Source organism: Micrasema longulum, unplaced genomic scaffold (genome assembly GCF_059751315.1).
Source record: "Micrasema longulum isolate JH-2025_06_02 unplaced genomic scaffold, ASM5975131v1 h1tg000111l, whole genome shotgun sequence".
Classification (NCBI taxonomy): Eukaryota; Metazoa; Arthropoda; class Insecta; order Trichoptera; family Brachycentridae; genus Micrasema; species Micrasema longulum.
Window position 1 is genome coordinate 608,046 of NW_028277317.1, and position 72,089 is coordinate 680,134.

Sequence of the window (72,089 nt, forward strand, 5' to 3'; positions counted from 1 at the left end):
TGTTAATCCGTCTGCAATTAAATAATCACTTACTGGATTCAACCCCCTTGGGAGTTATTTCATTTATTTTTATTTAGTATGTTTATTGTTGTCCACAGAATGCTATTCTTATTTATTTATTTTCATCTTATTCCAGTAAAATGGCTACATAGTGCAGAGCCAATTCTGCCATATAAACATGAACATAATTATAAACATAACCATAAATATAAATAAAAATATAACAATAAACATAAATATAAAATAAAATTTTATATTTGCAGCACTTATGGTGGTCTTAGCATATCCCGCCATCGCACGAACAACGGTGAATAGATCCATCCTGCAGTGGCTTAGAGAATTTCGTTATTAGATCTTTTCAGGCGTTCCCATAGGTTCCAGGCTTTTTGGCGAAGTAGGGTAGCGAAGGTGTTTATTCGTCCAGCTGTAAACATTTCAGAGGCACTGCAGTACCTAGGCAGTCCGAATATGTGTCTGGATGAGTTGTTATACGTGACCCTTAATTTATTCCACGCTCCTACAGTTCCGCTGTATACCTGGACGTCAAATACGAAGTAAATATGATTTTCTTCACTTCGTTACTGCATTGAAAGAAGCGTCTCGCTAGCATAGAGGCCCTGACATTGATGGCTCTTCTCTGTCTCTCTATGTCCTGATCATCTTTACAATCATCAGTCAGTATGTGCCCTAGATACTTGACTTTTGCAGTTACCGTTAAACTGTTGTTGTCTAGGAATACAGGTGGTGATGGGTGCACGAACTCAGAAAGTGACGTTTTGTGTTTAAATATGCAGATAAACGGCAGATTTTTTTGCACTGTATATCATATTGTGGTCAATTGCATATTTTTCGCAAATATTGAGCAACAATCTCACACTATTAAAAGATGGAATCAATAATACCATGAAAACAATAATACCAGCTATGTTGGTGAAATATAATTTTTAAATAGGACAACAAATGTGAGGAGAATATGTATAACACGTGAATTTATTTGTATTGGTATTTCCATTGTCGTAAATAAAGAGTGTGGCTCATGGAGTGATGCGTGTAAAATGTGGTGTTTTTGTTAATATGTATAGGAGATTTAGTATTTTCTGTCTTTGTTTTTTTTTAAATTCTTTTATTATTTTTAAAAGAGGCTAAATATTATTTAACCAAATGAAAAATCTTCTTTGTGACGATAATATAAACCTTAAGCTCAGAAAACGAATGGTCCAATGTTATATATGGTCTGTCTTACTGTACGGTGTAGAGGCGTGGACTCTTCAAGTTAATATTATAAATCGCCTTCAAGTATTTGAAATGTGGATCCACCGTAGAATGTTAAGAATATCCTGGACCGATATGATAACCAACAATGAAGTATTACGTGGAGCCAATACTAATAGAGAACTATTCACCGCTGTTAAGCTCCGTAAGATTTCATATTTTGACCATGTGTTGAGAGGCGATAAATATGCCATACTTCAGCTTGTCACGAAGGGGATGATCAAGAAGCGTAGAGGGGTCGGAAGAAAACAGCTTTTCTGGCTTCGAAACATCCGAGCATGGACCAGGATTAGAACTGTGGAGGAGCTGTTTCGCACTGTTCAGGATAGGGAAGCTTTCCACCGAGTAATCATCAACATCGGGGGGACCCGACATGATCCGTGAAGAAGAAGAAGAAATTTTATAACCCAAAGTATGCACAAAGAGCTCGCCACCCGCCTAGAAATTCCTGGAGCAACTTTAAACATGATGCGTGTTGTCTGGAACTCTTGTCTATACTCGATTAAAACAAAATGCCGATTCTTCAATTCTTGTGTAATGCCAGTACTTCTATATGAGTGCGAATCTAGGCACCTTATCAAAGCTCAGAACACCAAACTTCTGAGTTTTCTGAGTAAGTGCTTGAGGAGAATATTGGGTATCAGGTGGTTCGATTTTATACCTAACATTGGAGTCCGAGAACAGACGCAGCAGCCTCCTATTATAACGAGCGTCTTGAAGATGCGGCGGTGGACCTGGCTTGGACACACATTTATTTATAAAACCCTTACAGATAACATTCATTTAAAAAAATATTTTTTTCATTTTCTATTGTTAATGATATTTATTTATTTTATTTTTATTTATTTAATTTTTATTTATTTATTTAATTTTACAATACGCCCAAGGGGCATTTACAAAAAATATACAGTCAAGTACAAACATAGTGCGTAAAAATTTAAAAGATAAACAATGCTTTTTTGTATACATTTAGAAACAATAAGAAGCATACTGCCATGCAAAATAAAAAGTGAAACTTTACATAGTAAAAAAGAAAAAAAATCATTTTATATGGATATAATAAAAGTAATTGAATTAAAAAGCAAATTGTAAATAACTTGTAAAGAATTCAAACAAAAAAATAAATAAATTTTCATATATTATTGTTATCAAAAACATTTTTCACTTTGTGGTATGACATTTTACATTTATTTGTTTATAAATTTGTATAAATTTTAAAATTAAGTGGTTTATACAAATTTATAAACAAATAAATGTAAAATGTCATACCACAAAGTGAAAAATGTTTTTGATAACAATAATATATTATTGGCGAGTACGGCCAACAAAGCAAAAACATTTTCATATACTTATAAGTATAAAAAAAATGGTATCAACAAATTATTGTTAAAAACAAATAATGAAAATTAGTTAACAGTAAGTATATATGTGAAAATAATATAATATACGGTACACAAAAATATTTGATAAATTAATATCAGAAAGAGATAAGATAATAATAATACACATCAATTCAAGATATTGTTATTAATCTTTTTTTGAAAAGGTAGTCTCGACTGTCCATGTCTCGTTACAGAATTTTGTATATAATATTGTTATTATATCCTCACATTGTGTCCACGTTAACTACAATTGACCATAGTTATGCTGAAAGCAGTCAGTCTACAATTTTGTAAAAATGAGATATACAAAAAACTGTAATAATTACCTTCAAATAGTAAAATCACAAAAACGATACTTCTCAATTCGCCAAAAACTCCCTCAGCACTATAAAAATCTTACGCTTATATATGCTGATGGAAACATTAATGCCTCTAGAAATCTAGTTCTCTTATAATATATATAAACGACATCACAAATATAATAAAACACTGCAAACTACAATTATTTGCCGATGATACATTAATCTATATAGCGGGAGAAAATTATACGGAGACTTTACAAAAATTAAACGAGGACTTAAACAGAATATCTGAGTGGCTCAAAATTAATAAACTTCAGCTTAATGTTGGAAAAACAAAATACATGGAGTTAGGAAGGAAAAAGCCAAACCCAAGGATGAATGTACTTATTGATAATGAAACCATAGAAAAGGTTAATGAAATTAAATATTTGGGGATAATACTTGATTCAAAATTGACATTAAATGCAAATTTTGAACACGTTAATAAAAAAATATCAAAAAAAATATTTTTCCTTAGTAGATTGAGAAATAAATTAAATAAAGATACTGCAGAACTAATTTACAAAACAATCATTCTTCCACATATAGATTACTGCCCAACAATATTATTTTTAGCAAACGAAGGAAATTTAAATAAACTAGAAATTTTACAAAATAAAGCGATGAGAATAGTTCTTAAGAAAAATAAATATAGCAATGTAAAAAAAATGAGAGATGAACTAAAATGGTTATCTGTAAGAAGGAGACTTAAATTTAATATGTTGATATTTATACAGAAATTTTTTCACGATAAATTACCAAAATATTTTAAGGATAAAGTTGTCTTAAACAAAAATTGTCATGAATATGCTACTAGACAAAAGGATAAAATAAGACTATCATTATTGAAAAGAGCTGAGTCGCAAAATTGTTTGATGTATAAGGGTTTAAAAATGTATGATGAGATGCCTGAATGTATGAAGAATGAAAAGTGTCTGAAAGAATTAAAAAATAAAGGTATAAGTTACTGTAAGGAAATGTAAATATATATAGATGATGTAAATGTACATAATAGTTTATATTAGTTTTAATATAAGCTAACTTAAGAAATAAATTTTTTAAAAATAAAAAAATAAACAAAAGTGGATAAATACTAATTTTATAAAATCATATTTTTAAAAATGCCTGTAATAAAAAAAATGCTTTAGTACAGAATGTCACCTCGTTCATTCAAAGTTTGAATGAGATTTCATTCAATTTTAGATCTGGCTGATTTCTGCAAAATTCATTTTTTAGGTTATGTGGTTGGCCAGACTTTGAAAATCGTTTAAACTGGTCAAATATAGATTAATTTTTGTTTTGCAATAAAATAAAAACAACTGCATGCATTATTTATTATCTGTCAAAGTAAAAAACATTCGAACTGTCGTAAAGATTTGATTATTCACTCTTTTTACAAAAGTGCTATTTTCTCAGCATAACTACGTAACTTTAAAAAAAAAATAGTTCGTAGCATTGAGAATTATTCAAAAGCAAGGGGATGCCGTACAAATAATTTGTACGTCATCCCCTCCAAAGCAGTCAGTTCACAAATTAGAAAAAAATAATATATTTATGTGATCGGGTGCAGAAAGGTCAATTCTATGTTCTGCTAAAAACAGCCAGACCGCTTTCATACAAAAAACCGTATTAATCACTTTCTAAAAATGGTGTCGATCACAAAAACGGCTTTCTCAATTTGCAGAAAAAACCCACAGCGCTAGAATAATCTTTCAGTACTTTGAAAATCATTAATACTGGTCAAAAACGTAATAAGTTTCTTGTTTGTAATGTTTTCATTGTTTGTCATTTGTTAACTCTTGAAAGACTGTGGTAAATAATCCCTTTGCCCGCGGTGATGTAACATCGTGTTACCGCTAGTAAAAGACTGTATGTTCTAAAGTTCAGACATTTGAAAAAAAAAACACGGAAACACACCCTTTATTTATTTATACTTTTACATTGTTTGTATTCTTTTTTTTTAAACAGAATAATGTTCCTTCACCGGGGTGTCCCGTGCCGAGGGAAACATTTTACAAAATGTGAAACATGCCTAAGATTAGCTATTTAACAAAGTTCCTATAGAACAAACCTTTTGAACTTTTTCAAAGATGGTGAATGGTAATTATATTTATTTATTCATGCATTTCATAATATACACAGTTTTTTGTTCCCCTTTCCCAGCAGTATGAAACAGTACTTATGATTTTCTTGTTGTATTACTGTAGAATGTTTTATTATTTAAACTTGCTACTGAATATGCTGTATAATTTTTAAGTTAATTTTTTTAATATAAATCTTGTATAATTTTTAGGTTTTAATTTTTTTTTATAAATCTTGGGTATATGGAAATTAATGTTTTAAAAAAAAAAAAAAAATTAAGCCAAATATGTTAGATTAACAAATTACAACAGGGATGGAAAATACCTTAAATAAGGGAATATGGAAGTCAAGGCATTTACAGGGCTTATGACCTGTCATTGGCTGGTTTAAGTGACCACTTTACACACTGTGTAACATTCACCATTTTGCCTATGTTTGAACATCCATATTTCTTAAATTCTTCCATCTGTTGATTTTAGTGCAGTCAAAGAGCTGAAACCTTTATTGTTGTGAAAAGATTCATCTGACTGAATTATTTCACAGACTAGGCAACTCTTTCAGCTCTTTGACTTCACTAAAATCATGAAGAATCTCTTTGGCATTCGTGTAGCAGTTTATGTTATTTTTCTCGAAAATACCAGAACAAAACAACTCCTAAATCTGCGATGGACTTAACTACATCAATTTTGGAGTTTTCTAATAGGTACTCGAAAGAAATTGGTTGTTTTGTTCTATGAAATGACATTATTTTGCATTTTTAAATATTTAGTTCTAATTTATTGACAATTTATAATCAATTGAAACCATGGAACGCCGAACGGCAAAACCTCATATTTAGATTATTAAAAAATATATAACGAAAGCTAATTTTCAACATTCTTGAAGTCGCGGTATCCGAGTATTTCCCAAATAATAACATGTATGCCCAAGTGTTGAAGTATTATAATTCGTCATTTGATGGATGTGCTTTAAGACGATTTATCATTATTTCACTCAACTCCACAAATAACATCTGAAAAAAATACTCAAACCGTAAAAACATACATTCAAGAAAGATTGATCTCAGAAAATATAAGGAAAATTCCTGTAATAATAATAATTATGGATAACTTATAAATCGCCATTTTCGTAATATAATATCTCAAGGGCGCTTTACAAAGTGATCATATAAAGATAAAAAATTAATTTTAACTTTTTAATTTAAGAAAATTAATGTACTTTTCCACCACATGCTAAGAATTTATTCAAACGATTTAGAGAACGAGTGGGTTTTAAGTTTCTTCCGAAATATCACTTCACTCTCACAGTTTCGGATTTCTGCTGGGAGAGCATTCCATGCAGTAGGGCCTGCGACCGCAAATGCACGTTCGCTGAATTTAGTGCGCTGTTCGCGTAGAGGTATAATAACTTTTCCTTTCGACGTAGATGTAGCTGATCTAAGCGTAAGGCGTCTGTCAGCTAGTTCATCTGGAATGCAGAGTTCAGAGGAACAGAGTTGTGCAGTGACTTATACATAAGCCAACAGAGTTTGTATTCCACCCTCTGTGAAAAACGTAGCCAGTGCAATTCCCGAAGTAGTGGAGACTGAATTTGAAATGACTGAATTTAGAGATTCCAAAAATAAGTCTCGCTGCGGCATTTAGTACAGCCTGTAGGCGAGTCATTTTATTCATTGGTAGACCTGCGTAGATACCATTACAATAATCGACTCTAGACACTACAAACGCATTTATTAATTGACGGGCGGCATCAACTGGCAAATTTTTGCGTATGAATTTAATCTGTCTCAGCTAGTAAAAGAATGAACTTATCGTTCTACTAATTTGAGCGTCAAGAGAAAGGTCAGAATTAAGGATGACTCCCCGTAGTTTAACGGTGGGTAAAGTGGTACTCCTTACATCGGGTAGTGCCGTATCCTGGATCAAATTCTGTCGTCTGGCTGAAGCAATCCATAGCTGTTACGTTTTAGATGGATTAAGTGTTAGTCTATTTTCAGCCATCCAGTTTCCTATTTTCTCAATGCATCCATTAATCAAATCAACAAGCACATTTCTCTCGCTCGGTTTACAATAAAAATAAATCTGCGTATCATCTGCATAGCAGTGAGACCACAATCCACATTCTTTGATAATATTCTCTATATCTTTGGTGTACAGGAGATAGAGGAGTGGTCCGAGTACTGATCCTTGGGGTACTCCAGTAGACACCTTAAAGTTGGGTGAGCTATTACCCTGGAACATAACTGCATATTCTCTTTCATTAAGATATGAACTGAACCACATATCCTTTGAACAAATAGTATTTAAGAATAATGGAGATATATTCATTTTAAAATATTTTATTAATGGGGGCGATTATAATCGGAAGAAACGGCAGTTTCTTTATCATTCTTATTCTGAGGGATTGGGGTCAGTGCTGTGCAAGCTCCTGACGTCACTGCGACCTGTGAAGATCTATTGTGATGGGTCCCCGTGAATAGTTCTCGTGTGATTGAGCTGCTAGAGAATATTTATTTTCAGCTTTACCGTCATAGTAAAGGTATGATTTCCGTACCTTCCGATTGTAATAAATCCTGAGTGACTCTACAGGGTTAAAATAAGTGCTTTTTGAAAAAAAAACGTAATCATAAAATAATTACGTGTTTTGTGCTAATTTATATCAATTTCATTACGATCAACAAATTACAACAGGGATGGAGAATACCTTAAATAAGGGAATATGGAAGTCTAGTCATTTACAGGGCTTATGACCTGTCATTGGCTGTAATAAGCCCTGTAAATGCCTAGACTTCCATATTCCCTTATTTAAGGTATTTTCCATCCCTGTTGTAATTTGTTAATCTTAATGACTCCCGAGGGGGTGAAATCCAGTATTTTGTCTGCGAACATTTGGACAAACTCAAATATTGTAATTTCATTACGAATTTTTTATTTAGTTATTTATTTATTCATATTTTTTTCTCTCAAACTATAATTAATAATAAAAATAACGTGACCTCACTGGGGGGAACCCGTGCCAAGAACACTTAACAATATACTTTTTTTATTAATATTTTTACATTTGAGAATAAACAAAAAAGACTAACTTAATAAACAGAGATAATTAACAAAATATTCAGACAGTTTTAAACACTACGTATTTATCAACAATATTTTGAGTTTGTCCAAATTTTTGTAAACAAGGACTGGATTCAACTCCCTGGGGAGCTGTTTATATTAACATATTACAACAGAGATGAAGAACATTTAAGAGAAGGTAATATAGAAGTTTAGGCATCTACAGGGCTTATGACCTGTCAATGGCTGGTTTAAGTGGCCACTTTACACACTGTGTAACATTCACCATTCTACCCATATTTGAACATCTATATTCCTTCAATTCTTCCATCTTCTATACTTCTATATTACATTCTCTGAAATGTTCTTCATCTCTGTTGTACTACGTATTTATGCTTATAATTAATTTATGTACACATATATGAAGCAGTTGATTCAATATTGGTTTGAGTGAATGAGAAAATCCATTTTACTTCTACCTAGCTCCACTATTTATTTTTTTAGAGCCTTTTTGAACATTTTCTGCTTGTTTGTTGTTATTTTTTAATGCCTTCTTAGGTTACATTTTCAGTTTCCAGACGCGCATCTGGCTTCATATTTCTAGAACATCTTTTTGAATAAAAAAAAAAATCACTTTTATTTTATTAACAGTGTTATCAAAATACCCGTTTCTATTAAGAACAGAATAAATAAAACGAATTAATATACACTTTAGGAATTTACTTTAAGAAATAAGCAAAATAAAATGGAAATTTTCCTTAGTCTGGAGAATTCGAGTGGAAAGTTCAAGAGCCAGACACACCTTTGTATAAAAAAACTCACCCCGCCTGAAAAACAACCTTTAATCTAACCTCGCTTGATCGTTAAAACATAAATAGTATTTCATTATGCCGTTGTGAATTTTTATATTGTGAGAAATAAATAATCCAATATTTACATTCTAAAATTGATATCGAAAGCACAAACCTTGTGGTCATATATTTTAATGAATGTAATGCTATGATATGTAACAAGTAAAATTATATTTAATAGAAATGTCAGAAGCCATTTGGAATACGCCTCTCAGATATGAAATCCCCAGTATGCCATATATATAAGCAGAATAGAAAATATTCAAAACAAATTTATAAAGTACCCTAAATACAAAACCGGTATTTCTTATGTATCTACTCTCACTGCCTCCACCTTCCATGGAATCATTTCTCTACAATACCGCAGAGTGTGTGCGGGCCAACTAATGCTTTACAAAATTATGACAGGAATGGTTGACTGTACAGAGCTGCTTGGTTTAATAACAATACATGTGCCAGCCAGGATTTGTAGACGGTACCACCTGTTTCATGTACCAATAAGTAAAACATCGTATGTTAAAAATGCTTTTTTTCGTAGGGCTTTTTCAATGTACAATACAAAATTTAAAAATATAGATTATACAAACATCACTCTGTCAGATTTAAAATTTACACTAAAAATGTATTATGTAACTTAGTAGACATTATAATAATAAATATGTACATCTCCCCTCCCCTCCCTCCTAGAGAGGACTCTTCAAGCATTTTTGTCCTTATCCCGCCCAATTTACAGTAACTTAATGTTCTTAAAATAAATATTTAAAAAATCTTTGATTATTGAGTACATGAAAATAACATTTTGATATGTATAAATTGTATGTATTTATTTGATATGTAATATATTTTCTTTACTAACTTTGTATTCTATGTGGAAATCTGTTATTAGTTCTGAGTTTATACACTTTATCTGTTTGTTTACTAAAAATATGTATGTAGAACTGTTGATTTTCCAAATAAAATAAAATAAATAAATGTACGAAATTCAAATAGTTATGAATGAAAAAATGTTACTTTCTCAGAATTCTTACGATTCGGAGATAATAATGTCATTTTATAATTAGTTTTTTTTTTCTAAAACTCACCGTACAAATACCTTTTACATAAATATATTTTTTGTACACAATGTTTCGCACCACTTTTTTTTTTAATTTATCGAAATCATAATCACAAAATTCGCCGTACTAATAATGATGAATTAATGATCCCTATAATTATAATAGTAATAAATATGGCAGTAGAACATTGAATTATATTGTACCTTATATCGTTCATTTAATTCCTACAGACTTAAGATTTAATAATACATGTTATAAGTACGACCCTCTCACTTCTGTTCAATGTACTTCATAGTCCTAACGCTCCTATATACCTGTGTGAAAAATTTCAACGCTTATCAGTTCATGGTTTACCTCTTCGTTCTCATTCTCAAGGCACTCTCTTGATACCCATACACAATTCCTCTTTCTTCTCTAACTCGTATAGTGTCCATGCGGCTCGACTGTGGAATCATCTCCCATCCACCATCAAAGATGCTACTACATTATCTCTGTTTAAATCACGTCTGAAGAAACATCTCCTTTCTCTACCTTAATCTCTCCTCCTTTCCTTTTTCCTCTTTCCTCTTTTTTCCTTTTTCCCATTGAGTAATAGTTTCGATTTAAGGTAATTTATAAACAAACACGTTTATTTCTATTTTTATATATCTTTAAATTTTTAATCTTTTTTTTCTATTGAATATGTTCTGTAACTTGAATAATAAAAATAAAACTTTTATTTTATTGGTTGGTTGGAAGAAATTGCCATTTGGCAATAAGCCCGCCAATGTACAAATAACATTATGTACAAAAAGTTAAATAAATAAATAAATAAATATAAGAAAAAAAAGAAATTGGCTTTTCAAAGCAAAGACAAACACAGGACAGTCATTAATACTACATAATGGACTTAAACACTACAACGACCTACCTTACCACTTGAAAACTTTTACTGGAAACAAATTTAAAATCAATCTGGAAAAGCACATGATGACTGAACTAACTAGACTAGACGAGACATAAAATGACTAGACAATATTAAATTTCTAATGTAACCCTAACGGGTTTTTTAAAATTGTACATAAACAAAAATAAAAAAAAATGCCCATTAATTATGTACACACCTCTGTTTTAAATTTTGGTATTCCGTTTTAAATTATTTTATTTTAAAGAAACAAACAGTCGATGATGATGATATAATAACTTTTTTTTAAAATACGGTTTAAAGACAAACCAGCGAGGTTTCTAAATAAAAATCATACATAATATTAAATTGTGTTACAACAAAAGGATGTGTTTATGTGTATTTGTATGAGAGTAAGTGTAGATGTGTGTTTATGTGTATTAGTGTGGGAGTAAGTGTTCAGGAGTGTGCATCATTAAATAGTAAGTGGGATCGTATCGCAGCCAGAAATAATAAGTCTTAATTAATTTTTAAATAAATTAACGGGCATGTAAAATATATCAATAGATGAAAAAAAAACATTATAGTTAGAACAAGAACGACAGAGGAAAGAGTGTTGTGCATAGTTAGTGCTACAGACTGGCAGATGGAATAAATACTTATTTCTTGTCACGCGAAAGGGGACATTAAGATTAATTTTGGAGAGTAGGCTAAAAGAGTTTACTTTATTATTGAATAATTTATGTAAATAGCATAATTAAGATACAATGCGTCTAATGATTTTATTGACAATTTTTGATGGAATTCCATTGTGTTTATATATAAGTTATTTATTTAAAAAATACTTGGTACACTTTCACTTATTTGTTGGAACAATTAGCGCTTTTACCCTCTAACGGGCATCTTCAGACTGGGATGCCCATTTAAGGGAGAAAGCGCTAATTGGTCAAATGAGTGTTAATATTAGTTTGTATCTCAGAGTAATATTGCGCCAAGCTATAAAGGAGCCCAAACGAAGGAAAACCAATTTGTTGCTAAGCAACAAACCAGCATCGCTTGCGTTCTATAAAACATAGTGATAGGGCTTCTCTATAGGTTCACGCATTGTTACTTTGAGGCTTATTTACTTAATTTTGTTTTATAAGCTAACTATAGAAATAACAAAATAAAAAATAAATATTCAAAGTTCTTTTCAACGAAATCCTAGGTGATGATAATGATAATGTTATAGTTACAAAATGTTGATTGATTTGGAATCCCCCATCCCTTCCTATACAAGTCTTCAAACATCTACGTCAGTCTCCATTATATATCGCGGGGGTGGTTCAATCTATAAGGCCGGTCGTAAATCAATTATCGGCCGATTTAACTTCATGGCGACATTCGGACCTTTATTTGTCCGGCGAACCCCCTGACACGACCATTTGTCTGTCATGTTGACGTTTATACACTCACTTGGAAAAATAAAGAGTCTGCTTCGTGGCGTAGTGGCGAGTTTTTCTAGTTTCAATTCAACGTGGAGGGTTCTCGACCCGATGTCGTTATTCTGAAGTGCTTATTTTGGCTGGGGTCGAAGACATATTCAACCATCATTGTTGTTACGTATATATATATATATGTTAAGACACAAGTATTAACTGGATATTTTAAAGGAAAAATAATTATGTTTGCCGACGACGTACGACTATTTTACAAAAATCAAAGTTACGTATTTACTAACAAAGACATAAACAATGGCCTTACTATGTTGACTAAATGGACAAACACAAACTTACTTACACTAAGTGAAAAAAAAAACAGTTTTAAATATTTTGAATCAAGAATAAATGACACAAAATAGATGCTTACGTAAACGAAATTACAATAAACTACCAGACAAAGACTCTGACAAACTTTACAAAAGGCGTAAAAAGTATTATAATCAACAACAGAGTATGAATAATAAAAAAAATTAATCCGTAAGGGTTAATAAAGAAAATACAATCGCTAAGCATACCGTCTTGGTAATTGTCCAAAGTCATAAAAAAATTATGGTCAAGCGAGCGTTTCTTGCTTGGATTGGGATTGATTGGAGTTTTGTAATCGCTGTGAAGTGGCCATTTTTTATAACAGAAGCTTATTTAAAATATAATTGAGAAATAATTAACAATTTATTTAAGTAAAGAAAGCGGACTTAATTTTTAGGGTTATTCGTTGGTTGGATTCAAACATATGATGTCGAGATGACAGGTCGGTAGAACATACCGAGGTAGATAGAGATAGTACAGAAGTTAAATATACCGTCTCGGTATGTACCGATGAAGATAGCCTTATAACCGTGGCCCGGCGATAAATAGATCTTATTCATTCAGAATATTTAAATTATGTATGCGAATATATTTTTTTTGAGACGGAGAATCTTTTTACAAAGGAATTATTTAGATTCAGGCATAAACGTTGTTGTGTTGTTTTAGGCGTATATATTGTTGTGCTATATTTAGTTATAAGGTACTGAGTTTCTTTGTTGTTCTCAATATGTGTTATTTTCTAAATGTTAATATGATTTATGTCCCGAATTGAGTTGTTGTAACTCCTGGGAATGTAATTCAACGTATTATACTTGTAAAATACTTTATGTTATATGATTTATAAATAAAATTATTTTTAAAAAAATTTAAAAATCAGGCTTTGGCTGGTTTAAATATTCACTTTTCTCTATGTATATCACTCACCATTTCGCCTGTTTAACCATCTATATTTTTCAAGTATGCTTTCTATTTGTTGATTATAATTAGTTTTTTTTGTTTACAGGTATGTTGCTTCTCCATCAATTTTAATTTTTGGCGTCATTAACAGTGAGTAAGTCAATTGAATTTTTTACTCTATGAGGGTTCCGTTTCACAATAGATATTATAGGCTTGCGTTTTAGGTCATATTTGGGAATCTACATAGATTCACAGCTCTCATGGATTCACCACTTTATTTATGTTAAATCAAAAATCTCCCCAATCACTGGTATAATGCATAGGTTTAGAGGAGTTCTTCCGATCTCACTACGCCGTGCATTTGGTATACTTGTCATGCATCTGGAGATTCGCCACAAAAAAGTGTACATCAGAAATACAAAATAGAGCCATAAGAAGCATATTGTCAAACCTTATTTTATTGTTGTCATTATTTCGTATTTACTGCATTTTGTGGTTACCTACCGTACTCGTATTATATAGGACTCGTCGCACATTATTCATTCGATGTGTATCAGTTAAATTTTAAAATAAAATGCTTTTTTTTTCTTTCAGAATGCGGTTTTGAAATTTAACATACTTAAAAAAAAAATACAATTTATATCATTTCGTCATTTGAATTTTAACAAAAAGGTCTCTAACTTTTTACTAAGCTCTTAATTGTACCATTTTTAATACAATTTACAAGTTTTAAACAATTATTTTTTTATACTTACGCACCCACACACACGCACCCTCTCCCTCATTCGCACATGTATCCTCTCCCTCATTCATTCACGCATACACACATTCACATACACATGAATACAAACGTCACACAAATACAATTACTAAACTTATTTTCTTATATATTATGTGTCATTATATATACAGTGGATTTTTTAATTGGCTTTAGCATTGTTAAGATTTTTTTACTTATTTTGTTTATGTAATAGCTGTAAAGATCCCAAATAAAATAAAATTAAAAAAAAATAAAAAAAATATGCGGTATACCAATGAAACGCATAATAAAGACATTTACAAACTTACCAACATTCTCCCATTTTTGGTCATACCGTATTATGAGATTGCAAAAACGGTGCTTCAAGGTGTAAATAAAGACTCTCACTAATTATTTATTATTATTATTTATTATTTTATTTTTGCACCACAACAGGCCAGGAGGCCCAATTACAGTGGTGAATTACATCACAGAACACCCAGGCTTGAGAAAAATCACATTTTTAATTTTTGTGTTCTCACCGGGAATCGAACCCGGAACCTTCCGTCTGTGAGTCAAGCTTCTTGACCACTACACCACGGAGGCCGACTAATATTGGCTATACCTTCAATCGTGACGTCCACCAGTATAATACGCGACAGAGTCAAAATATTCACGTACCTGGATCACGCGCGGCAAGGTATAGTCTGAGCTCTCTGCTGTACCTTGCTTGTAGCGAGTACAACAGGCTACCGGACTCCTATAGAACGTCAAAAAATGACTGTATTTATTAAAAAAATTACTATTTGAGGAGGTACGTGGAAGGCGAAATTTAGCTTTAAGTTCTTCTTTTTCCTCAAGTATTTCTTTCTTACAATATGTAAATGTTTAATATTAATTTTTATTATAAATTGTTTTAATTTATTTGTATTATATACTTGCTTGCTATCTTATTTTAGTTTTATGTACATATTATTTCTTGTTACTTTATTATTATTATAACTATACCTTTATGTAAATATCGATCTGTCCCAAAATAAGTTTTTTCTAACTCCTGGTAGTACAAAAAAAAATGTATGATTATATAAAAAATATTTTTTTTTACGAAAAATCTTAGTTTTGCTTAACTGATTTTCATATTTATTTAACGTCGGGGCAGACAAAGAATACAGTTCTGTATGCAAAATGGCACTAGAGTCTTGGGGTGGTATTCTGAACGCTTCACATTTACTCAACTCTTCCATCGTTTTTTGTTTCACCCACTACGCCTGAAAATAATTTTCTAAATTTATACTTCTTCTTCGACCAGATGGTTTTATCACCAATATTTTTGCTCCATCATTTTTTTTGTTTACAAGAACTGGAATCTACCCCCTTGGTATTGACATTAATATGTTACTACAGAGATGAAGAACATTTTTCAGAAGGAAATATATAAATCTATTCATTTGTGGGGCTTTTTACCTGTCATTGGCTGGTTTAAGTGGCCACTTTATATGCTGTGTAAAATTCATGGAAGAATTGAAAGAATATGAATGTTCACAACAAAGGCAGAACGGTAAATACACAGTGTGTAAAGTAGCCACCTAAACTAACCAATGATAGGTCATAAGCCCTGTAAATGCCTAGAGTTCTGTATTCCCTTCAATGAAATGTTCTTCACCCCTACAGTAACAGACTTTTTTTATCTTTTGTATGCTGACATATCATTCATTAGACGTACCTGTAGAAATTATAATGGACTCAGTATTGATGTAGACATTTTTAACTGCACGTTGCATTTGTACAGAAAATTTCTTCATGGGGTCGATTATTTGGGATAGTTGCTGAATGTGCATCTTGCTATGTATATGTGCCGCATGTAATGTATATGTTTGTGTATGTTTTATATGTGCGTTCATGTGTGTGCGTGGATGGCTCGGAGTGTGCATTCGGTATTTTTATTTATTTTAATGTATTACCTCCATAGAAAACGCAAATGTTAACAATTATTATTTTCTCATTTGAAATTCTTATTTATTTATTTTTTTGTCACATTTAATGTTTATATCTTTTGCATAATTTATGAAAACTTAATTGGTGTTTTTATGTTAAAAAATTGTTGTTTTAAATACTTTTTCGTTTTATTTTTGTACAACTAAACTGATTATGATGTTATATTTTAAAAGGCACTTGTGCCGTATAAATAAAATTAAAAATATAAATAATTTTTCGGCTACGGTGTTTTTCATTGACTCGCGCGATATTAATTTTTGATATTTTCCATTAGAAACGTCGGCGAATCTGCGAAGCATCGTATGTTACATTTCATAGCTCGATTAATTGCGCACGCAGAATCCCTAGCTGCGTTAACATTCTTAAGTGTAATTTATGACCTTCGTCCCTTAGAAATAAATCCATTTTTAATACTTTACGAACAATTAAATGTGGCCGCGGTGCGCCCTTGTAATTACCCAAACTGACAGTTGAAAAAATTCAACCCCTGGTTTGTCTGCTATTTGAGAAAATAATTTCATTTTTTTTCGTTTTGTTAGCTAATTGCTAATGTTAATAATAAATAATAAAAAAACATGAATCTGAAATAGAGTTAGGTAGCAACCAAAGGCAGAGTTGGAAAATATAATATTTATATAAATATCACAATATCCGACATGTAAAAAAATCTTCATCATCATCATCATCATTCTCTTTCCGCTCCTAATGGTGCATAGAGCACTGCATTTGTACATCAATCGCAGCGTATCTTGATCATTTTTCTAACATGACGGTAAGATGATCAGTCTTACGTTGCAGGTGCCAGTCCGGGGCAGACCAGGGAAACACCTTATTGAATAAATATTTCATTTCAACTATGCCGGCAATCGAACCCGAGACCTCTTGCATGGCAGGCAAACTCGCTATTTATAAAAGTTACACTGTAACATTAAATTATAAGATATTCAAGTTGTTTAACGAAAGAACTTAAAGTATTGTAGAATTAAAAAAAAAAAAAAAAAATGTCTTTACTTAATTTTAAAATATAAACTAAAATGTTACAAAGCAACATTTAATTAATGAGGTTGATATTTTTACCTTGAGTTTTGATTTTGTAAAGATGCGGATAATTTTTATTTCGTTAGTCACATTGTTATCGAAATATATTTCTTGATATACTTGTACATAACTTTTTTCAAAATATTTAATAGAAAATTTCTGCATTTTAATATTATATTAAAGTCTCTACTGCAAAGAAGGTCACGCATCCTGAAAAAGCAGTCTCGCGCCATCTCTATTCTGACTTTGATCTCTTGCGAGTGATCCCATTTATCATTCAGCCAGCATCCTAAATATTTATATTATATATTTATTATGTTATTTTTTAATTATATTTAATTTAGACCTCCGAATGCGCATTACTCGTTGTTACGTCTTCTCGGTACTTTTTTACGGCGTCGAAACGTGGACACTCACCCAAAACACTTCAAAAAAGATCGAAGCCTTTGAAATGTGGTGCTACAGGAGGATATTAAAAATCTCCTGGGTGGATAGAGTCCGTAACGATGATGTTCTCCGACGGATGGAAAAAGATAAAGAGGTACTGAAGACTATAAAGAAAAGAAAACTTGAGTACTTTGGGCATGTGATGAGAGGCGAAAAATATAAAATTTTACAAGTCATTCTACAGGGAAAGATTGAAAGGAGACGCAGTGCAGGTAGAAGGCGCATCTCTTGGCTTAAAAACTTGCGCGACTGGTTCCATTGCAGCACTCGGTCCTTGTTCAGGGCAGCTGCCAATACAGTAAGAATCGCAATGATGATTTCCAACCTCCATCGGGGAGAGGAATCATAAGAAGAAGAAGAATATTATATTGATGTCCACGTGAATAACTTAATGCATAGATTTTTTTTCTCTTTATGGATTAGTAAAATTGATTTAATTTTTTTTTTTTTTTCAATTGATGGAACATTTAAAATTTAAAATAGTTTATTTGTTGAGAATGTTGATAGTTTTTTTCAAGTCACTTTAATTATTAATCCATATTTACATATTTATAATATGTCTCACACATGGAAATGTGAATAAAATATTATATTGTGCTTTTGAAATTTAATCGGGAACTATTTATATCACATCCGATGACAATGAGAGGTTGTAATCTGAAGATTGAATGCAAATAAACCTGAAAAATGTGATGTTTGGATAATCTTCACGACGCGACGTGAAATATATCGAAATCGGAATTGAAACCCGAAGGAAGCGATTCATCTGAATGGCTTGGTCCCAAAAAGGGAAATATTACACACTACGACTGCTGATAAAAATGTGCGAAATGGATTTAGAAAAAATAATTGGATTTTCAAAATAAATGTTGAAATTAAGAAAAAATGTTTTCATACATAACTTTTGAAATAAAATTGTCAATAAACATGTCTTCACGAAAACGCAACATGTTTGGCCTTAAAAATTGTGACGTCAATATTCGTGACGATGTTCTATTTAAATTTAAACGGCCTCAAACAAAGTTCGACATTTTACCGAATCATGACGTACAAGAGGCGTGGCCAGTGCAATGGACGCTTTCGCTGGAATTCAAAATTATAAATTTAATTTTTTTTTTGCCCAAAAATTTTTTTCTTAATTTTGTAATCTCGTAGACCAAACCGTTGCAGTTTATCAAATGTTCAAATAAATAAATGGTTTTTGTGGTTGAATGTTTAAATGTATATAAAATATATTTGTATGTATATCCCTGGCAACCGCACCCGTCACACGTCGAGCTCTCTATTTCATGTGCCAGGAGTTTGTACGAGCTATGCCCAGAACTCTCCACATACACTTTAAGCTCGTAAGTATAATTTGAACTTTCCCCTTATTGATCCCTTTGATTGTAACAAATAATCATTTACAGTTTTAGTGCTGCAGAGCAGCATATATTTTATAATTAAAAAAATACATACAAGAATTTGTTACCCACTAAATCTAAAGACTTTTCGGTGGGACACATTTTTTTTTTATGACAGGTTTATATAACATTTACTTTATTTATATTTTACAAATTTATTTATAAACAGGCACTATAAAGTATCTAGAAGATATTTCTTCAGTTCTTTTTTTTCATCTGAAGATCTTTCATGTTAATGATGGTTTGTGGGAGATCATTGAACAATCTTGGAACAACGCAATTTAATGTTCGCTCTCCGAAGTAATTTTTAATTCGGGGAACAAACAGGGAGCCCTTAGTTTTTAATCTAGTGTTGTGAGTGTGGGAAACTCTTTTGAAAATGCGCCTTTTTAAACACACATTTTTCTCTAATACTTAATGGTTTCTATAATGAAATCTTATTTAATATCTAATTCTTCATATCTTATATATCTTTGACACTTGTGCAATAATATTTACACACATGTCCACCGTTATTCCATTAAAACACCCACTCACACTCTCACACACTTACATGTATTCATTTATTTTATTTATTCATTCTAAATTACACTCGTTTGAATATGCATGAACTCATTACGGCTTTTTAGGCTTTTTAGAAATCAAAAAAAAAACAATTGAAATTATAATAATTGAGATATGGTTTCTAGAAACTCACTCTATACTATAGTAAGAAAAAGGAGTTATTAAAAATATTCCAAATAAGAGTAACTACTGAATTAAATAATACAAAAATACGTAATGAAAAAATATCAAGATATATAAAAAGCAAATAAAAGTAAAAGTATTGAAGGAAGATTTGTCAATTTTTGCTTATTTCTAATCTCAAACTTTCAAATAATTAACAACCTCATATCTATTGTACGAGTATTTCATGTATTTCTATGGATATCTGTCATTGGTTTTATTCTTTGTATATTTTACTTTTTATATTTTTTTACATGTATGACTGTCAAACATAATCATAACACAAATGTAATTTTTTAAAAAGCAATCTGTTAATTTCTCTAAAATTTTATTGTACACGCGGAAACATTGATTTACACAAAAGAGTAGACAAGTAAAAGGTCATTTAATAAAAGTAATTGAAAATTGAAAACGGATATTTTTATATCATGTTCAATAATATTTGATGTTTTAAAGATAATGTCGTTTAAATGTCCCCTACGGCGTTGTTTAATCCGAGGTCTAATTTTTATAAGTTCTTTTATTAAATTATTATTTATTTTATGCTTCAATTTTTATTATCTGTATGTTTTCCAATTTATATTTTTGTTAAATTTCTTTATTACTAATGTTATATTTTATAAAGTGTATTTATGCTTCAATTTTTATTATTATCGGTATGTTTTCTATTTTATAATAATTATGTCTCATTTCTTTACTATTAATGGCATATTTTCTAATTTATTTTTATGATTCAATTTTTATTATTGTTACTTGCATGTATTCTAATTTATATTGATTTTTTCTTATGTTATTATTATTCTTTTAATTTATTAAGCATCATTTAATGAAGTAATAGATAAAAAAAACACATGTAAAAAATAAGGTCCTTCCTAAACACAGGAATTTCCTAGCTAGTCGGGACCTGAAACAAAGAAACTCTGTACATTTTAAAACTGTGAAATACATAAATAAATAGATAAATGAGCAAAGTCGGGTAAAAAAAAAATCTACCCTGGCAACACTAACGAAATTTCCATTTTGTTTCTTTGACAATCTGATAGATGGAAAAATAATTCAATATTTAAGTACTGCATTTTCTACTTAAACATTTGTTTGCTAATTACACATGAAATGTGATACCATCCTGTTTCTTTAAGATCCTAGCAGTATTTCTACACTTTAAAAGAACACAACACGGCATAGTTGAATTCAAATCAGGAGTTGCGTACTGAGCGACGTCTACAAAGAAAGTAGTGGGTCAAAACGTAAACCTACTTATTTATGAGTATTTTAGTCGCCTTCTGTTTGATGTGCGTATGCGGCTTCTGGACTATTCTTAATTTTATGCCTAAATACAATGAATGCAATTCCTACCTTGCACTGGGTTTCTGGCACCTTATTGTTTGTAACTTGTTTCGCGGCAGTCAGGATCAGATCAGCTCTTAGGGCCATAAAAGAGGGGCACTTGAGATGGTTTCTTGATTATTATGATTACACGACACAGTGGATTAAACTAATTATTAATCGCAAAAGTAACTGATTCGCGATTGCGGTGAGAGGTGAGAATTATCTCAGCACATGAATACTGACAGTTCGGTTATTAACAATTGTTCTTTTGTTATATGCATTTGAATAATTTTGAATATTGAATAAGTTGGGCCGGAGACAAAGGTATGGTTCCTACCCACAGTAAGAAACGCAACATCTTAACCAGGGCCCAGTATGCAGCAAATTAATCCAACAAAGTAAATGTGGCGTAACCAATAACATCAAAAACATTTAAGTTTGTAAGTGAAAATTCTTGATGGAAGTTCATTGTAATTTATTATATAAATAAAAGACGAGTGATACTTTAATCCACAAATTTGGAAAATCCAGTAACCGGTTTCATCGCTTTCGCGACATCTTCGAGACTGGTATCTTTAATATTTATTTTTTATTTATTAATTACATTATACATACATTTGTTAAGGACAGAGACACAGTTTATAGCGACACAATCAGGAACGACCCATGTCTGTGAACTTGTTCCGACTCGCTAGAAAATCCGTGTTGAGTCGGGGCACTTGTAATGCTAATAATCTTTTTATTATAGAGTTCAATGTATTTATAAAAAAACAGAGGTAAGGATAGATAATTCAAAATTATATGAAAGTAAATTAAATAAAGTTATTTTTATCTTAAGGATCATTATCAAATTTTTTTTGGGTTAACTAATGAGATGATATAATGCTATTTTAATGACAATGTTTGAGTATGTCCAAATGCTTGCAGACTGGATAGATTTCCTCCCTAGGGAGTAATTCATATTTTAATTTATTTAATCAGAGAGGAAAAACATTAATGAGAAGGGAATATGGACGTCTAGGCATTGTTGTAGGACTTATGATCTGTCATTGGCTGGTTTAAGTGGGCACTTTACACACTGTGTAACATTCACCATTCCGCCCACATTTAAACATCCACATTTCCTCAACTCTTCTATCTGTTGACTCTTGTGACAGGTCATAAGCCCTGTAAATGCCTAGACGTCCATATTCCCTTCTCAATAATGTTTTCCCTCTATTTTAATGAGTTTAAGTATTTTATTTTTAGTGCCCCATCCTTCGTGAGTGTGATTTTTGTCAATTTTGATTTTTGAAAAACAAAGGGCAAAAATTCATTTATAAAAATATATTACAATGGGTAAAGTAACGGAGAACGCACGTGTGTTATCTGTTCATTAAAAATTCTACGTCGGGTTAATTTTTTAATCTATTAATTTCGAGAATTTCTAGTTTATCAAGTTTATGGCCTTAAGGTGCAATATGAATTATTTTTATTCTTAAAAGCGTTTTTTTTAAATATATTTATTCTCCTTGTGTAAGAAAAGGTTTAAGGCGTAAATATTGCTGTGCTATATTTAGTTATAAAGGTGCTAAACTTGCTTTGTTTCTTTGTTGTTCTCAATATGTGTTATTTTCTAAATGCTAATATTATTTATGTTCCGAATTGAGTTGTAACTCCTGGGAATGTAATTCAACGTATTATACTTGTAAAATACTTTGTGTTATATGATTTCGGTAGTCAGATGGCAGAAAAGACCATCTTTATTTTTTCGGATTTTTAGATATAATGAGTTTAAGTAAATATTTCAGTTAAGACATGTAAAAATAAAATTTTAAAAAAGCGTTAGTTAAAATGGTAATGAATTATTGAAAAAAAAAACACTACTTTTATTTAGTTTTTGGATTTGAGTCTTAAAATTGAGTTATTTTTCAGCTCTCCTGATCATTTTCGAAAATTACAGATGGTCCCTTCTGCCATCTGACTACCGATTTATAAATAAAAAATAAAAAAATAAAAATCAAAGGAATGTTTATTTTCTATTAAATGATTGGTAAATTTGAATTATCTTTATTATTAGACCATGATTGTATGTATGTGCTCTTTTACGCGTGTTTTGAAGGCTCTACCCGTAAATAACATCTCTACCTATTTATAAATAAAAAATAAAATAATAAAAATCTAAGGAATGTTTATTTTCTATTAAATGATTGGTACATTTGAATTATCTTTATTATTAGACCACGATTGTATGTATGTGCTCTTTTACGCGTGTTTTGAAGGCTCTACCCGTAAATAACATCTATGTTAACAATATTTTTTTAGCAAGTATGTGAACGGAATTCGAACGAAAAATCATGAATAATACAAATAAAAAAATACATCGAAGATTCCTATTTCTGATTTATTTTCTTATAAGTTGGGGTATGATTACGCAGTAATTACAGTTATGGCGAAATATTGGAAAAATACCAAATGGAACGATCAAATAATAGCCGAATAGTTTCTTCAAATGGCGAATCGTTCGTTATTTTTGTCTTGTGACCAATTTTATTGCTTACAAGAATGTTTTAATATGGAAAAAGTATGTTTTTCGATCAACTAAATGCGATCGTAATGTTCAAGCATTAGATTCGTCAAAAAAATGTGTATACTCGTAAATGTCGAATTGTTTTATTAAATAAATGAAAGCTTAAAGTTTTTTAGACCTGGAATAATAAATTAACGAATGAAATGTTTGTCGTATAAAACATTTATTTTTATCATGTTAAGGACAGTGCTAAAAAGCCTACTGCGAATTTATTTATTTTTGGTTTATTAAATTAGTTCATAACATCTTAAGAACTAATATAAACTTTTATTAATATTACAATTTTTTTATAAGATTTTCTCAATTACATTTTTTCAAATTAGTTTTAAATATTTAATTTTTTTATATTTCCTTTATTCCTTCAGGTAACTCATTGTTCAGCTTAAATCCCTTGAACAATGAGTTTTGAGATTCTGTTTTTCTCTTCATTGGTAATCTTTTTTTTTACCCCTTGTTTCATGTGTATGACATTGTTGGTTAATTTTTTTTATTGTTTTTATTTTGTTCATCCCCTAAATTATTTTATGTATTTTAATTGCCACATTATATTTAATTTGTTGCTTGACTGTGAGCAAGCCAATTTCTTTGTGCATTCTTTCTACATAAGAATAGATATTTCTTTTGAGTATAATCCTCATTGCCTTATTTTGAGGAATTTGTTTATTTTTAATTTCTTCTTTATTACATAAAAAAAGAATGGAAGAACAGTTATAATATGTGTGGATATATTATTGTTTTAAATATAAGAATACTGCTTTTTAAATCTATTACATTTCGTAATCTTCACATTAAAGTTTTTTTTTTGTTACATATCGAGTATGTTTTTTGAAATTAAAATATCTATTCAAGTAGACCCCGAGATACTTTATTTCGTCCACAGAATGTATATTCAAATTGTCAATATTAATTATGTAACCCTGGGGTATTATTTTTTTCCCAATATTCGTATATTTTGTTTTTATATATTTAATTTCAATTTATTTACTATTAACCATTTTGATATATTTTCTAAATAGTAATTGATCTTATTTATCACTGTATCATAATTATTTACTGTATTTATTTATTTGACACTTTATTTACATATACAATATATATACATATTATAAGGGTGGGCATATTGCCTTAAGGCAATTTCTTCCTACCTACCCAAACCGTTCAGTCTGAAAAAAATATTAATACATGGACATATTGAATCTTACAATTTTATACAAAAATTAAAAACAAAGATTAACAAAATAAAAATATTTAAAAAAATAAAAAATTACACTGTGCTATGAAGAGAGGAAAGGGGATGGGAAGAAAAAAAGAAGGATGAAGGAACAACTTAAATATTTAGATAGTGACATTTCAATCTTGACTTAAATGTAAATAAAGAATGGGCGTCTCTAACATTAGTGGGTAGATTATTTCACAATCGAGCGGCTACTACTGTGAAAGAGGAGGCAAGAAAATTAGAGCGATGACAGGGTATTACAAGGGTTCTCTCGTTACTAGAAAGAAGAGATAGTCCGTGTTGTGAAAGAGGTTGGATGAGCTCTCTCAGATAAACAGGGAAGTGGGATTATTTCAAATATTGTGAAGAAGTTATAGAATGTAAATGTGAATGTTTCTTCTGTGCCTGATACTGAGCCAGTGTAGTTGCGTGCGATATTCAGTTATGTGGTCGAATTTCCAAAATTCAAAGATATATCGTATACAAACATTCTGTAATCGTTCTGACTTCTGAATATCCTTAACAGATATCCACTCTGTAGTAAAAAGTAGTTATCACGCGCCATTGTTCTTGAACTTTGCAACAATGGTGATTGGACTCATAAAGGTAATAAACCAAAATCAGTGATCGAACATTCCATTTCCAAGACAAACAAAAACATTTTTTTTCCGAGTACCTTAGCCTTGTACATGACACGTAAGGCTACTAAATACAGGGGTCCAAATATATATAAAAAAATAAAAAAAAATCGTTCTGACTTATCAAAAAATTCAGAGTTAGCATCTGGATAACATACATCCGCATAGTCAAGGAGTGGAAGAAGTAAGCTCTGCACTAATGTTTGCTTAACATTAATTGGCAAGGAATTCTGTAATCAGTGGTGAATTACAGTACAAAAAACCCAAGCTTAAGAAAAAACATATTTCTGTTTATGTGTTTTCATTGGAAATCGAACCCGGAACCTTCCGTGAGTGACTTAAGTGTTTTAACCACTACACCACGGAGGCCACTAACTAATTTGTGTTTTATACGTAATAGTTCGCTGTAGACTGCTACATAACATTATTTTTTTCTTAACGCAGTGATTTATGCACCATCTGTTAAAGGCACTGGTATTTTGATTAATCTTTGTTCAAAATAAAATACAAAAGTACCGCAAAGAAGATTGAAAAATTGTTCAATATGTTTTAACGGCTTTAGGAAGGCAATGCTACATATGAGTTTAATTCTCAAAGGACATGTTCGAAGTACGTACACTTCTCGTCCTTTGGGACGGGAGGGATGTTGTTATAAAGGAAATTGACTTATAATACATCCTTTTATTTCCATTATGCTTTTCAGCTGAAATGTTTCAGCGCTGCGTACACTGAAAGCGCCTGAAACTCAATTTCAGAAAGTCTGTGTTATTGGTTCTTCGCAATTTGACGTTCTATGAAAATACGTATGAAATTTCTTCGTTTCCCGCATTTCAAACTTTTCTTATGCACAAGTCTTATCTCAATTGTCTCTTATCCGCTTGTAGTCCAGTGGCTAGTGTTGCGGACTCGCGGTTCAGAGGTCCGAAGTTCGAACCCCGCTCTACCCCAACTTTTTTATATTTTTTTATTTAAATTGAAAACATACTATACATAATTTTATTCAATATTCCCAAGGAGGTTTTGTCAAAACCTCATTTAGGGACATGCAGATAACAGTATTTATTCACAGACGTTTTTATATTTTGAACTATAAAATTATTTACAAAAGCAAAATAAAAATGATACACTAAAACTAAAATCACTCGCAAACGAATGGAGGCGTATAAAAAAAAATCAAAGGGTATAAAAAATTTTAAAAAATTATAAAATAAACATAATACAAGATATGAAAATAAATTCAAAATGATTAATTCAAAATTCAACTTGATTCCCATCCTAATGCTGTTCAATTTACAATTGAAACACTATAATATTTTGAGTTTTTCTAAAATTTTGTAGACTGGATTCAACCCTGTAAGGAGTTATGAATCCAACTGGTCCAAGAAAATTTATAAAATTTTTGAAATAATTTTAGGCATTGCGTATGTGGGTGAAATAATTCAGTCAGAAAAATTTCACCCGCATCAATAAAAGTTTCAGCTCTTTTACTTCACAAATGATAAACACGTGGAAGAATTGAATTAATGTAGATGTTCAAACATAGGCAGATTGGTGAATGTTGCACAGTGCCCTCTTGAACCAGCTAATGACAGGTCATAAGCCTTTTAAATGCTTAGACATGTGCTTATATATTCCCTTCTCTTAAATGATTTTTGTTTCTGTTGTTATATGTTAATGAAATACGATTTTTAATATGGGGTTTATCTGTCATTTTAAAACAGCGTTCTCAATGAATATGTTAGATAATTAATCACCGGATCATCAATAAGTCATGGTCAAAATTTAGCAAAATAGACGACAAAGCCTTAAAGTTAATCTCCAGGTGAGGCTAGAAGAGCCGATACACTGATTCCCGTATGGCCGAATCTCCGTAATATGGCATAAATAATACAACATTCTCAGTGAAAAGATGTTAGACTATATCTTGTATTTAATAAAAATGTACTTTTCAAATTGATCATTAAGTCAAGGTCAAAATTTAGCGAAATAGGTGACAAAGCCTTAAAGTAAATCTCCAGGAGAGGCCAGAAGGGCCGAAAAACTGATTCTTATATGGCCGAATTTCCGTAATAAGGCATAAATAAAATAAAAACACAGTACACATTATTTTCGCTAAACATACAAAAAAATCGTACAATTTTTGCATTGCGGAGAAAATGTCCCTTTGCCGGCTATATTTCACCGTTCTCCTATTGAACCCACCCGTCCGGGGATGGGACCCCCAGGAAACAATCGCCAGAAGGTCCTTTGACACTGCACAATGCCGCTTTCTGTCGCACGATCACAAAAGGACAAAATACATTGCAAGGATCGACTGGAGGCTTACACTTTCTATGGAAGGCTTTCCTTTTATAGCGCCGTACAAATCGCAGGATATAAAAAACTCAGAGGTTTTTATCAATTGATTTGACGTTTTCTCAATTCTTTGCGGTTTTCTCAACCGTATATTTTGTACACTTTTCTTAAACGGGGTGCAAATTTGTTTTTCATTTATTTCAATAGCGCATTAAATAAAATGAGATCAATATTTCGCAATGATAAATTAAGTTTAAAACTTAGGCAAAAATAGTGAAGTGATATGTTTGGGTTCTTCTGTTGTATGGCCCAGAAACCTGGACTTGATAAATAAAACATACACTATCTGTTTGTAACCCGCCAAGCCTCCATTCAAGTAGCTTGTCAGCAGGTGGGAAAGAAAGTACAGTTTAAAGTAGGTTTGAGGTCTTGGATTAGCATGGAAGGAGCAGATAGACACTTAAAAAAAATAAAAAAATATAAAAAATACTGCGTACCCCAAATAAATCATATTTTTGTAATTTTAGCATATGTTATTTGGTTTTTCTTTTCGTTTCTTTTCTTTTCTTTTCTTTTCTTTTTTTTCTTTTCTTTTCTTTTCTTTTCTTTTCTTTTCTTTTCTTTTCTTTTCTTTTCTTTTCTTTTCTTTTCTTTTCTTTTCTTTTCTTTTCTTTTCTTTTCTTTTCTTTTCTTTTCTTTTCTTTTCTTTTCTTTTCTTTTCTTTTCTTTTCTTTTCTTTTCTTTTCTTTTCTTTTCTTTTCTTTTCTTTTCTTTTCTTTTCTTTTCTTTTCTTTTCTTTTCTTTTCTTTTCTTTTCTTTTCTTTTCTTTTCTTTTCTTTTCTTTTCTTTTCTTTTCTTTTCTTTTCTTTTCTTTTCTTTTCTTTTCTTTTCTTTTCTTTTCTTTTCTTTTCTTTTCTTTTCTTTTCTTTTCTTTTCTTTTCTTTTCTTTTCTTTTCTTTTCTTTTCTTTTCCTTTTCTTTTCTTTTCTTTCCATGTTCATGTCATACCAGATATATGTGCTATAAACTTTTTAATAATTAAAAAAGGAATGGCCCACGCTCAGATGCTGTAGTCTTTGTGGTCATTTTTTCCAATTCATGTTATAGCTTCATATTAAGATGTATTTTTTTAAAGTGTATTTTTGTTATTACACTTCTATGTAAATTATATATGTATGAAAAATAAACAAATTTAAAAAAAGGAAGAATTCAACTTGTGGGAATCAAACAGCATTTTTAATATATATAATTTTATTTTTATTTATTGCAACTAAAATAAATTAATGTTCTAGTGCGCAACAATCTAACCCCGAGGTTCCTATGTAAAATAATATTCGACGAGTTATGCGACAAATCCTCATTAAACGTATTCAATTCGTTACAGTTTGTATTCGTGCTGTAGATTAAGTACACGTTCCTCGATCGTGCTCATATCTCGTACGCTGAAGTGCGACATAAATGAATACACGCTGTAGGTAATTCAAAATTAATATTTTCAAGACGAAACAATGATTAAATTTCGGGGCTCAAGAGATAGTAAAGGATAGAATTATTATATATCTGAAGCGATTCGTACACGGGGTCTTATTGCTAGAACTCTGCCTACGGATTTGTTCTAATGTCGCATGGAGGCGGGGAAATAATCAAAAATCGAATTTTCCCATTATTTTATTTTATTGATTACGAAATTGGTATAATAATTGAATTTTTTATGTTTAGATATTGTTCATCACTTATATTTATGTATTTATACTCTTACAATTTTGTAATATTCTTTTTTATATAGAATAAATATTTGGTTTATTGTTAAATGGTAATATTTTTATAATTTTTTTTTCATAAATATTTACAAAATTGTCTTAAATTAAAGTCCTGCTGAGTTGCATACATACAACTCGACAGCAGATTCTTATAAATTGCATCGATTATTCACACTTAACCTACATTAAAAATAATTTTACTTGAAAAACATTACAAATAATATTAACAAAAATTAAAAACTATCACTTATACAAAAAACTTTTTTTCTATTAACCATTATTTGAGCAAACGTCTCACTCCTGTATTTAACTCAGTATTTTTAATATTGTTTGGTAACATGTTAAATATTTTAGGTATTCTGTATTGCAGTGTCCTTTTGCCATATTTATTGCAATATCTAGGAACAGCTAGCCCTTCCATACTAGTAAACCTGGTGTTGTAATCATGTACCAACTTGTGTTTCAGACTCGGAGTGCGACGCGTGCTGACAAATTAATTTGTACCAAAGTAGAGCCCTAACAGATAACTTATTTATAGATTTATACATCAATGATATTGAAATATTGTGTCTCTGGCGGTATACATCTTTATGAAGTAGCAATTTGATCATAGAGTTTTGCAAAGTTTGAGTAAAATTAAAATTAGTTTCACTTGATAACCCCCAGGAAGTTATAGCGTATCGTATAATTGATTCAGAGAGAGATAAATAAATAATATGTAAAGTATTAACAAGGACATAATATTTGAATATATACATTTTATTACTTATTGCTCTAAATCGCTTACACAATTTTGTAATATGCAAATTTCAAGCAACTTATAAAATAATGGTGTTATTTGAACATAAAACATATTCGTTTTTATAATCCGTCATTGGCTGGTCCAAGCAGCTACTTTACTAAAGGTTTTAGCTTTTTAAAAGACGAAATAATTTAACAAATATTAATGTTCAAACGTTGGCAGAATGCAGTGTGTAAAATGAACACTTAAACCAGCCAAATACAGGGCTAAGGCTTGTAAATCTTAAGACTTCTATATTTCCCTCTATAAAATGTTCTTCATCTCTGTTGTAATATATTCATATTAATAACTTCCAAGGGCGTTGAATTCAGTTCTTGTCTAAAAAAATAGGACTGACCCGAAATGTTGTTGAGTTTAGTAATTAATAATATTGCTTCTCTTGGAATGATGCAAACTGACGTTTCTAATATCTGACCCTCAATGAAATTGTATTTTGAATTTTCTTCATCGGTATTTTGACATCTGTCATCAAGTTTGTCGTATGCAAGTTTAACCCTTCAATGCTCAATTCTACGAATTGTAACTAAAACATATATTTAAAAAAATGTATTTTTTAGAATATGTGGAAAATATGCTACATCGGGCATTAAAAGGTTAAAAAATACAAGAAGGAAAACAAGAAATAATAATTCTTAAAAAACATCTGTCTTATAATCATTTTTACTCTAGTGGCGACTTTTTAAAATAAATTATAATGTCTAGTATGTATATAATAAAATAAACTAGTCGCCGAGTGATAAACGTGTTCGAAATCACTTTTACACACTGATTATCTGTATGTAGCAGATCGAGTTTTTTTTAATTTTTTTTTTATTTTTTTTTTATTTGATTTTTTTTGTTTTTTTACAATAAGCATAAGCGATAAAACAAAGTATTCAAAAAATAAAGCATAATTACATAGTAATAAAAAAAAATAATATTAAAAATAGTTAACAAAAAATCCCTCTAAAGCTCGGGTTTCCTAGGACAGCGGTGCCCGTATTTTAACGGCCGTAGTGAACATTAATGCGATTGACAGCCGTCGTAACGGTGACTAGAGAGTGGTTTCCTATAAAAATGGTGATGATAACACCGTTAAAAAATAAAACCACTCTCTAGTCACCACTACGACGGCTGTCCACCGCATCACCGTTCCCTACGGCCGTTAAGATACGGGCACCGCTATCCTAGGAAACCCTAGCTGTAGGCATGGCCTGTTCGTGGGTATACAAGAAAATGTTGATGAATTTTTACTACTATAAAAAATAATGGACAGTTATAATATTGTTGTGTAACATAAGAAAGAAAAAATAAAATATTCTGTAAATAATACTATGGTATTTTTTTTATAGTAATTAAAAAAGGAATTTTTTTTAAAAAAAAGACAAAAATATTCCTTATTATTAAAGGACAACAAAATATATCATAGAAAAAAAAAGCTCATATCTTTTGTTTGAATCCATGATAGTGCATGTTTTTTAAAAGAAGGAAAATTTTGAAATTTTGGAAACAATGAAATATTATCAGTAAACAAATAATTAAATATTTTTGGGCCTAAAGAATATACATGTCTCTGTGCGAGCCTCGTTTTAAAATGTGGTATTTCTAACACACAATTCCTTCTTTGACTTGATCTGTTTTAATTACTTGTAAATAAATTTTAGTTCTTAAATATATATTTGAAACATTAAAAACAATATATTTGTCTCAGGTCTAAAAGTTTAGCTTCTTGGAACAATTGGAAAGAGGAAAAAGTGCCAATTTTTTGAAGCATTATTTTTAATATAAATTTCTAAACAGTTTCTAATGTTAAAGTCGTACATTTCGTTAGCTGAGTTCTAGAATAGCTCCTTCCAAATAGTCGAACGTATATATAATTCATATATATACGGGGTTAATTCGTACATTTGTTACTCAAATACAAATTTCCCCGCGAGCGACGCTACTGACAGAATTATGAGCTACAAGTAATGTTACAATAATTAAAAGTGGGGAAAAGAGGGAGTGTTAACAGCTTAAAGGCAGGAGGGTGAAACAGAGAAAAAACGGGTTATTACTTCCTTCTGTTCCCAAATACTCCCGAGAAGGAATCAACCCGAGAAAATAATTATTGAGCTGTTCCTAATTTTGTTCAAAAATATTTCTCGTGACCGGGCGGAATTCCTGGACTAGATCTGTAAAAACTAAAATATGTTTTATGCAACTACGAAGGGGAACACGAAATCAAAATGACAATAACAGACTACAAAGACAGCAAAATAAAATATTTAAGTTAGTATATGACCTACCCTATCAACAAACCATCATGCCGTTTCCCGTAGGGGTAGGCAGAGAGGATAGAACGCCATATCACTCTATTTTGGCATACAGACCTCGCTTCCTCTACATTCATACATATTGAAACAATGAAACATTTTAATTGGTCAACTAAATTATGAAAATCTCTCTCCTCCACTCCTTCACTCTATTTCCTCATCCCTTAACCTTCTTACGATATCTTTTTTTCTCATGTCTTAAATACGATAAATATCATGTGGTTTAAAGGTTTAGCTCTTTAACTTCACAAAAAAAATAAGTTGGAAAAATTTAGGAATTATGGTTGTTCAAGTATAGGCAGAACTATGCATGTTACATATTGTGTAATTGGACTACATTAATATGCCAATCGCAGATCATAAGCCCTGTAAATGACTAGACTTCCACATTCCCTTCCGTAAAATGTTCTTCATCTCTGTTGTAATATGTTAATGTAATAATTATTTGGCTCGTACGTTCTAGCTTGTAGCTTCTGTAGCAATAAGGGTGAAATTTGTTTGTGTCGGTTGTTTTACGAAATATTAAATTTTATTAGCGTGTGCCACTTAGGAGTACCAGAAATTAAATTTCATTACACACTTCGACCGTACAGTACTACGCTTTCGTTTGGTTTATTTTTGGAACAAATTTCAAGCAGTCCTAACATAACCCCTGTTTGCACTCCGTGGTGCATAGGCCACTGAATTGGTACACTTAATGCAGCGTAATCGATCGTCTGTTTCATGAATTCAAATAAATTTCTTTTACCAAAATACTGTGTTGTGCGAGTTCATGGAATAATAGTATGTTTTGTCATTTTTTACGTAAAGCAACATGTCAATTTGACAGTTGTTAGGCAACAAAAATTATGACTTACAGTTCATTTATCCTTTGGGAGCTCATATTGGTGTTTGTTGGTGTACTGTCTGTTGTTTTTTCTTTAATAATTCTCAATAAAGGACTAATTTTATAAATTGCTTGTATATGAAACACTGTTTTTGAGTTGTCTTAAATCATGGATGTCACGCCGAGGAAAAATAAAAAGATTATAACCTCAAGTGAATATACATCAATGGCTCTTAAGGAGATTGCAAATGAATGTTTTGTGAGTCAGGGAGCAGTCAGCAAGATTATTAAGCAGAAAAGAGAAACAGGGTCAGTTGAAGCAAAGAGAATTGGGAAATGTGGAAGAAACCGGATAACTAGTGTTCGAGATAAAATATTTTTATTCAACAAAAGTAAATTAAACCCCAGAAAAACAAATTACGAACTTCTACGAGATTTGGCAGCCACTAGGGTGATGATACATGACTCAACAGTACGAAGAAGACTCATTGAATCTGGAAGAAAAGCAATTTGACCACAGAAACAACCACTGATGGCACGTATGATGAAGCAAATGCTCATTTGGGCTAGAAAATATACCATATGGACTGTAGAAGGTGGTGTCTTCAGATGAGACCCACTTTCTCGGGCACGAATATCGCAAAAAAATTGTCAGAAAAAGTGGGGATGAAAAACTTACTGTAGTTCAAATTGACCAAACTGTGAAATATTCTGTGAAGATGTTTTGGGGCTGCTTTTCGTATATGGGGACCGGATCTTTGATACCAATAGAAGGAATGATGAATAGCCTAAAGTTTAAAGCTCTGTTGGAGCAGCAATTGAGTACATAAATGAGTAAATGTTGTCCTAATAGTGGGGCTGTATTTCAACAGGACTTAGCTCCCAGTCACGTATCGAAGTTAATACTTAAGTATTTCAATGATAAAAATATTATTTTTTTAGACTGACCTCGAAATTTACTCGACCTTAACCCTATAGAAAATTTGTGGGCGATTTGTAAATCTAGGATTCAAATATTGGACTGCATCACAAAGATACTTAAATAGAAGCTGTTATTCAGATGTGGTTTCGAGATGATATGAAATATATCATTTTTTATTTATTTATATTTTTATATTGTTTGTATTTTTTTTTTACACAAAATAATGTTCCCTCACTGGGGTGTCCCGTGCTGAGGGAAACATTTTACAAAATGTGAAACATGCCTAAGAATAGCTATTTAACAAAGTTTAAATTATAATAACAATATAAAAAACGTAATTAATCCAATTAACTTAATTATCATTAACATAATAAAATATAAAAAAACTAAAATAATCACATAAAACATAACCAATTTATATAGACCAATAGAACAAATTTCATAAACAGTACACACGTTTAACCTATTTGGCTTGATCCACTCATCGATCCGCGTGCAACCCACCTCCACTATCCATTTCTCAATAGCAATTTTATATTGTGAGAACTTACTTATTGTCCTTATGGATAATTGAAGTAGATTGTACACTTTAACCGAGTAGTAGGCCAATCTTCTTTAACCGAAGGTTGTATTTTTTTTGTTTGTTGTATTTTGTTGTATGTATTTTATGTATGTATTTTTTTTTGCAGCATCAGGGTGGAGTATCTAGTAACTATTTTATTTGTAACGGAAGGTAGATAATAATGTTTACGTGCGTATAGTAACAAAGCTTTTATTGATAAACGACGCAACTAATTAATTACCTTATTAATTTCTCCCTAATCGTTGGCGAAACCGCGGGTAAAAGCTAGTTTATATATAAATGCTAAAATGATTGGCATAGGAAATAAAATATTTTAAGTGAGTTAAGTTTAAAGCCATTTGGAAGTGAAGCACGCTTTTTCTCACTCGTTTCAAAGGTGATTAAAAGTAATTGCCTCGCTTTTAGAAAATTATTTCTACTAACTGACTGAAAATTATACAAAAGGTGTACAATTTTATTGTGGTACTAAATAACACCATTTAGAGTCCAGGCGGAATGAAGAATACAGCTTTATGTGTGAAATGTTAGGTGTGACATAAGCTGTGTCTGTTTTTTTTAAATGAAGAGAACCAAAGAAAACACAAAGAAAAATAACACGAATAGTTTTAATAAAATAAATAAATTAGTACGTTATAAAGGGATGTCGCAAAACGTAAGAAAATTAAATAGCATTTGTAGGCGTTGTCAAGTAGAAGTAATAATTCAGTCAGATGAATCTCAGTCACATAAATTTGTTAGTTTTTCGTATTTAAAAAAAAAATTCCTCTAATTTCACATATTATATAAACATATACATATACACGGTAAGTAGGTGTCTTTTACTATAAAAAAATGCATAGTTTGTAGAAATGAACACTTAAAAAACACACAAAAAATATTTGCGTAAAAGGTAAACAAGATTCATATTTTACACATGGTTTCATACAATGATCACGCTAACATACAAGTATTGTATACAAAATAAACCATTAAAGGGTAAATAAAAATTAAAAAGTAAGAAAAATCTTAAGTTTTAAATAAAAGTACGAGTAGGTATATCTTAAACCATAGGTAGATTAAAAATAAAAAAACAAAATATAATTTCACTAAGTAAAAGATAAAAAATGCTTTTTTTTTAAAGTTAAAAATAAAAATCCAAATAACGTATTGACAGGCGCCGTGGCGCAGTTGGTTTGACGGCCAACTGTGAAACTGGTTCGATTCCCGCCAGTTGCAATAAAAAAATTCACGAAATTTTTTTTTTCTTAATTGGTCTGGGTGTTATGGTGTATTTTTAATGACCCCCTTCATTTCAAATAAGCCAGACAAGCCTCAAAACGGAGACTTATTAGAGAGGGTTATTTCCTTAAAATATATATACATACATTTACAAAAATATACGAAAACTAGAAAAAATAAATAAATGGAAAGCAAAAATTAAATTAAAAATATATTACATTACGGGGTGGTGCATTTGCCAATATATTAAACCCTCTTAAAATAGTACAAAGATTAATTATCAAAGTAATTTTAAAGAAACCCTCAACATTCAATACCGAAAGTCTATTTAAAATATTTAACGTTCATACAGTAGACACTCTTTATAAAATAAATTCTATTATTCAAATATTTAAAAGAGAAAAAAAAAAAGAATTTGAAATAAATAAGTCACTCAGATACCAACATAATATCAAAATTCCAAAATTCCATACAAGTCCTGGTCAAAATAGCTTTGTCTTCAAAGGTGTAAAAAATTATAATAATCTTCCTAATTAACTAAAAACTATCAAAAATAATATATCGATAAATAAATTTAAAGTTAATCTAAAGAAATTTTTGAACTCGTGTAAAAACAACATAAAATTTTAATTATTATGAATGTATTATTGTTTTATGTTTATTCTTTATATATACTATGTTTTTATTTTTCTTTTCATTTACTCGTATTAAAATTATATAAACTCTTATAAATAAACAACTAAAACAGTGTAAGTCACTCTCCAAGCACAAGAGTTAGTCTCTTTTTTGTAGAGTTACAGTGATAAAATTTACTAGATGTTTAAAAGTAGTTATGTTTAGAATTTTACAAAAAACTTGTACTTTTTATGAAATTTATGAATAAAAATTTTTTTTCAAAAAATACTGGATTCTACAATTTTTTTATCCTGTTTATACCCTTTTGGAGTTTTTATATATATTTTTTAAATATTTTCCATATTTAAGCCGGTGAAATTTAAATATGTGATTGCGCAGCAGAATTATACGTCGCGAAACGTAAATATTTTGACATCTAATATTAGGTGTTCACGGATGTTGCATTGTGATTGCGAATACGATAAACAACCATGGTGAGAAATTGTTATCACGTCGCTTATTAGCACGTCGATAGTTTTTTGTGGTTGAGCTACTGGAGGCTTAATTGAACGTAGTTATACAGAAAGCAGCCAGCCATATAAAAGTGAAACTGAGATAACAGCACTTTTGTGAAATGAGTGAATTATCAAATCTAATCAACAGTTGGAATGTTTTTGACTTTAGCAAACGATACACAATGAATACATTAGTTTTTTTATATATTACAAACAATAATCTAATTATGTATTTGACCAGTTTTAACGATTTTTAAAAAACCATTAGATTTTTCTAGAGATGTGGATGTTTTCTGCAAATTAAGAAATAATAATTATGGATAACTTATATAGCGCCATTTTCGTAATATAATACCTCAAAGGCGCTTTACAAAGTGATTATATAATGATATAAATTTAATTTTAACTTAAACTTTTTAATTTAAGAAAAATAATGTACTTTTTCATACTACTTTTCCACCACATGCTAAGAATTTATTCAAATGATTTTTCTGTGATCGACATCATTTTCAGAAAGTGATTAATACAGTTTTTTTGTACAAAAGCGGTCTGGCTATTTTTAGCAGAACATAGAATTGACCTTCCTGCACCCGATAAGATCAATATCTCATTTTTTCAAAATTGTGGACTAGCTGCTTTCTGCATAACTACGTTTAATTACAGTGGTGATTTATAGCACGGAACACCCAGGCTTAAGAAATATTACTTTTAAATTTTTTGTTTTCTCACCGGAGCGGAGCCTTCCGTGAAAATGAACATTGTCAACAAAAAAATTGAAACAAAAAATAAATGTGAAAATGAATTCCTACTAAAAAAAACTTTTAAAATTATATACGTAGCCACCTCTTGTGTTCGACCGTGAAAAGGCTAAGGGATGGGAGATTTATGAAGGGTTTTGATAGTATTAACAGTTTTCGATTAACGAAAGGTATTTGTTCGGGGTCTTACGAATTTATATGTGAAAAGAATTTAATTGAACGTTATATGTGAAAAAAGATAACTACCAAAATAGCTCAACAGATACAAATAAGTTTTTTGGGAAATTATTTAATAAAGTATACACGTAGATAAACAAAAGTAAACAAAAGTAAACAGAAAATAAAAACAGAGATGAAGAACATTTGAAAGAAGATAATTCCAATTTTTATTTCAATTTTATTTATTCATATATGTTCATATATATGTAAAATGGAATATCTTAACTTATACATATGGAAATAATTTAAAAAATAAGGTAAAATTAGGTATATATAAAAATAACACACAAGTATCCATATCAATCTTTGATTATTGAGTACATTAAAAATTACATTTTTATTTGTATAAATTGTATGTATTTATTTGATATGTTATATATTTTCTTAACTAACTTTGTATACTATGTGGAAATCTGTTATTAGTTCTGAGTTTATACACTATATCTGTTTGTTTACTAAAAATATGTATGTAGAACTGTTGATTTCCCAAATAAAATAAAATAAAATAAAATATATTGCTGCTCTAACTATGTGTCATTAATTTTGAAGATGTTTTTAAATTGAATTTAATTTATTTTCTTATTTTAAGATTTTTTAAAGATTCTTATCAACGTTTCTTTGAATCCCCTTAAAATATGTATGTGTATATTTGTTTTTCCTTTTTCAAAAAATGTTATTATTATTTTATTTTATTTTTACATCTGATCATGTTATTCATTCTTTATTTTAATTCTTATCTTTTAATTACTTTTACAAATTTTCTTAATTTTTTTACTTTAATTTTAATTTTTAAACAACTTCTATTCATGTTTTTTTTCCTTTTCTTTTTTGTACTTTGATTAATAACTTTACATATAATTATTATATAATATGGAAACTTCACTGGTCCATTAGAGTTAAATCTAACTGTGTAAAATATAAAACTATGTAACTGTACTGTATGTTTCCTAAATAAAAGAAAATAAAATAAATAAATAAAATACTTAGTTTTTTTAAACAGTTTGAATATTTTGTTTATTATCTCTGTTTATTTAGTTAGTCTTCTTTGTTTATTCTCAAATGTAAAAACATTTCAAAACAGTGTATTGTTAAGTGTCCTCGGCACGGGTAACCCCAGTGAGGTCACATAATTTGTATTATTGTTTATAGTTTGTAAAAGTAAAATATGAATAAATAAATAAATCAAAATATCCAGAGAATAATATGTTAAAAAAGTAAGAGAATCTTGTAACGTAAAACTCCCTCAGAGACGTGAAAAATGTCAATGTCCAAAGTAATATTGTTCAACATAGAGATAGCCCTTCCAACAGGCATAACAATTTGAAGTTGGTCCTGTATATTGGAATGTGAAACAGTCTATGCTCACGTTGCCTAAGGTAATTATCCGGAACATAAAAGCTAATGCTCCTCATAATTTCAAGGTTGTCAATAATACCGCGCAACAATCAAAAGAAGTGCGTAGTTAAATACACATTCCTGCTGGTCTTCAAGCTGCTGTAACCGAGCATACCCTGGAGGAACTCCTCCGCACTCCCTCATGTAGAGAAACCGAAGAAATTTCTTCTGAACCCTCTCTACCATAAGAACGTACAACTCACACGGTAATATAGAAGTATAGGCATCTACAGGGCTCATGGCCTGTCATTGGCTGTTTTAAGTGCCCACTTAAAACACTGTAACATTCACCGTTTTGCCCATATTTATACATCTCCATCCCTTCGATTCTTTCATCTAGACTGGATTCAACTCCCCGAAGAACTGGATTCAACTCTTCATCTCTGTTGTAATATGTAACAAATATCTAGGGAGTTGAATGTCTTTGTCTACAAAAAAATGTGTTTTTTAATGATATTTCTTGATAAAACTTTATAATAAATGATTTTTATAAAATTATGAATAAAGTTATCAATAAAATTTCTTGGTTTGGCTTTACTTTTTTATTATTTTGACCAACGAGCTCTTTCACCTAATTAGGCATCTTCAAAACTGGTAACTGGTTTTTCAAGATTTACAGCTTTTATTCTATTTCTAACATATTTTGAAAATAAGGAGATTCATAAATAGAGAAAAAGAAAACATAAATATTCAAAATAAATTACTTCATTCTTTAAACAAACGCATTACCTTTATTCCTTCAGAACATCTGTATTCCTTCAATTCTTTCATATGTTGATGGGCAGAATGGTGAATGTTACAGTGTCTTTCGCATATCCTTATTAATAAACTAATACTTAATCTATACCCCGACTTTTTTGACGTTATTCCTAATTTGTTATAAAACACAATTGTATATTTCATTTAGCTTGAACATGGTTTAGAGACATGGTTATAGGTTTAGAGACTGAAAATTCTCACAGCGTTGATATAATTAAAATTAACTCTAAAATGAATAAAGTTTTGGGTTCGCGACAATCTGAACGGATTAAATTATCAAATTCAGGGACTAAATTTAATTATTAAAATAAATCAAGTACAATTAACAGATTTGGCAATTATCACATGTTTTCTAATACAGTAAAAACAATTTAAAATTTATATACTACAAAAGGGCTAATGGATTTTACTTTCAAACTGCCATTACGGATCGTATTGATTTCGACTCCACAAAAATATATTCGAGTATATATTTTTATTTATTTATTTTATTGATTCATATTACCATAACTCTACATAAACATCAGGTTAGGGAAAAAGTAATTTCGTACTTCACGCCCTTTTTTTCAATTTAGTATATCTCGTTCATTATTTGTCACATTGGATCATACGATACGGCGTTGTAAAGGTGTGAGTGTATACTACAATCGCTTTTATACAGTATTATTAATATTCAAACTTTGTGGTCCAACATTTTAATATTATGTTAATAGTTATGTATAAATAAACAGCTCCCCAGGGAGTTGAATCCAGTCCTTGTCTACAAAAATTTGGACAAACTCAAAATATTGTTGAAATATTTGAGTTAATAATAAGAACTCAAGTATTTTTTTTTTTTATTAAAAAAAAAATACAAGTATAAAGTTTATATTTGAAGCACTAACTTTGTTGTTATTCATTATAACAAAATAAATAAAACAACTTTGTTTTTAACCACTAATTTTTATTTTTCACCGACCGGTTTCAAAGCAAACAAGCTTCTTTGTCAAGGTTTACGTAAATAATGAATTGATTCATTGTTATTTTATCCAACATATACAGACACAATTATTCATAATTCTTCAAATCATCCAATGAGCAAGTTCAGTGGTTTAAAAAAAATAAATATATTTGTTAATAGACTGTTAAACTAAGTCAATTTTTTTTTTAAATTTTTGTATATCGTATTTTTATTTTTTTATTTTTATTTATTTTATTTTCTTTTATTCAGGAAACATACAGTACAGTTACAAAGTTTAATATTTTACACAATTAGACTTAATTCTAATGGACCAGTGAAGTTTCCATATTAAAAAGCAATTATATGTAAGGTTAATTATGAAAGTATAAAAAAGAGAAGGAAAAAGAAAACATAAATGAAAGTTGTTTAAAAATTGTTTGTATTATCGGCGCTACGATTTTTCAAAGTTTTGTATTTCTGAAATAACTCCGCGTGTAACGTCAGAGGTTCATTTCCGCTTATTCTCATTCAGTTCTTCCCATTGGTCCAGAAGCGACAAGCAGACCGGAAATCTTCCATAGCTCTCAGATCATAGGTTGATTCACATGCACCAGTGACGTCATTTAAAGTTGTGCGTTTTTATCAAAATATTTTATATAATTTTCTCTGTACATTTTCAAGAAACTTTGCGCTACAATTTAATGGTCTAATTTTTACCCCGCGTAAGAAAACATTTTTTGTATCCAATTTCCCGTAGGGCTGAAGTTGCTCATTGCCCATAAACATTCCGCTTTCCATTCAATGATACATAGGTTAAAATAACTTAATACAATAAAAATGATTGCCAATAATAATGGATATGAGAACTTAATTGATAAAATATTCAATCAAAAACAAAAACGCAAACCAATTAACAAATATTTATATGCAACTCCCACAGTAAATAAAGCAAACCCATGTAAACAATGGAGGCGGATTCTTTTTATAAATGACATTTTTTCAAAACAATTATCAAATTCCCTACCATCAAACATTAAACCAGCTTTCTACACAACTAATAATATTGGAACATTGTTAAAAAATCACAAAGACAAAGTCCATAAATATAATAAATCTGTAATATACCAAATAAATTGTAAGGATTGCGATTCAATCTACATTGGAAAAACTAAAAGAAACTTTAATATTAGAGTAAAAGAACACTAAAGATGCTTAAATTATAATAATTTTTCTGAATTCGCAAATCATCTGACAGAAAATAATCATAACTTTAATAAAGACACTGGATTAAAAGTACTTCATGTTGAAAATAAAATTAGACAACTTAGAAATCTTAGAAATTAAAAAAGCGATTCATAATATCATTAATACTACTCTCGACTCAATGCACAGTAACATAAAGCCAGCTTTCATTGGAGACATCCATCGGTACAGTACTCGATCAAAAAACAATATATATATTGGATCTGTGAAGTCTACGAAGTTTGGTACTAGATCTTTACAATACATAGGTTTCAAGGAATTTAATAAATTGCCACAAAAATTTAAAGTACCTATTTCAAAATATAGAAACAGGACGTGCGAATTGAAGAATTATTTTTTCCAGAAGTACTTTGAATAAATAATGTTAGTTTATAGAGAATGCGCATCTTGAACATATACCTTTTAATGTTTCACCGTTTTTGCTTGTCTATGTAATTTTTAATACTATTTAAATGTTATTTGTGTTTTTTTCTTTTTATATACTTTTTTTGGCTTGTATACATAATTTCAATTTTTTCAACGTTTTTGATAAAAAAAATTAACCTGTATTGGGTGTGCGCATATTTTGTTAATTAAAAAAAATGATTTTATTTTGTACTAGTTCAGTATGTATATATACATCCATGTAATTTTTAAACTTTTTCAATTTTCTTTCCCAGATTGCATAATGTAAACATTATTTTGAATTTATTTCCATGCCTAGTATTCTGTTTATTCTGTTATTTTCAAGTATTTTTCATACCCTTTTTAATTTGTAGTATATCATAATTTTAATTTTTCTGCTTTTGTTAAATAATATTATAGTTTAAAATTTAAAAACGTCTCTAAAAAAATTATTATCTGTATGTCCCTAAATGAGTTTTTAAAAAAAAAAACTCCTTGGGAATATTGTATATAATTATGTATAATATGTTTTCAATATAATAAAAAAAAAAAAAAAAAATAATAATAAGAAAACAATAATTAATAACCAAATAAACAATATTTCTTTTAGTCCTCTCCTGGCTTTCTTCGAAAATAATGATATAAAATTACCACCCGTGTAAGAAAAAACCACTTGATTTATCGGATCCACGTGTAGTATTTAGTGAACATGATAGAAATAAAATAAAAAGGGATCAATTCATTAGTTACGTAAACCTTGACAAAGAAGCTGGTTTGCTTTAAAACCGGTCGGTGAAAAATAAAATTTAGTGGTTAAAAACAAAGTTGTTTTATTTATTTAAATATAAAAATACAATTATTTACTTATATCTATTGAAATAAATAAATAATCAAAATAGGAAAGCAGTTATTTCCGCCCCTACACAGTATCATACCGGGGTTGAAAAGAAACGATATTGATCTAAAAACTATGTTTGGATTTACAGAAAAAGCCAGCTTCCCGGTGTTTTTATTTTATTTAGAGGGGATGATTCAGGTAGGGAGGAATTAGGGGAGGAATTGAAAGGTTCCACGAATAAAAGAAGATAAATTTACCTTCTTTATAACTCCCTTCTCTTATATATTTTTCTTTCCTGTCGCTTCTATGATCCATAGTAATACGTCATGGTGCTTAACTAACATTAATTCTCTGAAAATGAAGCAAGAAACGTGATAGCATTAATTTTGATGAAATCAAATACGAAATAGAATTATAAATCAATTATTGTTCATCTTACTGCTACTTAAGCGTAAATAATAAGATTTTTCCAATTAGTAAATGACGATAACCCAACACAAAATCAATTTATTAAAAAATCAAATACTTATGTCTCACGGATTTATTGCGCATAGCAGTTTTTAACAAAATAATATTACTTATTTGAGAAAATAATAAACAATTATATATAAAATACACACATAATATAAAAAAAAAACCTCTTTTAAGACTCTTTTAGCCTACTCTCCAAAATTAATCTTACTGTCCCCTTTAGTGTTACAAAAAATAAGTATTCATTTCATCTGCCAGTCTGTAGCACTAACTATGCACAACACTCTTTCCTATATTGTTCTTGCTCAAACCATAATGCCTTTTTTTCATCCATTGATATATTTAACTTGCGCGTTAATTTATTTTAAAATAAATTAAGACTTATTCTTTCTAGCTGCGATACGATCCCACTTGCTATTTAATGATGCTCACACTTACCCACACTTGAACACTTCCTGCCACACAAACACACCTCTACACTTACTCTCATACAAATACACATAAACACACCCTTTTGTTGTATCACAATTCAATATGTATGATTTTTATTTAAAAACATCGCTGGTCTGTCTTTAAACCGTATTTTTTCAATTTTATTATATAAATGTCGACTGATTGTTTCTTTAAAATAAATAAATAATTACAAAAAATCATTAGATCTCAGCAAAATGTTCATACGAGTTTTCCCAGAGCACGAATTTTGTCATAACTAAAAACCCGTACGACTTTTGCTCAGATATCTTCATCTTTTGCTTCTTCAGCCTTCTGTCCTCCACTGCTCGATATAGGCCTCTTTCATATCCTTCCATTTTTCTCGGTCGGTTGCAGCTTGCAGACATTGTTTACCCCCTACAGCAGCCATGTCGTCGGACCATCTTTTTTGAGGTCTTACGACGCCTCGCTTATTCTCCCAAGGTCTCCATCTTACAATTTTTGGGGTCCATCTCGTGGGGTCTTGTCTCGCAACATGTCCCGCCTATGGCCACTTCAGTCCTGCTACGCGATCCATAATACCCTTTATTCTGGTTCTTAGGCTTATACCAAGCATGGATCTTTCCATGGATCGCTGTGTATGCACACATATGTATGTATACAGAAATGTAGAAAAACTCAAATGCTTGAGCTTTTCTACATTTCTTTGGATGAGAGCCATGGTCTCTAATATATAGCATATGTAACGTAATGTAAATTGTACAAAGTGTATTGTCGTACGGTATCTTAGGATGGGGAGGTGCATCATTCTCTTGTCTCGACCCTCTCATTAAGTGTCAAAAGTCTGTTCTTAGAGTAATACATAAAAAACCGTATCGCTATCCTTCAGAGCAACTCTTCAAGAAATTTAATGTTTTGGACGTTAGACAATGAGGAAGTTCAGTAGTTTTTTTAATTTTTTTTATTTGTTAATAGACTATTAAACTAAGTCAATTTTTTTTTTTTAATTTTTATATATCGTATTATCGGCGCTACGATTTTTCAAAGTTTTGTATTTCTGAAATAACTCCGCGTGTATAGTCAAAGGTTCATTTCCGCTTATTCTCATTCAGTTCTTCCTATTGGTCCAAAAGCGACAAGCAGACCGGAAATCTTCCATAGCTCTCAGATCATAGGTTGATTCACATGAACCAGTGACGTCATTTAAAGTAGTGCGGTTTTATCAAAATATTTTTTATTATTTTTTCTGTACATTTTCAAGAAACTTTGGGGTACAATTTAATGCTCTAATTTTTACCCCGCGTAAGAAAACATTTTTTGTATCCAATTTCCCGTAGGGCTGAAGTTCCTTATTGTATGCTAAAACAATAATAATAAATCATCACAATAATAAAATTGACCACGTCTTAACAGCACACAATATATCAACTCGTAGTGTGACGTCACAGAAACACATTGTACCGCGGACGAAAACTTCTTTCGGACAAAAATCTTTTAGCTTTATGGCTCCTAGAATTTTTAATAAGGTTAAAGTTATTTTATTCACCCAAAACGATGTTTATTTATTTATTTATTTATTAACGGACATTGTCCATGTATAAAATTTATAAGGTTTAAATATTACAATAAAAAAATACTTTAAAACATTTTTTAAAAAAAGAAAGAAGCATTGACAAACATAAGGGACATCGTGACAAGATCTGGACTATTTATTCAGTGCTCGTTTAAATCGTTGTAAACTTGAACCAAAAAAGTCCAGTTCTTGTCTTGAGTTAACAATACGACAAAGACGGGTCATTGGAGAATTTAGGCCATAGTTTGTTCTATGCTGATCGATGAACAGTACTTCATTGTTTCTCAATCTACGAGTCGGAATATTGAAATAATTGAATACGATGTAATTTCTATGCAAAAAAATAAAATAACCTAGTGGCTTATTAAGTTAGGAAGAAGAAAAACAGACGCCAAGTTTTATCTGCCGTCTTTTAACGTACGGTGTACAAATATGATTACTATTTTTTAAATATGCAAAAGATACCGATATTGAAAATTTAATTCTTAAACTCTTTCTTAAAAAGCAACCAAATTAGTCCAGTTTTGGGGTGCGGAAATCGCGACAGCAAATCGTTGATTTTAGCTAGGCGTAATCAGTCCGACGTTCAGTTGACTTTTTCGCATAGTATCGAAGAAGGCATTTCCGACAGAGTAACATGTAAAAAGTGTTCAAATACCTATTCATTGAAATTCTCAGTCACCTCATATTTTCTTACGTCTTACGTGTAAATATTTTATTAAAAAATAAAATATATTCTTCTTTTGACCAGACACAATATAAACTGGATGATAGACAATCAAAACGAGATTTATTATTTCAAATTGTTAAATGTGTTTCTCATTCACCTGCCGTCTCCCCCATTCTCCTCTTTTCATAATAAATGACTTTTCATCATCCCCTCCCTACCAATATATCAGGATATTTCACTCCTTGTCAAGTCCTTTATTCAAATCCCGGATCCTGCATCTTACTGCGGTCAAGACTCGTCTACCTAAAGGCTCTTCCAAACCACCTCCGACAGGGACGAATCCGGTACGAATCTGTTTTGTGTGGTTGTAATTGTATAGAATTATTATTTTCCCAATGTTTTGTTTCAAGATCGCTTGTACTTACTCGACTATAATTTAATAAAAATACGATGAATTAATTCCGACCAATATCATTTAAAATTGGCTGTGGAATTGTAATAATTTAATGTTAAATATTATAAGTGAGTAATAACGTCGTTTTGAAGACAACCGGAATCAATAGTGGTCGGAAAGTGTCTGGTTTAAGTTTCCGGTCGTTAGCGCCGTGATGCGTCTCTGTGTTGGCAGGCCTGTCACCTAGAGTTTCATGTGTCCAGTGTTACGAGTGCCCAAAAGTCAATTCAAACCTTTGATAATCTCTGCTTTATTATTAACAGAATATCTTATAATGAAGTTATTTTATATCAAACTTATAATGTACTAACAAAGAACCAAATTAGATTCAATTGAACTTTAAATTTTTGCTTACTTTTCACTATCTTTCCAAACATCTTGATCGTTCTAATTCTTAACTCTTAATCTTCTTCTCTGGTCTCAATCCTGGGATTGGCTGGCAGCAATTTCTTTTATTCTTCTCCTCCATTCCTCCCTGTCTTGTGCGGCTCTTTTAAAGTCAACATATGATGAGCAGCGCACGTCCTCTAATAGGTCCTCCGGGTACTCTCGGCGTGGGCGTCCCCTAGAATTTGTCCCCTCGGTCATCCCCTCCATTATGACATTCAGGAGGCCTTCTTGACGTATTACATGGCTGATCCATCTCGCTCGCTTTTCGGACAAGGTCCTGAGCAGATGCCTTCCACCTTCGATTCTTTGGAGAACCTTCTCATTTGTAACCCATCCACAATTCTTCTTTCTTCTCTAACTCATATAGTGTCCATGCGGCTCGACTGTGGAATCATCTCCCATCCACCATCAGAGATGTTACTACATTATCTCTGTTTAAATCACGTCTGAAGAAACATCTCCTTTCTCTTCCTTAATCTCTCCTCCTTTCCTCTTTCCTCTTTCCTCTTTTTTCCTTTTTCCCATTGAGTAATAGTTTTTATTTAAGGTAATTTATTACGTTTATTTCTATTTATATATATATATATATATTTAGCTTTGAAATATTATAAAAATAAAACTTTTATTTTATTGGTTGGTTGGAAGAAATTGCCATTTGCCAATAAGCCCGCTAATGTATAAATAATATTATGTACAAAAAGTTAAATAAATAAATAGATTTATTCGTCACAATATGTATCTTTTTGGGTGATCCTGTGTGAATTGGATTCGTTCTAACGTTTCAGCTACCATTGCAGGAGCCATCTTCAAGTCAACAGTTACCCTGAAGATGACTCCTGCAATTGTCACAAAAACGTCGAAGAAAATCCAATTTACACGGGGTCACGAAAAAAACACACCCGTTTTGACTTCCAAGCAGTTTTATTTTGTTTCGTCAAATATTTTCTACTTCGAGACAATTTTAAAGGTTGGTTGATTGATTTCTCCGAAATTAGAAGCTTTAGATCAGACAATGTGACACGTTACAATGCATCACTAGATAACGTGTTAGCAATATTTATTTTGATTAATCTTTAACATACCATTGATCAATGTTGAAATCCGACTCGAATGACCAATTTTAAAATCCGGTTCGAAGGACCAAAGTCGGGTTGCAAAACTCCCATGCAATTATTATGACTTTGCAGTCCGTTAATGTACTTAAAAATTTTATGTTATTGGAATTGTTTTGTCTCAGTCCGACCCTTTGTTTGCGGCAAATGTGCCTATGTATTCTATTATATGCTCCAGCAAAATATTACTCCGTAAATCCCCTTACTTCTTGTGGTTGTTTATTCAAAACTACCCTATTTTGATAAGAAATTATCTTTGATTTCATCAAAAGCGTTCTACTTCACCAAACAATTTCAACATCCTACTCTCAACATATTTATTTTATCCACAACTTGAATACAGGTATGTTTTTTCTAGCGATTACTTAACAACATTCCGGCCATATCGGTGTAGATAAATTCTGCTCATCTTTCTTCAATTCTTCCATGTGTTGATTTTTGTGAGGTTAAAAATCTGAGAAGTTCTTAAGACTGTGGCCACGAATCGAAAAGTACGGAAATAATACGATTTATAAAGTTTAAAACACTTTTTTCAAAATCACGCGATAAAAAAATGCAATTGAAAAAACCAAATTTTTTTTTTTTTTTGATAAAAACCTTTACTAGCATAAATAAAAAATACATTCAGTAAAAAAATGGAACACTTAAGGTTGAACTTGCCCAAAAAGAGTCTGGCTCTTGTGTTTGGCAAGTTTACAAAATAACATAAAAAAGAAACAAAAAATGCAGAACAAAATAATAAAATAAATAAAAAATTAAACACTTTAAAAAATTGAGAAAATATAACACTAAAATTTTTTTAATAAAAACACAAAATTTATAAATTTATAAACACAAGCACATATTAAACAAACATCTTTATTTTCAAAATGCAGTTAACGTTAATTATGTCAAGAAGCTTTTTTTAAATTCATGCTTAAATTTTCCGTAATTTATTTCTTGACGTAGATTTTGTGGTAATTGATTGAAAAGCTTCCGTCCTATGTAAGTATAATGATGTTTGGCCGTGGTAGTTTTAATTCTCTGTAGAGCGAGGCATCCTGTTCTCAACCTTCCCGTAATACGGTCCGATGGGAGGCTCTCCTTATGCACCTGGAGCATACAGCACTCTCCGTAGATATCCTCCACTCTTAAAACATGAAATTCTTTGAACAGTTCGGTAGTTGAGAACAAGGATGGTTTATATAGTATTATTTTAATGATTTTTTCTGTAGAACTTTTTAGGGTCTAAGATGAGCGTTATAAGCCCCCCCCCCCATCCAACTATTGCATATTGAATGATTGACTGTACTAGAGCATAATAAACTGTCTTCAATTGATCCGTCGATAAGATAGCTCTAAGCTTTTTTTTATTTTTTTTTATTTACTTACAATTTTAAAAAACCCGTTAGGGTTACATTAGAAATTTAATATTGTCTAGTCATTTTATGTCTCGTCTAGTCTAGTTAGTTCAGTCATCATGTGCTTTTTCAGATTGATTTTAAATTTGTCTCCATTAAAAGTTTTCAAGTAGTGAGGTAGGTCGTTGTAGTGTTTAAGTCCATTATGTAGTATTTTTGACTGTCCTGTGTTTGTCTTTGCTTTTTCAATATGATAGTGTTGTTGTTGTCTGGTGTTATATTTATGTATGTCAGCATTTTTGACTAATATTATGTCGTCGTCTTGTATGTTTCCCAGTGTTATTTTGTGCACAATTTTTAAGGTCTCAATTTTAGTCAAGTAGTTTATGTCAAACTGGTGTGTTTTTTTGTACAGTTCAGTCGTAGAGGTCAGGTAGGGTAGGTTGTATGTAAGTTTAAGAATTTTATTTTGTTGTCTTTGTATTCTTGTTATGTCTGTCTTGTTACCAGTTCCCCAGAAGGCGATCATGTAACTCAATTTACTTTTGACATAGGCTTCGTACATCATAATTTTTTCCTTTCTTGATATAAAATCTTTAATTTTGTAGAAGAGGCTATGTAGTGATGCCATTACTTTAGTGAGTCCGTCTATGTGTTTTGTCCATTTTAATTGTCTGTCCATTGTGAGTCCTAGGTAAGTCACATGTTCTAGTTCTTTAAGAGTTTCGTTGTTTATTTTTATGTTCATGTTGTGGAATATGTGGAAATATGTGTTCAATATGTGGAATAATTTTCTCAGTCTTTTGTTTCTATTAAAAAATATACTTAAAAGTCATATCTTATCCGGTCCCCCGACGTTGGCGATCACTACAGTGAAAACGTCTCGGTCCTGCGCTACTCCGAGGCCAAGACAACTGCTTGTTGGATGTCCACGCCATAGTGATTCCTGGAAAAAATGACCAGATTGGTTTCCCATTGCCTTCTCTGGTGGATTTTTATGTCGGGGTTACCTTCGCTTAGCTGGTTGGTTCTGGTTTGGAGGCGCCAGAAACTCGCCTTTCATCCTCTCGTTATCTGCTGAGATCACACCGCTATAAGCGTGATCCAATTGCCCGGGGTTCGCGACGTGGACGCTAAGGAGTTGGACTAGTCAGTAGTGATGCCGGTGGAATGCAACTGGACGTCCGCAGCATTTTATAGAATCACTTCCTCCAGCAAGATGTGACTCACTGCGACCCTACTGACGGTTCAAACCCAAAAGTCATGTTATTATAGAAAACTTATATAGCGCCATTTTCGTAATATAATACCTCAAGGGCGCTTTACATAGTGATACCAAAGATAAATAAAGTTAATTGAAACTTTTAAATTTGTAATTTTATTTAAAAAAAAAAAGATATATGTGCGTTTTTATGATTGACCCAAATATTTAATTTTGAGGGCCGTTTTCAACGACTTGTAAATAACTCACTATTAGAAAATGGGAATCAAGTTGGGTTAGAGTGGGATTCGAATCACGGACCTTTGATCTGTGAGTCCGAGAAGTATCCCGAAGAAGAAGTATCTGGAAGTAACCATAACTCGATTATTTGATAAACATAATATCGATGCTTTAGAACAGCAGTTTCCATTTTTTGTCCATGGAACCTTAATTATTATTGGTCACTTTTTTTGTGGGACCCCATCTCGATAGTTAAAATGTTAATTGACAAAAATAAAACACGTGAAAGAAAATTGCTAATTTCTCAGATCTAATCTGAGAGCCTCATACTAAGGGAGGGCAGAGGCATTTACACTTATATGTTTATAAATTGTCGGCCTCGTGGTGTAATGGTCAGCGCGTTAGTCTGCCATGCAAGAGGTCTCGGGTTCAATTCCCGACATGGTTGATGTGAAATATTTATTTGAATGGGTGTTTTCACACAAGAATATTTCATAGTCCCTGGACTGGTACCTGAAGCGTAAGACTGATCATCTAACCTTCATGTAACAAAAACGATCAAGATACGCTGCGATTGGTGTGCCAATGCAGTGCCCTATGCACCATTAGGGGCGGAAAGAGAACGATGATGATGATGATGATGTTTAAAATTTCTAAAAAACACTTTAATTTAGAGTTATACTTCGACCGGTTTTGAGGTTACTACCTCTTCGTCAGGAATTAAACTTTTTAATAAAGTTTAAATTCAATTTTAATTGAATTGAAGTTTTATTCCTGACAATGCGGTAGTAACCTCTAATCCGGTCGAAGTATAACTCTAAATTAAAGTGGTTTATACAAATTTATAAACACATGAGAATCTTTATTTTATTTAAAAAATCTGACTTAATTTTATGTTACAAAAATGAATGAAATACACCGCAATTAAAACACTATTACATTGTTCTAAGCACCACAAATAAATTATGCTGGTTTCATCAATACATAAGCTCAAAACTTGTTCAAAACTTGTTCAAAACTTGTTCAAAACTCAAACACCGTATTTTTATACCGCGGCGTCTGTTACAACCATTAAAAGAATAATTAACTAGTTTCAAACCGTTTCGAATTTCTGTTGTAATTACAATTTAGAACGTTTCAAAAAGTTTCCTTTGGAATTGAAACTGCAAGAATGTTAATGGGAAAATGACTGCATCGTGTTAGCTCGCATTTCCGTAACCGGACGGTAAATTCCGCAGAATACCTTGAATATTTACTCTGCTGTTTGCCTTCCAACACACAATCAACCGACTATTCCATGGCAATGCTTACATGCTCGCAATCGAAGGCGAAAATATTGTCAGCTTCATTTCTTCAAATTTTGTATACTGAAAGGCCGCACACGTAGACAATACATGATTTTTTTGTCTCAAGACTCGACCATTGTCCACGAATGAACAGCAATTTGTAGGACAAAAAAATGTCCCGAGACATCGCTTGTGACCAGTCAATAGCTGGTTAAGTGGCCACTTTACACACTGTAACATTCACAATTTTGCCTATGTTTGAACATCCGTATTTCTTCATTTCTTCCGTTTGTTGATTTTAGTGAAGTTAAAACTACCACTATCTATTAAAACAATTAGTAACGAGAAAATGTTTAAAAAGGCTATATAAAAAAGAAAGTGGAGCTAGGTAGAAGTAAAATGGATTGTCTCATTCGCCCATACCAATATTGAATCAACTGCTCCATAAGTGTACAGCTTATGTTAGGTTTTTGTAATTTTCATTGTGTGTTTCGTAATATAAATAATAATGATGTAAATAAATTAATTATACAGTACATAAATAACTTGTTTTTAAAACTGTCTGAATATTTGTTAATTATGTTTGTTTTTAAAGTTAGTCTTTGTTTATTCTCAAATGTAATTTCAAAAAAGTATATTGTTAAGTGTCCTCGGTACGGGAAACTCTAGTGAGGTCACATTATTTTTATTATAGTTATGTATTATATAGTTTGTAAGCGAAAAATATGAACAAAGAAAGAGCTGAAACCTTTGTATATTTCATAAATTATAAGACCGCAAATATTTCTTAAAAAAAAAACTCAAAATATTTTGAGTTTTGTAATTAAATTAGTTTTTATTAAATTAATTTTTTTATTAAATTAATTTTTTTATAAAATTAAATTAGAACTGAAAGATTTAAGAATGGGAGCAAAATGAGTGGTATAACTGTTAACTGTCTTCTGTATGCGGATGATGCCGTGCTTCTTGCTAGCAGCAAAGAAGACCTTCAATTCTTGGTATCAAAAGTCTACGATGTATGCAAGAAAAGCGATTTGCTTATGAATGTTGATAAATCGAAAGTGATGGTTTTTGAAAGGGATGAAAATATAACTAAATGTGAGATCAGCGTGAACGGAGATATTCTGAATCAGGTAGAAGAATTTGTGTACCCGGGAAGTATGTTTACTAGGGACGGAAAGGCCGAGAAAGATATTGAAAGGAGGGTGAGTGCCGGGAACAGGGTGAACGGTGCACTAAAATTTACTTTGGTAAACAAATGTTTACCGCAGGAGGCTAAACTAGCAGTTCACAACGGAGTTCTAGTTCCAACTCTAACGTATGTGAGCGAAGTATGGAATTGGAAAAATAATGATGAAAGTAGGTTGAATGCTGTCGAAATGCGATCCCTCAGGCGAATGTGTGGTAAAACGATGTATGATAGGTGCACAAATGTCGAGATCCGTGAAGTGTGTAAGGCATTATTGACAGAATCAAGAAAGGGGTGCTGCGTTGGTTTGGACATGTAGAGCGAATGGACAGCGAAAGAACGGCTAAAAATATATACGATGCAAATGTTGATGGATGCAGAAAACGAGGAAGACCGAGAAAGAAATGGCACGATCAAGTCCATCAAATACTTGAAGATGGACATGTCAAAAGTAGGAATAATCGGCGTGCATGCACGAGAAGATGTATGAATGTAGAGGAAGCGAGGTCTGTATGCCAAGATAGAGTATTATGGCGTTCTATCCTCTCTGCCTACCCCTACGGGGAAACGGCGTGATGGTTTGTTGTTGTTGTTGTTGTATAGAAATTGTAATTGTAAATATATTGTTTCTGTACGTACTAACAATGTGCTTTCCTCCCTTAATATAATGTAAATAAGATACAAGTGTATTACATATTATGTATGTAAATCGATACCCGTGTTTGTAAATATACAATGTCTTTCTCGTAGTGATGTAAATCCGGGTTCCGTCAGCATAAACAGGAGGAAACAAGCAGAAATTGAAGTACTGGGAAATGGAGAAATCGGTATCAACATTTGACAACTGCTGTCAACCAAATCAGTTGGTAAATAGAGTCGGTATCAATTGGGAAAACAACGAAGTTGCGACGAAAGTTAGAACCCCAAGGGATGCTGCTTGTATCATTCTTGTACGTAATATAACACTTTTTATTATTATACAATTTTTCATTTTTTAATTTTTTAATTAAACATACAATACAAATTGTAGATATTATACTACCAGAAGTTATAAAAAAAACTCGTTTGGGACTGTACATAAAAAGAACCACCATTTTGTGACCATACATAATATCGTAAATACATAGTTGAAAGAAACATAAAACACAGTAGTACTTCACACCATTCATATAAATTACAGTAATAACTATCACTATCAAAAAGATTAAAGTAATATTTTTTAATGGCGGTTCTTTTGGATTTGCTATTCGATTTTTCGTGTTTTAGCTCACCGGGCAATTAATTAAAGTCGGAATGGCCAGTATTTTCCAGAGACCTTTTGCCGAACTTCGTTGAGCGAAACTCGGATACATGAAGATTCCTCGAGTTACGCGTATGGTGGTTGTGAATATCATGATCAAATATGTATTTTAAATTTATGTGAGCAGAAAAGTTTATGATATTCAAAATATTATTAGTTATGTCATGCAGCATCACCTTGAAAGGAAGTATTTTTGTCTGTCGGTAGACATCCTTTACATGGGAATCCTATTTCATTCCAAGAATGTTTTTTAGAGCTCTGTTCTGTAAAACTTGTATATCCGAGATCTGATTTTTGCTATGGAAACCCCATAGACATGATAGATAGGATAAGTGGGAATGTATGAAGTCTATGCAATACGCCAGCTACGGGTGCTATTTTTGATAGCTACAGATGCTATTTTTGTAGCTCCATTAAAGATTGGAGTCAATGATTAGTTCCAAGTATTTGGTAACATTGGTATTTTCAACATAGCCATTTCCTAGAGAAATATTAATATTTAAGTCCTGTTTGTTCCCGAAAATCATATAGACGGTTTTTTAACATTTAGACTTAATTTATTTCATCTCATCCAGTCCGCTAGACTATTGAAATCTGCCTCCATTATGTTTTCGAGTTCTTTCAGGTTACGATTATGGTAGGAAATAACAATATCATCCTTTTTATTTCATAGAATACAATTCATTTGATTTCAAAGAATTTTATGAATTATATGATCTTACATGTTCAGTACTTGATACAAGAGATAAAATTAAATATCTTGGTGTATACATAGACCAAAACTTCAAATGGAAAGACCATATTAGTGAACAAGTTAAACGGATTTGAAAATGTACATACATATTTATTAGTTTAAGGAATATTAAAAAAATCAATCATTTTAAAATAGCTTATTACTCAATTGTACAATCTTTGTTACAATATGGTATTGAAGGGTGGGGTTGTTCATATGCCAATTTATTAAACCCTCTTAAAATAGTACAAAGATTAATTATTTTAAGTAATTCTAAAGAAACCCTTAACATTCAATACGGAAAGTTTATATAAAATATTTAAGGTTCATACAGTAGACAATCTTTATTAAATAAATACTATTATACAAATTTATAAAGAAGAAAAAATAAAAGAATATGATTTGAATAAGTCACTCAAATACCAACATAATATTAAAATTCCCAAATTCCACACAAGTTATGGTCAAAAAAGCTTTGTCTTTATTGGTGTAAAAATTATAATAATCTTCCCAATGAACTAAAAACTATTAAAAATAATAAATCAATAAATAAATTTAAAGTTTTTTTTTAAACACGTGTAAAATCTACATTAAATTTTAATTAGTATGAATGAATTATTGTTTTATGAATTTTCTTTATATATCCTATGTTTTTTTTTCTTATGTACTCGTATTTAAAATTATAGAAACTCTTATAAATAAACAACTACAACAGTGCAAGTCACTCTCCAAGCACAAGAGTTAGTCTCTTTTTTTGGAGATTTACAGTGATGACATTTACTAGATGTGTAAAAGTTAATATGTATAGAATTTTTTAAAAACATGTACTTTTTATGAAATTTATTCATAAAACAAAAAAAAATCCTTCGTCGAAAACGAAAATTCTATGTAAATCGTTTACGTGTTTTGATTTTTTTTATTTACCTACCTACCCATACTTTTTTTCGTATTTGTGTTATTTCATGACAATGTACGATTCGTCCTTTTGTTGATTAAAAAAAAAACAAAACATTGTTTTCTCTTATTCAAAGTCTATTTTTATATCCACGTGTCCACAAGTACAATCATATGTGTATACTTGTGGACAAAAACAAACCTTTTGTGAAAATCGCTAAAAAAATCAATTAAATTAATGACATTTTTAGTACTTCATCAGAACAAAATTGTTGAGCAATATACGATAACATTTTAAATCTTAAACAGAAAAAAAAAATGTATGTATTTTCGTCAATATACGAGAAAAAAAATTGTTTAAGGGTACACCATTTGCCCCTATATATTCTTTAAACGCAAGTAGCTAATTTTTCTACTGTTACAATTAATTCTTTGACATGAAAACATCATTTTCGGGCAATTTTAGCGGGCGGGGACGCATTCGTCTTCGCATTTCCCGCCAAATTTTCCGATAAGACTCGCCCCGGAAGCAGCCGCCATTGTCTCGACGGCCATTGTGATTAATGACCATTAGCGCCACGCGCCGGCCAAACTCGCCAACTTGCGGGACAAAAGACAGCGCGGACATGCTACTGTACCGCTTCGCTCATTCTGTGCTCCCGGTAGTTCTTTTGTTTTCGTGAGAAAATAATTAATTATATTAATCCGAAGTTAGAAGAATAGAAAAGAAATGAAGAAAGAAAACAATTAATACAATTATTTTTAACAATATTTTGAGTTTGTCTAAATAGACAAACAGTTAATATCCACCTAAGAGAATTTTCAGAATTGAAATAATAATAGGGGAATTGGATAGTATTTTTGGGAAGGAAATGTGAAATTTTAATAATGAACGGTTATTCGGAAGAAAAATATCTGATTTTTTTTATTTTCTTTATTTAAATCTTAAAGTAGGGCACACATATCGTACATATTGTTATGTGTGTTCTAATAATAACATTGCAAATATATTTAATTTATAAATTGTTTATCACATATGTCTAGACCATTATTTTTAATTTTTTAAATATTTTTTTCCATTTCGTAATACTTTTTAATTGCTTTAAATAAAATTGAATTTTGTGACTTTGCCTTTTTCCTAAATGGAAGTCTAATTTTGTTCTTTTCTCTAGTATTGTGATCGTGTTCAGGAAACATACAGTACAGTTACAAAGTTTAATATTTTACACAATTAGACTTAATTCTAATGGACTAGTGAAGTTTCCATTTTAGAAAGCAATTATATGTAAGGTTAATTATGAAAGTATAAAAAAGAGAAGAATGATGACGTGTTTGTTTTTACGGTATATATCGCTGCTTAGATTCAAAGGAGCCACAAATCGAAAACCCCAAAATTTCTTGTTTTTCCTTAAGTTCTGCTTCATTATATATAAATTTTTATTTGTTTAACTTTTTGTACATAATGTTATTTGTAAATTGGCGGGTTTTTTGCCAAACGGCAATTTCTTCCAACCGACCTATAAAAAAATAGTTTTATTTTTATAATTCAAGTTACAGAACATAGTCAATAGAAAATATGGATTAAAAAGCCAGAGAAATATTAAACTAGAAATAAACGTTTTTGTTTATAAATTACCTTATGGAATGGAACATTAATACTAAATGCACCCTTGTACAAGCATTACTACCGCCCATTCTAGATTACGCTGATGTTTCCATGACTGGTGTAAGCTGTGAACGACTCGATAACCTTGAATGACTTCAGAATACATGCATAAGATACATTTTTGGTCTTAGGAAATATGACCACATTTCTGGTTACCGTAGGCAACTGAAATGGCTCAAATTTAGACAGCGGAAAAATTTCAACGCTTATCAGTTCATGGTTTACCTCTTCGTTCTAACTCTCAAGGCACTCTCTTAAAACCCATCCACAATTCCTCTTTCTTCTCTAACTCATATAGTGTCCATGCGGCTCAAATGCGGTTAATACGCAAATATTCTGCTACATGCTAAGGTTGGCTGGCTTTTAAGAGGAAATGTTTAAAAACAACAATGAATTTGGCTCTAAAAAGAATTCTTAATTGTTGTACTGCTCATCTTTGGCTCTTCTAACAAATGAGTTTGCCGACCACTCTAAGTGATGTCCCATCTCTGTTGCAATCAATTTCTTTTCATGTTCCTCAACATGTCTCCATTAATCAAATCTGCTATTTATAAATTCTTCTAAGAGTAGCTATTGTTTTAATGCCCCTATATGCAGATTAGTAAATTCTTCACACAACTTGGAATGTTTTGGAGGTGAAACAAGAGGTTTTGCGTGGACGAAGGAGATGGCGGGAGAGTTCTATGAGGAGAGCATCAAAAAGCTTGTGCAACGACTTATAATCTGTATAGAACGGAAAAGTGACTACGTGGGAAAATAAGTAATATATGTTTGTACAAACAATGTACTGTAATTTTTTTAAATACAAAAATTGAGTACTCTTACTTTTTGAATATGCCTCGAATATTTATTTTTAATTTATATAATTATTAATTATTGAATTTTTTAGCATCATTTAATGAAACAACAACTTCCTAGCTAGTCGGGACCTGAAACAAAGAGCCTCTGATCATTTTTAAACCGTGAAATAAATAAATAAATAATTTTCAATAAAATTGAAATATTTATTATTATATTTTTATTTTTTTTAAATAAATATTTTCGTTCTTATAATTAACGCAAATATTTCATTTTGAGGGCCATTTTCAACAAGTTGTAAATAACTCACTATTGGAAAATGGAAATCAAGTTGGGGTAGAGTGGGATTCGAACCACGGACCTTTGATCCGTGAGTCTGAGACACTAGCCACGGGACCACAACCCCATTCAAATTATTTAATGTTATTATTTTTATCATTATTATATCTGTACTTCAGAGGCAGACGGATGCAAATCCAAACGTCAACTGTTCAACAATGACCTAAAGATTCTTCTTCCTCTAAGTGATGTTTAATAACTCAGAACATTTATTTGTATTTTTAGTATTTTAATACATTGGTTTTTTCATTGTAAGACTTACATTTTCTTTAAGATCAATGGACATGATCATAAACTGGATACGAAAATCAATATGTCATTTTATCGAATTCTGGATTTGCATCCGTCTGCCGCTGAGGTACAGATATTTACTATTATACTTTTAAATATAAACCAATTAAAAAACTTATAATGAAAAAAAAAGTTTTCCAATAAACTCATGAAAACAGCAATATATTCGAGAATGACATATTATGACGATGGACGGCAATCGCAAGCTCTTTAGTACGCACGGTGAATCTAACGTTTTTACAAGTTACGAGTATCAAGCAAACGCGGCAACTTTATACCAATTGGATAGTTTTTAGATCGCTTCCCGTCTACAGCAAAAACAGCAATAAGGACAATGTTTAATACAATATTGTATAAGAAACTCTACCAATCATGGTATAAACGGTTTCAATATCGCCCTTTAGGCCACACAACTTATTTTTTATTGTTTGTAGCAATCGAAATGTGATTCCATACATAAAATAATAAAATGAGTATCAAGTAAAAAAGGTCAACACATCTTTCGAACTTTTCGACGCAACTTTCAAATCCGACTTCTTAGTTTTATTTTCAATCAGAAGATGCTGAAGTTTTATCTTAACCATGACGGTACAGTTGAGGATAAATTCTCCCGAGCAGTTATTTATTTATTTATTTATATATAGTATATACGGAATTTCTGCCATTTACATATATGTGGTATAAAGAGTGCTTAAAAATAAAAATATTAAAAAAAAAATCGAGTATTAAATATTAATATACTCGTACTGTACACAGTATTAATTACTTGAAATACATATATATTTAAAAGAAATTATACAATAACAAAATACATTAATCAATCAAATTATAACTATTCCAACCCAATCTTCTGAAGATGATTTGCTCTTTTTGATAAAAATATGTTGGTCACTTTATTTTTTAAGTTAGGCAGAGATAAACGAAATATATCAAAATGTGATGCATATAAAGATATACTGCCCTGTACCTTCAAATTTTGGGTAGGTTCATCGATATGTATCAAGAGGATGCGTACACCACGGTACATATATCGACGCACGAAAGTGACATACCTTTATTATGACAATAAAGTTAGAGATAAATTCTCTCGAGCAATCACGAAGATACGCTACCGACCCTGTATCTTCAAGTTTTGAGGGAAGTAAATCGATATGTATCGAGGACTCAGGTACTCTACGGCATACATTTCTAAGCATTTAAAGTGACTATAACTTGGTTTTACATAGCACATTTTCTTTTATTACGATTTTTTTAAATCGTTTAGAGATAGATTTTTTTTCAAAAAAGCCTATTTAAAATACGAAAGAGGGATAGGTCCATTTTCATATGTTGATGAATTTCGACAGTTAAATCCCTTTGAGATTTGGAAGAAAATGTTGCCACTATCAAAAATAAATATAAATTTTATGGTTTTTTGTATCATCCTAAATGCACGTATCGATGTATCTATAGAGCCGGCTTTGTAATACCAAAGTAGATAGAGATGGACGAAAAGTTAATCATTCATATGTCGTATAAAAATTATATATAAACCTGCACTTTTTGGTTTAATTACGATTTATTTAAATTTTAAATAGTTTTTTAAGTGGCTGATTTTTATCAAAAAACCATAAATAATATACGAAAGAGAAATTCTTAAATTTATTTAGCATTTAACGCGGAGTAAAATTTCAGCGCCACTGTTGTTGAATTGGATCAAAAGACGTCTGAGGGGACGTAATGAAAACACGTATCGACAGGTTGGGAGAGCATACCGAGGAAGATTGTCGCTAGAAAAGTTGAGTATACCGTCTCGATATGTACAGGTGAAGAAAGCGTTTGTAAATTATGTTGAATTTGTCAAAAAACGTAGCGTTTTTTGTTTTAAGAAATATATCTATTTGTTAGGTTAAATATGTTACTGCGTTTAAAATACATTTAATCTACTTAAGCCTAATAAATAGGCAGTCGCAAAGTTTTGCTTTTGACCTAATAAGGCTCGGCCTCATCAAGTGAGGGTTATCACTAGAGCTTGCCCAGGGCACTGCAGATTGAACAAACACCGCGGTAGAATGAACCTTTCCCAAACTTCTAGATGTAGGTTCTGCAGCGCAGATGAGGAAACACCTATACGTGTTCTATGTGAATGTGATGCTTTATATCACAAAAGGAGCGTCATCTATGGGGGACCACTGGTTAAACCTGAGGATGTTAAAGAGCTCGCCCCCTACCTAATAGCTCGATACTTTACGGATCTGGGCTTGGAGGGGGAGATTAAGCGAAATGTAAACTCTCGCCTTCCTCATAGTAGCCAGGTTCTTTATAGACCTGGGCTTGGAGAGCAAGAACTATTCACGGGAAAACGTAACAATAGATCTTCACAGGTTGCAGTGGCGTCAGGAGTTTGCAAAGCACTGACCCCGACCACTAAAAATAAGAATAATTAGAACCTACTTAAGAAAGGTCTTTTGCGATGGTTCGGTCATGTGGAGCGAATGAATGATGAAAGAACGGCTAAAAAGATTTATGATGCGAATGTGTCTGGTTGTAGAAGTCGAGGAAGGCCGAGAAAGACATGGCATGATCAAGTACAACAAATTCTTGAAAGTGGTCATGTGAAAAGTCGGAATAATCGACGTGCGTGCATGAGAAGATGTATGAATGTGAAGGAAGCAAAGGAAGTGTGCCAGGACAGAGTGGTGTGGCGTTCTATCCTCTCTGCCTACCCCTCTGGGGAAATGGCGTGATGGTTAGTTAGTTAGTTACTTAAGCTTAAATTGAAGCTGAAGACCTCAAAAATAAACAGTGAATTTTAATCATTATTGTCGGTTTAATTCGAAACTCTTTTATTCCCGGGATTTCTATGTTTTATAACGAATTAAACCCAAATACGGTGAAGCAAAAAAGATAACGGTTTTGAAGTATTTATTTAATATTTAACAAAAATATCGAGAAAATGTCGAAATACCGGGTTCCCGATATTTGAAATCGTAATATCGAAAAAATACCTGTCTTAGAAAAATGGTCCGATACTTTATGCTCTAATCAGATGTCAATCAGCCTGCGATTATCGCATTTTAGAAAAATAATAACATTGATCATTTTATTATAATTTGAAATCACCTTATTTTTTTTTACATTGTAATTCATTTTATGTATCGATCCACGATTTAAAACGCTCGCGAGGAAGATAAAAGTTAATACGATATAGCAGAAAAAAGTCGACTAAAAAGCTTGTTACGAAGACGTCTCTATAGGACCATAATAATATCTTTTCAGGAAATAACAGGGATGAAACTACGGTATCCTGAAATCCTTGGAAATTCTGTTCATCTCATATTTATTGGAATTCATATTATCTCTTTTTCTACTCTTTTGTAAAAGGACGAAAAACATGATATTACTATTTTGTACTCGAGTACGTATTTTGTAATGTGATTCCATTATGTGCTTTCGTACGGCAACAGAGATGAAGAACATTTTGGAAAGTGAAGTCAGGGCATTTACAGAGCTTTGGCTGATCTCAGTTTTAGTGTTACAGAACGGCGTTTATTCGGTATTTTTAGTAACATTATAATATATAATAATTAATTACCCACTAAGCCCACAATACATAACTAACAAAGAAAGGATTGAAAATGTTCAAATATTTTTTTTTAAATACCTAGATTATAAAAACAATAAAACGTTTTGCACTTACAGCCAATCTGCTAAACAAAATGGATTTGTTACCCTTGAAAATAGACGCACTATATCTGAATTATGTTATTTATATAAATTATTAAATAATAAAGTAGACTCTTTTAATGATTATGATAAAATTATAAATAAACTTATCAATGAAACTTCTTGGTTTAGTTTTACCAGTCTTGAAGATGCCTACTTAGGCGAAAGCGCTCGTTGGTCAAAATAATAAATAGTAAAACTAAACCATGAAGTTTATTTATAATTTTATCACAATCATTAACTATGGAGTTTTATCAAGAAATATCAACAAAAAACATCAATATTATAGACTCTTTTAACCTACTCTCTATTATTAATCTTAATGTCTTCTTTCGTGTGACAAGAAATAAGTATTTGTTCCATCTGCCAGTCTGTAGCACTAACTATGCACAACACTCTTTTCTCTATCGTTCTTGCTTTAACTGTAATGCTTTTTTTTCATCTATTGATATATTTAACACGCCCCTTAATTTATTACAATATTTGAGTTTGTCCAAATATTCATAGACAAAAGACTGGATTTCACCCCCTCGGGGGTCCAACTGGTCCAAGAAGAAGTTTAAAAATTGAAAAATTGTTTTCAGGCGTTGCCTAGTATGTGAAATAATTCAGTCAAATGAATCTCTTCACAACAATAAAGGTTTCAGCTCTTTGACTTCACTAAAATCAACAGATGGAAGAATTGAAGAAATATGGATGTTCAAACATAGGCAAAATGGTGAATATTACACAGTGTGTAAAATGGCCACTTAAACCAGCCAATGACAGGTCATAAGCCCCGTAAATGCCTTGACTTCCATATTCCCTTATTTAAGGTATTCTCCATCCCTGTTGTAATTTGTTAACCCCTTAATTTATTTAAAAATAAATTAAGAATGATCCTTTCTGGCTGTGATATGATCCCACTTGCTATTTAATGATGCCCACACTTCCACACACCTGGACACTTACTCCCATATAAACACAAACACACCTATACACTTACTCTCATAAAAATACACATAAACACACCCTTTTCTCGCAGAAGCAAGAAAAGAAGCAACAATCATACCAAATTTAAATGGATGCTTTTTAAAAAATATGTGAAAATTTAATTTAGTACCGACGAACTGGTGAGTTAGTATTTATATTGAAAAAAAAATTTTATATCAAGAGATTATTATTTATTTTGTAAACGAATTTTGTAATATAAAGTAAACGTTGTATTAAATAAACATGTTAGATTTTTCTTAGAATTTTGACACGGAACCTAATCTTATATCTTCCATGTTATTTGTGTTCATTTTACGTCGGTGTCTCTCGGAACGGAACCCCGGCGTTAAACGACTTTTATCTGTATTTATATTTTTTCCTTAATAAAAAAAAACATCACAAGAATCTGAAAATATATGAAAACCTAGACACGTATACTACTTAAAACTTATTTTGCAATTTTGGTGTGAATGTTTTGTTATTTCGATTTCGCTTCTGGATACCCCTGTATTTATGTTCAAAGTGACGTAGGTGGCATCTTTACCCTAGAAATAACAGGGAAACAATACATGTAATATTATGTGGAAGATGTCTACTTGGGTAAGGCATTATTTATGATGTATGGCTGTCAATTAATTGGGTATTAATTTTCATTTTGTGTTCCCGAAAATTGTTTGAGAAATGTGGTTACCCCAATTAAGATACTTGTTACATTAAGCTGCACGATACGGACCAGAAAACCGTTCGATTCTTGCTCCGTAATACACAAATTAAAAATATTTATTTTAATACATTACAACATAGATGACTCGTCGGCCTCGTGGTGTGTGGTCAGCGTGTTCGCCTGCCATGCATCTCAGGTTCGATTCCCGACATGGTTGATGTAAATTATTTATTGAAAACGCTGTTTTGACTCTAGAATATTTCATAGTCCCTACACTGGCACGTGAAACGTATTCCTGATCATTTTTTCTTCATCTAACAAAAAATATCAAGATATGCTGCGATTAGTGTATCAATGCAATGCCCTATGCACCATTAGGTGCGGAAAATGGAATGAAGATGAAAAGATAAAGACCATTATATAGAAGACAATAAATAAGTCAATGCATTTACAGGGCTTATGTCCTGTCATTGGCTGGTAAAAGTAACCACTTTACACACTGTGTAACATTCACCATTCTGCCTATGCTTGAACATCTATATTTCTTCAATTCTTTCATCTTTTGATCTTTGTGAAGTTGAAGAGCTGAAATTAAATATTTAGGTGTAATGTTGGATTCAAAACTTTCACCAAAACGCTAAGATGGTAATAAATAAGATCGCAAAAAAAAATATCAATTTTGGGAAGGATCAGAAGATTTATTGATAAGGACTCTTGCAAAACTATTTACAAGGCAATTATTGAACCACAAGTTAACTACTGTAGTAGCATTTTATTTTTATCAAACAAAGAAAACATAGATAAACTAACTGTATTACAAAGTAAAGCCTTTAGAATCATTTTGAAAAAAAAACAGATACACGAGGGTAAAGTCGATGGTAAATGAAATGAAATTATTAACATACAAACAAAGAATATTTTACAATACAATGATATTTGTTCATAAAATTATAAACTCCAATAAAAAAACAGAATTTTGGAAAAAAATTGATAAAAAAAATATTTATGAAGAAAAAAAACATATCAAAATTTAAAATAATGGTCAAGACATACGTGATAAACAATTTATAAATTTAATATATTTGCAATGTTATTATTAGATAAAAAATAAAAAATTTATAAATATATAAATATTAAATAAAAAAATATAAAAAAAATAAAAAAAACCTTCATTGATGCGGGTGACATTCTGACCGAATTATTTTACCTACATGCGAGGCAATGCCTGAAAATATTTTTTAATTTTTATACTTCTTCTTGGACCAGCTAGTATTATCAGCAATCCTCAGACCAAGACCTCAAAAAATATGGTCCGACGACATAGCTGCTGTAGGGGATAAAAATTGGCTGCAAGTACCAACCGACCGAGAAAAATGAAAGGATATGGAAGAGGCCTATATCCAGCAGTGGAGGACAGAAGGGTGAAGAAAAAGAAGAAGATAATTAAAATGCATTTCTAAAAGGAATTGTCAATAGAAAAACTCAATCTATTACAAGATTTTTCGTTAATTCTGTACAGATCTATAAGCGATATTTCGTTTCGTGTTATGGTCCGTGTAAAACTTCCCATTTCCTGTTATTATGTATATATTATAAATATATCTACCGTTGTATCGATACGTAAGCTCGCTAATCAACCTTCGTTATAGAAAACCTTGTCGTCAGGACGAAACAATCAAATCGCCTATCAATTTAAACTTACAAGCGGCCCTTTGTTTTAAAAACTCATCAACTTTTTTATTGGGGATTGGAAATTTTCGCACGGTACAAATTACGCATCAATCAGACCACATAAAAAACGAATAATAATTTGAGTCATGTTAAAATCATTATTTTGAATTTATATAAATGAAATTAAAAAAAACAGTAAATTTTGGAGTACCACAAGCATCTATTTTTTGTCCACTATTGCATATTTTAATGATTTATCACTGAACAAATTTAAAGGAAAATGATTCTGTATGCCGACGACATTCTATAAAAATCAAACAGTCGTATTATCTAACAATGACATAAGCGAAGACCTAACTATGTTCACTAAATGGACAAACACAAACTTACTTACGCTTAATGAAAAAAATAGGTGATATTATCCATTTTGAAGACAAAAATGACATAAAAATTATGCTTACATAAATTATGAACAATAAACTGAAATCGAACATGTTAAATACTTATACCCATATGCAAAGACAAAACTTAAGGTGAGGAAAGTACATTCTAATTTCAAATGCAGAGAATAACCCGAAGGTGAAGACAATAGAATGTACTCTCCTCACCTTAAGGTTTGTCCCTGCATACGGGTATTAGAACCAACAATAGACAGACAATTTACATGGAAAATTTAGTTAGCAAAGTTGCGACATTATTAGGTCTTTTTTTTAACCGATTATTTTTTTCCAAAAAAAAAAAAATTTGTAATTAATGAAGTCTATGTAAAAACAAACATATGTTATGTGCAACTACTTTGGGAAAAAGGAAATTAAAATAGAAAAGGAAAGTAGATTTTCACTAATTGTACAGAGTTAGTAAAGAAGATATAAAACATGTATATTTCATTCATTTTAAAATATATAAGTTAATACGTATAAAAGTGTTATTTTTATATAAAGTAATGCCGAACAAGTGACGCCCAGAGTAAAATGTCGGTGCATCACATTAAGGGGTATTCGAATCAACCCCATGTATTACAATATTTGAGTTTGTCCAAATGTTTGTAGACCAAAGACCAGATTTCACCACCTCGGGAGTCGTTAAGATTAGCAAATTACAACAGGGAATGAGAATACCTTAAAGAAGGGAATATGGAAGTCTAGGTATTTACAGGGCTTATGACCTGTCAATGGCTGCTTTAAGTGACCACTTTACACACTGTGTAACATTCACCAGTTTGCCTATGTTTGAACATTCACATTTCTTCAATTTGTTGATTTTAGTGAAGTTAAAGAGCTGAAACCTTTATTGTTGTGAAGATATTCATTTGACTGAATTATTTCACATACTAGGCAACGCCTGAAAACAATTTTCCATTTTTTTAAACTTCTTCTTGGACCAGTTGGTTTTATTACAATATTTGAGTTTGTCCAAATGTTTGTATACAAAAGATCGGATTTCACCCCCTCGAGAGTCGTTGAGATTAACAAATTACAACAGGGAATGAGAATACTTTAAAGAAGGGAATATGGAAGTCTAGGCAAAATGGTGAATGTTACACAGTGTGTAAAGTGGCCACTTAAACCAGCCATTGACAGGTCATAAAACCTTGTAAATGCCTAGACTTCCCTATTCCCTTTTTTAAAGTATTTTCATTCCCTTTTGTAATTTGTTAACCCCACGTTTGTTCTGTGATTTCGCGTAGTTTTCGAGTAACGATGTTTTAAATGAGGTTTGAAAATTTTTTGACAACCGTCACTTGATTTCGGCACTAACGTGTTCTCTTGTGTCGAAATGGCCAATCTGTCGATATTTATAATAATAATGACATTATTAATTACTCGATTATTTTCGGCAATTGGTTTTTCGCATCAATCATAAATACCATCAAAGTTTTGATGGAAAATATTGGGTCACACTACTAAAAACTATTCCTAAATTGATTTTTATTCACGGAATGGCCGAATATAGAAATGGAAAACATACAATTATTTCACGACTCAATCAATATTTTTCTAAAAACAATTTTAAATTCGTTATTGCGTGGGGCTTTTTTTGTTTTATTTGCTTCATCACACGAAGTTAAATTAAATTAATTTATTTTTACACAATTAAAAAAAACCTATGTTTTCATTGTGTTCGGGCAAATGAAGCATGCAGTTCTGTGTGTGAAATACAACCCGATCCCTAGGGGGCTATTTTGAATTTTCATATTTACGGACTAAGTACACGCTAACAGAGCGACATCCCGCTCGCAATTCAGTTCAGAATACCAGCCATGGTGTTTAATCACGGATGTTTATTACTTCGATTGGAATCCTGAACCAACATTTAATCCATAAGTATTAATTTTTATTGTGATTGAGCATTGTGAGTGAGCTACTGAAGTTTTGAGCTGCTGGACAAGTTTTTCATATATATCCCGATAAAGATTATAAGTTCGCTTCGTCGTGCAGTGGTTGATGTGTCGCCTATCATGCTTGAGGTCTGTGTTAGATTTTTGGAAGGGTAGTCGTGAAATATTGGTTTTATTTATTTTTAAGAAATAAACAGTCGACAATGATATAGTAACATTGAAAAAAATACAGTTTAAGGTTTATTCCGTAATATTATGTTTATTTTATACTTAACGCATTTTAGTGATCAAACGTTTAAACAATTTAATGTTACTAAATATTTGTTCATACCCATATATCGACTTTTCTATGTCTTAACGTTTTTGAGACTTACTTCTCTCTCTGCCGTGACACTAATTTTACAACAATGCAAATCTCATTACCCAACTTCATCTCAATAATTGCACAAAAATATGAAACCGTCGCGACGTACTGATAAGACACATGCTATCAGAAGGTAACATTATTACTAAAAATATTTTTTTTTGCTAAAAATCAAATACGATGGAACACCGTTTCTCCGAACTCCAGTCATCCGTATTCCGAATATCTTATCAGAAAGTGAAAAAAAATAAGTTTTTAATTAAAATTTTATTGCGGAATTAACTTTGCTAGACATGTTTAAATAAGTTTTTGATGTTATTATATATACCGATAAAAATATTTGAAATGGATTTAGAAAAATTGATTGCGTTTTCAAAATCAATATGTATTCTGTGGAGAAATGTTTTCATTCAAAATTTTTTTAAAAAAATTGTAAAAAAATGTCTCAACGAAAACGCGACATGTTTGGCCTGAACAATTATGACGTCAAGGTTCGTGTCGCCTTTTTAAAAAAAATTAAGCGTTCGCAAACAAATTTCAAAATTTAATCGAATCGTGAAACGTATTTAAAATTATGCATTTAAAAATATTTTTATGCTACTGATAGGTACAAAAAAATTGTTTTACTCTACAGTATTTCGTAGACCCTTATTAATTTGAAATTGTAAAAAAAGTTACATATCCCCATTCGCTGTATTATTTCAAAAGCAATGAAATCTAACATTCAATAATTTCTTCATTTATATATACGCCTAATATGCATTTTTAAGGACACATTTAAACATAGAAAATTATTATAAAGGAAAGTAGAAAGACACAATGATATTAAGTAGACTTGGTGGGAGTGGAAGCGGGAGAGAGGTGTTTATAATTGAATTTGATTCAGTGATCGTTTGAAAGAAGACAACTTGTTATCAAAGAAATTAAGACTAGTATGTTTGTTGAAGAATTGTGGGTATAGGGGAATAAAAACCATAGTTAGTTCTATGGTTATCGGTATAAAAGTGTAAGTTTTGCCTGAGGTTTCTAGTTAGGATATTTTTTTTTTTTTTTTTAAAAAGAAATATTTGCGTTCTTATGATTTACCCAACTATTTAATTTTGATGGCCATTTTCAACGAGTTGTAAATAACTCACTATTAGAAAATGGAATCGAGTTGGGGTAGAGTGGGATTCGAACCGCGGACCTTCGGTCCGTGAGTCCGAGACACTAGCCACAGGACCACAACCCGATAATTTTATCAAGCTCAGTAGTTCTGGCGCATCAAAGAACGAGTTGAGAATTTTAAATAGGATTAGAAGGCCGGATTTATTTCGACAGTCTTGAAGAGGAGATATATTTAGGCTAGTTTCTAACTCATTATACGTTCATTGGTCTCTGGATAAGCCCAACCTCCAGCCCAGCGAACTAGAAAACGGAAAAGAGTTTTGAGTGTTTTGATATTTTTTCAGTCAATTGTGCTTCTGTTAATAAATTCAAGGAATTTTAAGGGTTTATTGATAACATGTTCAGCATAAATTGTAAAATAAGGTTTTGTGTCAAGCATAATACCCACACCTCGTATACTAGACACTGATAATAATATTTCAACGTTCAGTGAGTAGTCGTATTATATTGATATTATAGTGCCCATCATTGTTGTGGTATTAGCTCATTGGCTGTTAAAATATGAGAAGAGCACTGTAGCATCGTAATTATTGCCCTATTTTAGATTTGAAAAAATACAGAAGTTTTTAATATATCTCGCTTTAAAAAAATCGCAGAGGTCTTGAAGAGAAGATGCATTTAAGCTTGTTTCCAACTCATTATACGAATATTGGTGTCTCTGGATAAGCCCAACCTTCAGCCTATCTTTCTTAGAAATCGACGTTGATAATATGGAGGCCAGATAATTAATAATTTTAA